Genomic DNA, 72,089 nt, shown 5'->3' with positions numbered 1-72,089 from the left:
GGTGTGTCTTTAGCTCCTCCAAGTGCACCCAGAGTCTCTCCCTCAGAACCTTCCTTGGGTGAACAGGGAGTTTCCTGGGAGCAGAGCTGCTTTGAGAACCAGAGGAGAAGCTCAGCGGGGAGCAGTTCTCATGACACCAGCTCCACTGGGGTCAGGCTCCAGCCCAGCTTCGAGGTCTCCCAGGCCTGGGGCTTCACAGCATGTCAGAGAGGTGTCCAGCCAGCACCCCATCTAGTGGGGAGGAGCCCCAAAGGGAGGAATGGCCGGTGGAGAGGTCAAGGCTGTGTCTCTGGAGACCCCTGACCAGATCTGCAGGGAGAGCCTGTGTAGGGCTAGGCTCTGGAGGGGCCCCTGGGGACAAGCTGCTGGCAGACAGAGGGTTTGTCACAATGGTTCCATCAGTGTGTCCTGCTCCAGAGAGGAGAAGGCCAGGGGGATAGAGAAGCATACGCCCAACAGGTCCGGCGAGGGATAAGCAATGATCCCCACTCCTCTTGTGACAGCTCCAGATTCTTCACTACACCAGCTAAACCCTAAACACCAACAATACCATTATTATTCCCCTCACTCTGCAAAGGAAGACACTGAGGCTCAGAGAGGGTCATACAGAGCAAGGTGCCTGCCATGCTGAAAACAAGACTTATAGAGACAGGGATGGGCGAATCTACAGGGATGAGAGGAAGGCCTTGCCCTTTGAAATGGAAGCAATACCCCACTTCCACACAAAGACCCTGGGAGAACCCAACCACACCACACATATTTGGTCAGCAGGGCTGGAAAGCAGCGTAGAGCTCGGGTTCTGGGAATCCTCCAGTGCCTGCACGTGGGGACCACACTGACCTCCTCGCGGTGAAGGGGGAGCCTGGTGACTGGGAAGCCAGCTGGGCCACTTCTAGAGCCACCGTTTTCCAAGTCCTGCCTACAAAACTGTGATGGAGTTAAATTAATCCAGCCTTGAAGGGTTCATCAGCTGATAGATTTATAAACTTCTCTGAATCTCCAGTTCAGTAACATCAACATAGCAATGGAAAGTTCTGCAGCGGGATCCATGCTCCAAGGGTCCATGGTTTGACCCGAAACACCAGATAAGATGCCCCAGGATCTAGGGGAGGCTCTGGACCATCTGAGCAGAGAGAGAAAGACCTTTCCATCAGGGAGTCTCCTGGAGGCAAGCCGGCCAACTGCACTGACCCCCTCCGGAAGGTGGCGCCTCCACAGCCAGGGCTCCAGCAGCTTGCTGTGAGACCTCCCTGGAGAGCCTCACAGTCTTCAAGTCCAGCCCATAGGTGTCACTGAATTCTCTGTGCCCCTAACATCTCTTGAAACCTGTGATGCACTGCTGCCAACATGCTAGCAAAAACATTCCAGGTGCTTATCAAACGCCCTCCCGTGTGCCATGGACTCTGCCGGTAAGAGGGCAGGTAGGTAAGTGACGAAACATGGATGGGCAGAGAGGGGCTGTGACATCTTCCCTTAACAGGACTTGAGCCCCAGGCCTGACCCCCAGCAGCTCTGGGATTCCAAGAGGTGAGCAAATCACAGCCTCTTCTCTCTCCCTGTACAGCTCCAGAAGAGCTGGTCTGGCAGAGTCTCTGCCACTCACCAGCATTAAATCTGCCTTATATGTGTTTATTTAAAAAAAATTTTAAAGCCCCAAGAAATGCAATTAAAACATTATAATTATTTGTGTTGGAGTATTTGCTTTTTGCAGCCCCTATTTAAAAAACATGCAAATTTGGAGAAGTTTTAGCTCCTAGTAAGCCTTCTGCCTTTCACTAGATCCAACGTATTAGCTTTATGGAAATGTGTTGGTTGGGTTCCTTTAAAAATGTTTGTTGCTTGATTTTGCAGGTTTTCTCCCCACTTCCCTCTCAAACTGGAAAAGAAGTAATTAGTTGCAGAGGGTTTTGTTTCTACGTGTCTGCCTCCTCTCCAGCCCAGAATGGCCAGTCAGCCAGGCCGGGTATGACAGAGTAAGAGACATGCAGAAGCGTCCTCAGATACTACGAGACGTCCAGGGCTAGCGAAAGGGGCAGACCCAGATTTTCATACTATCTTAGATTAATTTTTAATCATTTTTCTAAAATCATCAAAGCACTTCACAGCGTTTTATTTACTCTAAAAATATCCCTGGAAGATAGTCACTGAGCTGGGACCGTACCCGAGGAAGCAAAGTTTCAAGCAAAAACGCCGTGGCTCCAGGTCCCACGGCAAGTCCCCCACCCACACGGTGGCCTGGAGAACTGGTGTGTGTGGTCACCAGCCAGAGCACGATCCAACTTGGCAACCAGAGCAGAAGAGCTCCTGTATTTCTGCCTGAAGCTCTCTCTACATCCCTGGAACGCCCGCCCTCTTCTCTAACATTTGGTTAAAAACAACCAAACAGATGTTTGCTGACATAAGTTTAAGAGAAAAAGCGTTCCTTGGAAGGATGCTAGCTGGCTATGTTCCCTAAACTGAGCCATGGGAAGGCCAGGAAGCAGCATGGTGGTCCCTGGTCTGTCTGGTGTGGCCACCCTGACAGAGCCTGCCCCTCCCCTGGGTCCAGAGCTGCCCTGGCTCAGCTTAGGAGCTGGTCCCTACTCTACGTGCTGCCGGGCAGCTCCAGCAGAGTGCTGTGAGGAGTGGAGAAGGGGCGACTCCCCACTGGAGGGCTGGGGGGAGGGCAGGACGCCCTGAGAGAACCTCACAGATAAGGATGCCGCCGTGCTGAGGGGTCATGCCTGAGGTCTCACCCAGTGAGAACCCAGGAGTCCTCTCTCCCACCCACAACCCATCTCCAGCCCTTGTCAGAGACCATCCTATGAGTCAAGTCTGCCCAGGTTCATTCCTGGAGACAGTGCCCTCCGGCTCCTCTCACTGCAAATGGTACAGCAGGATGGAGGAGGCAGAAGGAGAGAGCAGACACAAGCCTGTCACAGATCTAGGTTTTCTGGTCCCACTTTACAAACATCACTCGTTTCCGGCCACTGCTGGAGGTCTCCATTATTCCTGCTTGTCCTCCTTCCTCTGTCTCTCTTGCCAGGAACTGAGCTGCTGAGGGCTTGGCATCAAGCAGGGCAGAGTCAGCTGCACTGTCTCCTCTTGCTGGCAGGCGGGTCAATTTCTCCCTCTGAATACCTTCACAAAATTCCAACTCCAGGGAGCCTACCTGAGCCCCTGGGGACTCCTGGGGTCCTATCTCCTATTGCGATCTTGCTCTCCCTCTTGGTTTTCCCTGGGGAAGTAGGTCCCTGTCTCTTCCATGCTGCATGTGTCCTAGGAAGACTTGGCTTTTGCTTGGTGCTCCAGCCCCAAGTCACCTTCTACATGGTGAGGCTGAAGGGACAAGATCCCTGGCTCTCTCTTCAGCACGCCCCTGCTGCCCCCCAGTTTCCTATAGCCTGTGAAGAACTGGTTTGGGGAATCAGCCCCTGGGGCACCCAGAGGCTGGATTTTATGGCTCATACCTGGGCCCAGGCCTCCCTCCTGATGTGTTCAACAATCGTACTCCACACTGGCATGAAGTCACAGCAAAGTGTGGCTACTAGAACCATCCATGACTCAGAGCTGAGAGACACTGGAAGATAGAACTGACGACTGGCTGAAATTACAAGCAAAACTCAATCATAGAGAACATAACAGATAAAAAAGGTAATAAACAGCATGGCTCAGGTGTCTACTGCTGCCTAACAACAACCCCAATTCCACCAACATTGTTTGCAGAAATTGACGAGCAGATTATAAAGTTTGTATGGAAGTGCAAAACATCTAAAAAATCCGAAATAGCTTTAAAAAAAACATCAAAGCTGGAGTACTCACACTTCTAGATTTCAAATTTTACATAAAGGCACAGTTATCAAGACGGTGCGGTCCGGGCATAAGGTAGGAATATACATCAATGCAAGAGAAGTAGCCAGAAGCAAACCTTATGTTTCTAATCAATGGGTTTTGACAATGGTTCCCAGGAAATTCACTGGGGAAAGGAGAGTCTATCCAACTAATGATTCTGGAACAACTGGATAGGAAAAAAAGAACAAACTTAGACCCTTAACTCAGACACCACCAAAAAATGAACTCAAAACAAACTGTTATAGTTCACACGCAGGAACAGTCTTCTCCTACATGATCTAATGGAGTAAAATGAAAGAACACTGGATGTAATGATGTAACCTAAGGGGAGAAAAGGCTGAGACACAGACAAGGGAGGGGGTTTCCCAATCAAATAAGGAGATGCTGAAATCTCAAATCCTGGGAATATTTGAGAGAAGGAAGAATAACCCTTTGAAAACAGCAGAGGTAATGAAGCATCATATGCAAAACCCATTTTCTTGCTGAAATCAAGCTCACTTGCTGCTTTTTTCCCTACTTGACCTACCAATTAAAACCAAATGTGTGCACCAGGAAGGTGGATCAATCCACTTCTTCCTACAGCTCTATCAGTTTTTACTTAATACACTTTGAAGGATTTCATACCGCATCCTCATGGTTAAATGCACACTGTTTTATTACTCAGTGACCATATCCATCTCCAGAAACGTCTTCAAGTCTGCTTTGTCTAATATGAAGACAGCCAAGTTACCTTCATTTGGCCAATCTGTCCTCACACCTCTCTTCACTTTCCACTTCTTGTTACCTCACACAGAGGCAGCTTCCACTTAAGCCCAATATTTGTTCCCAACATTCGCTTCTTACGTGAAAAGAATGAATCAGGAGTCTAGTGCCCTTTGTTTTATTTTTCCAACAATCCATTACACATCAGTCAAAATTCCTGATCTATTTCCTAAAATAAAATATTTAAATGTCAGTAACAAATTTAAGTATTCCTTCTCAATCACCAAAAATTTAGCATGGCTGTAACTAAAGTTTCCTCACACGCTGGAACGTCTTCACCAGTCAAATATTTTTCCTACTCATTTTGCTTCCCTTTTTGCAACTTTCTCCCACATTTTCTCAACATTCTTAGGGACGTGTTTTACAACATGAAGCCAAATACCAAAGACCTTTGGAAACATGATGAGAATAAATGCACCATGGCAGAGAACTGCTCAGCTGAGAATGACTCGGAGATGCTTTTCAGCAAAATTCAAGAGAACATCCTCCTCGCTAACACTTGTCAAGAGTTTCAAAATCTCTACACATGATTTTACCAATTGTATTTAGAACGTAACTTGTTATTTTCCCTGAGATCATTCTGCTAAAATTGAGTTGAGCTTGGTGGGTATAAATGTAATACTTCCCCATTACAACACTGGATGGAAAATATTGCAGTACGTATGTGCTGGAAAGATTGGCTGGTAAAAGAACTTTCCACCAGAAAAATCTCAACCACAGGGAAATTCTGCAGTTATGACTGTACCTGGATATTTCCTAATCGGGTGTATCAAGATTTGTCTCGTAAATGGCGAGTTTAGACTATTTATATTTATTGTAATATTGATATTGTTCCTATCATAATAGTTACTTGTTTAGTTTATCCTAAATGTTTTGTATTTCAATCTATTCTGAACTTTTTTAAAAATATTGTTATTTTCCCCAAATTACACAGGAATTTTAGCTCACTTTTAGGTTCTCTGATCTCCTTCCCAGCACCCATCATATTTATATTACTCTAGACTTGCAATTCTGTGTCACCATGAATAATTTCCCTTTTTAAAAGACAACATATTTAGGTATTTTATTACCTTTACTTCTTTTAGACTGGTAAAATAGTCTCAATTATTGTCTCCTAGTATTTGTGTTTCAACCAAAACTGTTTGCAATGTGAATCTTCGTGTGACAAAGACTATGTCTGAGAGAAACTTTATTATACTCTCATAATAGAACAGAATATGGCTAGATATAATTCTAGAATAAAGTATTCTTCAATAGTTAAAAATATTATTTCAGACTTCTGGTTTCCCCTCAGGGAACCAGAGTTTGAGAAAGAATAACTATTCCAACCCTATCGGTTCGGTTCGGTTCAGTTCAGTTCTGTTCAGTCGCTTGCTGCTGCTGCTAAGTCGCTTCAGTCGTGTCCGACTCTGTGCAACCCCAGAGATGGCAGCCCACCAGGCTCCCCTGTCTCTGGGATTCTCCAGGCAAGAACAGTGGAGTGGGTTGCCATTTCCTTCTCCAATGCATGAAAGTGAAAAGTGAAAGTGAAGTCACTCAGTCGTGTCTGACTCCTAGCGACCCCATGGACTGCAGCCTACTTTCCATTGCCTTCTCCATTCAGTCGCTTAGTCATGTCCAATTCTTTGTGACCCCATGGACTACAGCACACCGGGCCTCCCTGTCCATCACCAACTCACGTCCATTGAGTCAGTGATGCCATCTAACCATCTCATCCTCTGTCTCCCCTTCTCCTCCTGCCTTCAATCCTTCCCAGCATCAGGGTCTTTTCAAATGAGTCAGTTCTTTACATCAGGTGGCCAAGTATTGGAGTTTCAGTTTCAGCATCAGTCCTTCCAATGAATATTCAGGACTGATTTCCTTTACGATGGACTGGTTGGATCTCCTTGCAGTCCAAGGGATTCTCAAGGGTCTTCTCCAACACCACAGTTCAAAAGTAGTAATTCTTCGGCACTCAGCTTTCTTTATAGTCCAACTCTCACATCTATACATGACTACTGGAAAAACCAAAGCTTTGACTAGATGGACCTTTGTTGGCAACATCAAAACAAAAACAAAAAAGGTGGCACAAATGGCAAGTCCATGGCTTCTCTTGAGCCAGGTGGAGTGCTGGGCTCACAGGGCAATTCCAGAGACAGCACCAACAGGAGATAAGATATTCAGCTGGACTGGGGGCATCCTGGCCCAAGGAGGAGGCTCACCTGGGGGGCTGGCAAACTGGTCATGCATGAGAGGGCTAGTGACTCATGATGATGCCTCTAGGGGGCACAGGCAGTGGGGAGGCCACTCACTACTACAGGCTTTTTCTTTACAAACTCCACTTGGTGCTCACAAGCGAGACTGGGAGACTCCTGGCAGTCTCCCACAGTGCTGATGTACAGGATGAGCAGACACTGCAGGAGGAGCAAACCCATTGGTACCTCTATCTCCATCTCCTCCTGAAACAAAAGCCTTAACAGGTGAGGGGAAAGGCAACCCAGGACATCCACCTGAAGCACCAGTGAAGACCCACTGCATCTGGGAGAAGGAAATGGGGACAATCCTCTCCCACAGGTGAAGGGAGTCACACTGGGAGAGGGGTCAGCACAGAGAAGGCCAACTCTCTAAGACCCAGGATGCATACCTCCCAGATAGACATTTAGAACAGAGAATGTCCCTACCCCTATGGCAGAGCCAACAAGCATGGAGTAACAGGTAAATTGCAAGACACACACCTTCTCTCAGGCACAGGACATGCTGAGGACCTCAGGCTGGAGGATGAAGTGTACATTGAAAAATGTTCTCTGGAAAATTAACTCCCACATTAAACTCAATGTAATACCAGGGAAATACAAAGACTAACTCACTAAGCATAACCACAGCAACAGAAAATCTTGGATCCAGCCCAGCACCTAAGTAGATTCACTCAAATGCCTGTGCTAAGGTCTTAGCAGAAATACATATATACTTTTTTCAGACACAAAAAATATTTACCTCATAAATTCTTGAGAGTCCCTTGGATTGCAAGGCAATCCAACAAGTCCATCCTAAAGGAGATTAGTCCTGAATGTTCATTGAAAGGACTGATGTTGAAGCTGAAACTCCAATACTTTGGCCACCTGATGCAAAGAACTGACTCATTTGAAAACACCCTGATGCTGGGAAAGATTGAAGGTGGGAGGAGAAGGGGATGACAAAGGATGAGATGGTTGGATGGAATCACTGACTCAGCAGACATGAGTCTGAGTAAACTCTGAGAGTTAGTGATGGACAGGGAGGCCTGGCGTGCTGCAGTCCATGGGGTTGCAAAGAGTCAGACACAACTGAGGGACTGAACTGAACTACTGTCTTATATGAGATGTGTGTCTCTCAAGACAAGGGATAAAGCACATAATAAGGCAAGAAAAGGCAACATGTTCCCAAGAGAAAAGGTAACCAAGAGAACCAGACTAAGATATGACACTATTTATCTATATAATGGTGAATTTTAAATAGATATAATTAACATGTGAAGAGTGCTAATGGAAAAGATAAACCAGATGCAAGAGCTGGTAGGTAATTTCAGAGAGAAATTAAACTATAAGAAAGACTAAAATGGAAATTGTAGAAAAGAAAAATGTAGTAAACAGGTGAAAAATGTCTTCAACTGGCTTATCAATATGTTAAACAATTGAAGAAAGAATCAAAAAACTTGAAAAACTCAAACTGAAGCATACAGACCAAAACAAAAAGAAAGAGAAAAGTTCGGGGACAAATCAACCAATCTAATAGACAGGCAACTGGGATGCCAGAAGAAGAAAGAACAGAAGAAATATTTGAAGAAATAATTGTCAAAAATTGTCCAAGATTAATGACAGACAACAAAGCCACAGATTTAAGGAAGCTCAGAGAACAACAAGCAGAATATACACGAAAATAAACAAGCAAAATAAAAGCATATTTAGTCACAGAATAGTCAAACTGCTGAAAACAAAAGACAAAGAGAAAATCTTTAAAGTGGCCAGAGAAAAAATGCACATTACATATGATAGAGCAAAGATAAGATTATATTATGCTTCTCTTCGAATACCATAAACACTAGGAAAAACATGGGGTAACACTTTCAAACAGCTAAAGAAAATAAAAATTTATAGACCAGAATTCTATATCAAGTGAATTATCTTCCAAACATAAATGATAAGTAAAGACTATGATAGAGAAAAAAAAAACAGAAATTTTTCTGCAAGTAGACTTATACTGTAGGTAATATTAATATTAAAGATTGTTTTTCAGGCAATAAGGTTACAATGAGTCAGAAACTTGGATTTACACAAAGAAATGAAAAGCACGGGATATGGAATAAAGGAAGGCAAAATAGAATCAAGGTTTTCTTATTTTCATTTACTCTAAAAGGTAACTGATGGTCTAAAGCAAAAATGGCATGAATGTATTGAATGCTTATGGGCTTCCCCAATGGCTCAGCGATGAAGACTCCACCTGCCAATGCAGGAGATGCAAGAGACGTGGGTTTAATCCCTATCTCAGGAATATCCCCTGGAGGAGGAAACGGCAATCCACTCCAGTATTCTTGTCTGGGAAATCCCATGGACAGAGGAGCCTGGCAGGCTATAATCCATAGGACCACAAAAGAGTCAGACAAGACTGACTGAGCCCGCATGCATTGAGTGTTTATACCATATGTGGGAAAAAAAAAAAAAATCAGCCCTAATGAAAAATGCTTCAACAAGCAGTCAAATTGAAACAAATGAAAAAACAGAAAGCTTCAGCAAGGAAACAGGAAGTGTCAGCAAAGAACAGGAAAATATAAAAAAAAGAAGCAAATAGAAAACTTGGAGCTGAAAAAAAAAACACAATAACCAGGGCAGTAAGTTCAGTGGGCAGAATACAAAGGCAGAGGAAAGAATAAATGAATTGGAAGGCAGAACAACAGAAGTCATGCAATCTGAACAACATAGTTAAAACGGACTGAGGGAGAAAAACAGTAAACAGAGCCCCAGTGACCTGTGGAACTATAAGAAGAAATCTAACTCTCGTGTTGTTGGAATCCCAGAAAGAGACAAGAGAAGGCACACCTGAATAACTCACAAATGTGCTCTGTAAAAGGACCTATTACTGACAGGAAAGATAAGCTACAGGTTGAGAGAAAATATTTGAAAAAGGATTCATATCTAGAATATATAAAGAACTCTCAAAATTCAACAGTGAAGAAACAGTCCAAATAGAAAATGAGCCCCCAAAAAGTGAGGAAAACATAAATTATCAAATCCAAATTAAAACCACAATGAGTTATTACTGCAAACCATCAGAACCGCCAGAACAAAAAAAAAACACTAAAAACTCCATGCTAGTGAGGATATAGAGAAACACAGTCACTCATATTTTCATTTCCAGTGGAAGTGTAAAATAATAAAACCTCTCTGGAAAAGTCTAGTAGTTCCCAGAAAGAACTGAACATGTCACTAACATATGACTCGGCATTTGTTCTCTGGGGCATTTATCCCAGAGAAGTAAGGGCTCGGGTTTACACAATACCTGTGCATGAATATTTTTTCATAATATTCCAAACATGTAAGCAACCCACATGTACTTCAGCATGTGAGGGAAAAAGTGTGGGGCATCCATCTGTATCAGGGACAAGAGGAGCAGACCATTAACATGCTGGACACCTCCTGTGGGTCTAAAGAACATCACGCTGAGAAGAAAAGGCCAGTCTTGGAAGTCAGTCTCTGTGCTGTATGATTCCACCTGTGTAATGTTTTTGAAATGACAAATACTACAGAAATGGAGAACAGGCCGGTGGTCACCAGGGGTTAAAGAGCAGGTAGTTCCAGGGGCATGTGGGTGTGGCTAGGAGGGGTTTTGCAGTGGTAGAGCTGCTCTGTATCTTGCCTATATCAATGTCAGTATTCCGGCTGCAACACCGCTCTCTAGATTTACAAGATGCTATCATGGAAGAAATTTGGGAAAGAAGACATGGGACAGGGATTACTTCTTACAAACTGTATTATCTGTATCTGTATTATTTCTTACAAACTGCATGTAAATCTACAATTATCTCCAAACAAAAAGTTTACCTAAAACAACGTGCAAGCGATAACAAGAAAGGATGAAAACAATATAGTATGTGGGCTCCGGGTCCCCCAAACCACCACCACGTCTGGAGGTTTGCTGGAGGGAGTCAGGGACTCAGCATAGTTGTACTTAGAGCGAAGGTTTACGGCAGTCAGCAGTGAGGGTGCACACTCACATCAGAAAGGAACAGACAAAGGTGGGCTCTGCAGTGTGGGGCATCCATCTGTATTAGGGACCAAGAGGAGCAGGCTATTAACACACTCAACACCTCCTGCAGATCTAAAGAACATCACGTTGAGAAGAAAAGGCTGGTCTCGGAAGTCAGTCTCACGCACTGTATGGTCTTGGTCCCTAAAACAGATGGATGCCCCACACTCTGCCCTCCTGTGGGCACACTACTCCTCCTCCTCCAGCAAGGAAAGTGCAGCAACACACATGCAAATCTGCCCAGACGTGCCCAATAGAGACTCAGGACCGAGGGTTTTACCTGGGGGCTGGTTCTATGGGCACATTTTTTCCTAACGTGGACTGAAGTCCCAGGCTCCCAAGGAAAGCAGGTATGCGGCATAAATGACAGTTTGCACAAACAGGCCAAGCCTCCCTACTAGTGAGGAAAGGAAATTCAAATTCCCAGGCGCCTCCTAAGAGCTGACCTTGCCTTTCTAGGGGAGTAGCCTCAGCCTGCCATGTCAACTCTTTACTGCACTTCACGCAAACACTGACCAAAAGCAAGCTGGGGTGGCTGCTTTAGTATCACAGTGAACCCACAAATGAATACTATCAGGGCTAAGTAGGGACAGGACTTAAAAATAAAGGGTTCAGTTCTCAGAGTCGAAATAATAATTCCATCTATGCATGGAACCAACAGGAAAGCTTCAAAATACATGAAGTAAAAACTTACATAATCAAAACAGAAATAACCAGATCCACAATCACAGGCTTTCTCATCACTCTCTAATTAATTAACAGAACCAGAAGGCAGAAAACCACTAAGGGTACAAAAGTCCTGAACAACATTATAAACCAAAATTGACCAAATTGACAAACTATTCACATTCTTCTTAAATGTACATGAAACATTCACCAAAAGGCACTGTATTATTAGACATAAAACGATGCTTTAAAAAAATAAAAGAATAGAAATTATACAAAGTATAGTATCAGACTATAAGGAAATTAAACCAGAAATCAGTAACAGAAATATATTTGGAAAATGTCCAAATATAAGGAAATTAAACAACACACTTCTAATGACCTATTAATTGATGAGGAAGTCTCAAGGAAATTCTTTTAATATTTTCAGTTGCATGAATAAGAAAGTACAGATATCATAATTGGCAGGATGCAGCTAAAGAAGTGCTTAAATGGAAATTTACAGCATTAAACACCTATATTAAAAAATAATAATGATCTCAAATCAGTAGTCCAAGATCATATCCAAAGAAAAGCAAACTGGACCAAAATCAAGAAGGAAAGAAAAAATATGGTTAAGAGCAGAAACCAATGAAACTGACAATGGAAAAACAATGGATAAAAATCAGTAAAAACCCAAGCTTGATTTTAGGGGGAAAAAATCAATAAAATGAATACAATTCTAGTTTGACCAATAAAAAAAGAGAAAAGACACAAATTACTAACATTGGGAATGAAAAGGGGGCCATGATTATTGCTTTTACAGCATGATGATCATGAGAGAATATTAGGAGTGACTTTATACCAATAAATTTAAATCTTAGATGAAATGGACTTATTCTTTGAAAGACATAATCGACCAAAACCCACTCAAGAAGAAACAGATCACCTGAATAGCCCTGTGTCTATTAAGGAAATTAAATTTGTAGCTAAAAGCCCTCCAAAAAAAAAAAAAGAGAGAGAGAGAGAGAAAGAAAACTCCCAGACCATATGGTTTGACTGGCAAATTCCAGCTAACATTTAAGGAAAAAAATAATACCAATTTATATACAACCTCTATCGTAAGACAGAAGAGAACTAAATGCTTCCAAACCTATTTGAAGCCAGAATTACCTTAATCATGCTAAGACCAGAAAAACACATCAAAAAGGTTTAATTTCAACACAGCCTAAATTATTAGTTTTTATTTTATGGATTATGCTTTTGGTGTTGTATGTGAAAACTTTTTGCCTAACCCAAGGTAGCACAAATTTCATTCTATCCTTCCTTCAGAAATTTAGTGGTTTACAAAAAACTGTCCAAGGAAGTATTTGCACGTCACATTTCTGGTTTGTTTCCAGAATACATAACAAATCCTCAAAGCATAAGGGAAAAAATCCAAAATAAGGCAGAAGATCTGAACAGATACTTCATTGAGTGGATTTCAAATAAGCACAGGAAAAGACACTGAAGCGTTCGTCATGAGGAAAATGCCAACCACAACCACGGTGAGATGCCAATCTGCCTCTACTAGGATGGCTGAGATCAGATGGCCACTGGGACTCTCACACAATAATTAGTCTGTCATCAAACGTTTCAACACTGGAGAAATGAGTTGGTAGTCTTTTAGCTCTTCATTTTGAAGAAATACTGGATTTCCAGAAAACTTACAAAGATAGTAAAAAGTTCTCTGTTCCCTTCCCTAGTTCCCCCTAAAGTTAACATTGTCCCTAAACCTAGTAAGGGCTTCCCTGGTGGCTCAGAAGGTAAAGAATCTGCCTGCAATGCAGGAGACCCCGGTTAGATTCCTGGGTCGGAAAGATCTGCTGGAGAAGGGATAGGCTACCCACTCCAGTAGGCTTCCCTGGTGGCTCAGATGGTAAAGAATCCACCTGCAATGAGGGAGACCTGGGTTCTTTCCCTGGGTTGGGAAGAGCCCCTGGAGAAGGAAAAGGCTACCCACTCCAGTATTCTGGCCTGGAGAATTCCATGGAGTGTATAGTCCATGGGGTCACAAACAGTCAGACATGACTGAGTGACTTTAACTTCACTTCACTTCACAAACCTAGTAAAATTAACAAATGAATTAGTTGACAATGATACAGTGTTAGGACATAAACTACAGATATTATTCATGTATCCCCATTTTTCAACTAAAGTTCATTTCTTGTTCTGGTTCATATGCCCTGCATCCCTGGTCTCCTTCCACCTGATAGTCCCTTCATCTCTCATTTTCTTCATGATCCTGACAATTCTGAAGAAAACTAGTGAGGCATTCTGCAGAACATCCTCAGTGTGGTTTGTCTGCTGTTGTCTAATGACTATATTGAGGTTACAGAAGTTGGGCAAGAGCATCACCCAGGTTACATACTTTCCTAGAGCATCAGGTTGGAGTAAATAATGACGCATCACTTGGCTAAGGTGGCGTCTTCCAGCTTTCTCTGCTATAATGTTACCATGTCCCCCTTTGTCATCAGCAAGCTTTGGGGTTTCCTTTCTCTCTCCCCTTTGGCACCACATGAGCTCTTTTGATCTTTTTAATTTTTTATTAATCCATCATTTCTGCCAGAGTTTCTTTTTCTACTTTTATTTCTTTTACCCTTTGATCTTCTCTCCAAGGCCAGCTTTGGATGACCCCTAGGGATTTTCACTCTTTTATTTCCTTTTCTCATCTTTGTTAGCTTTCCTAATTCTTTGCCCTTGTTTCCTCAGAAATCTCCTAAATCTGGTATTTCCAGTCACTAATTCATTCCTCAGTTATATCCCTTTTTGCTAAATAGCCCATCATTATTCAACTCATATACTTTATACCTAGATTTTTAACTTGTCCATTTTGTTTTCCTGTTCCTGTTTTATGTCTCTTTGCCTCTTTTAGTAGGTTTATTAGGCTCGCTTTTTTTTCTTTTTCACTATGTTTATCAGAAGATATTGAATATAGTACTCTGTGCTATACAGTGGGAACATGTTGTTTATCCTCTCTATATATGATAGCTTGCATCTGCTCACCCCAAACTCCCAATCCAACCCTCCCCCACCCCTCCCCTTTGGCAACCACCAGTCCGTTTCCAATGTCTGTGGGTCTGTTTCTGCTTCATAGATAAGTTCATTTGTGTTGTATTTTAGATTCCTAATATAAGTGATGAGTATATTCCTTAGGTTCATTTAAAATCTTGGTCTATACGTTTTAATACATCTGTTTCTGATGCATTCTGGAATGACATAAACCTTTGAGGATGCGCAGCCCTGCCAGTGCCCTGAGGGCAGGGGCTCCTGTGTCTGCTGACGGTGCAGGGCCCACTAGTCGCTGCCCATCAGACTCCTCTTCTCCCAAAACCTGGTGCAGTCACGGGAGCCCTCACGCCATACACTCACTGATGGACTGTCTCATCTGGGCGATGCTCAGGCTCAGCTCCCCTACATTTAATTGGTATTAAAGATTAAAAAGCAAATTACCAAAGCAATCACACAGATCCACTTGTCTATATCTCGCCACGGCTCCCAAGCAGTTTGATATTTACTGTCAGCTGGCATTTAATTACTCAGCCAGATTTGCAGACCATAATTGACAGAATGCTGAAGACTAATTCTTTCAAAGGACGCTCTCCCCATACAAGAACACTCGGGCTCAAAGGCGACACCATCTCTGCTCCAAAGATCAGTGAGACATACATAGGCACAGATTGATCCCTTCCTTCCCCTTCCTATTGCTATGGTAGCTTTAGGTCCTCAGGCCTGTGGGAGTTAGTGGGAAAATGCAAAGGAGACACTGGCACAGGAAGCATTTCCCCTTGATAGTCGCCAAATCCAAACCAGTCCCCAATCTAGGGAAATTGCCTTGAGCCTGGAGAAGGACCTCCCTGAAGGCTGAACTGCACAGCCACTGATCCATTTCTCCCCCAGGTGCAAAGGGAGAAGCCCAGCAGAGAAACAGGAGGCTTCTGTCTGATTCTGTGTTTCTGAAATGTCCCTGAACAGGGTGAAAGCCCACCTCACGTCTCAGGTCATGGACCTTCCTAATCCTGCATCGATTACCTCATGCACCATTTAATAATTCAGACATCTCAAACCAAACTAGGCCAAGCAGCACAACACAGACAAGAGGCTAATGCGGTTCTAAGGAAATGGGGAAAAGATATTAATGGAGCAGTTATTTCTCTTTCTACTCTTTCAAGGTCGCCATTCACTACTGCTCAGGGCTGTAGGAAAAGACAGAGATCTTAACACAAAGCGGGGAGCTAGTGGCACACTGGTAAAGAACACCAAGACAGGACGGGCAAATTTTCAAAAAGGAGAAATAAAATCTCCCTGCACGTTCTTAATTTCAGCTAGTGAATCAGCAAGGTCAAGTACCAATCTGGGTACATACACTTTGGCTTTCAGGAATTTTTTTCTTAAAAAAAAAAAAAAAAAATTAACTCAAGAAAAAAAAAAACAAAAAACATTTTTTAAGAAAGGTAGAAGAACTAAGACTGAGAGCAAAGCTTAACTTTGGAGGAATCGATTTGTTGGGAACTTGCTCTGCACCAGGAGTCGGTCCTGGTCTCAGCCTCACCCTGCGCTCGAATCCTAAGCCTTTTCTTTTCAACATTCGGAAACTAGGTTCTGTCACCACCATATCTGAATCTGAACAAGGTCAAACTCTTCAGGCCTGGATGAGGTAGCAAGGTTAGGGATTTTATAAACTAGTTTGCCTACAAGCCACCTGGCTTTCCGTGGGCCCAGGCTGATGGGGACAATTTTGGATGCTCCCCTGAGGGCACAGAGGAGTGGGTGTGGCCAGTGCCCGGGGAGCTGACTGGTACTCAGATGCACCTGTCTGGGATCAGACGCCCTGATTAGCTTGGGCTGCTCTGCCTGTGCCCTCGCCCACAGCTTCCCTGCCCTGAAGGCTCCCACATGCCTCTTCCTGTAATGCCCTTCCCCAGAAACTTCCATGGGCGTGGCCTAGCAGTCCTAAAGGAAGTTTATCTCTAACTGGCTGATTGCCTATCTAAAGAAATTAACTAAAGAGCAAATTTGGCCTATTCTTTTCAAATCTCTGTGCCTTAGAGCATGTATATTAGCACAGAGGCCCCGATAAGCAGCATTCCCCATCTCCATCTCCGGGGCACCATGTGTGGCCCTGAAACCCCCAGCCCCTGCGAGGAAGCTGGCATGTCCTCCTCCCACTCATGGTCTGAGCATAGCTTTTACTCTTGGCCCCAATGCCACCAGGCTGGCATGCTGAAGGCCGCTACATTCAGATGTCCACAATGAATCGTTGTTGTTCAGTCGCTAAGTCGTGTCCGACTATTTGCACCCCCATGGACTGTAGCCTGCCAGGTTTCTCTGTCCATGGGATTTCCCAGGCAGGAATACTGGAATGAGTTGCCATTTCCTTCTCTAAAGCATCATTCTGACACCGGGATCTAACCTGTGTCTGCTACATTGGCAGGCAGATTCTTTACCTGAGCCACCAGGGAAGCCTTCCACAAAGAATATGTGCTTTAAAAATCATTCTTAATAAGCATTCATCTACAAATAATGTAAAAGCTAGAATCTCCATTTTAAATATATATATAATCCCAAGCATTATTAACATTTTGATATGCTTCTTTCCAATGTTTTTTTAAAAAATGTTTCCGTTATAATCATGATATATTTATTTTTGTACTCTGTATTTTTTACTTAATTTTATGCAAGCACTTCCCCCACTGAGAAGTATTCAAAACGTCCATTTTAGTTAAAACATAACACTTGTATAGAATGGAGTCACCCTTGTTTACTTAATCATCCCCCTATTGTTGGGTATTCAAGTGGTTCCACTCTTCTCACTATGATGAATAACCTGGAATGAACATCTTTGGACATAAATCTTTGACCTCATCATTGATTACATTCTTGGGTTTCCAAGAGTAGAATTATTGAGTCAAAGGGTGAACACATGAAAGCTCTTAAAATAAATTGCCAAATTCATATACAGAAATGTTGCTTCAATTGATACTCCCACCCACATGTATTATCTTCATGTTTAAAAATCTTTAATAATCTGATAGCCCCAAATGGTGCATCATCAGGTATTGATCTGTTTCTTTGTGGGTTTTTTCCACCATTCCAATGCTGAGAAAGGCTGTGCTCATTCAATCAGCAGAAAAATAACCACCTCCATATCATTGTTTTCCAGGGCTTCATCATCGTACACTGAACTCTATGAGAAACTGGCGAATGTGGCAAGAGGGCTCTGCTCTTGCAGTGGAGCCCCCTTTGCCCACTCCCCCCTGCACCCTCATGGAGGGCTCTATTCCCCTGCTCTTCTGCCCAGATCCCACCACAAGCAGGTGCCCTGGCACATGGCCCCTCTTCCCCTTGCCCTCTGCGCTCCTGCCCTCCCATCTCAAGCTCTCATTCTGGTCTGCTCCTCTGCCCAGCAGCTTCATGGAAGCTAGCCCCTCTGGCAGACCTGGGATGTTCAGTGCTGCCAGGGACTTACCTGAGCAAGTCCATAGCCCAGGTGCAATGAGGTAGCCAGCCTGGTTTCCCAGCAGGTCCAGACCTGTACTCCCCACCCAGCCCTCACCCGTGTAGCACTGATCCCCATCTTTCTGACTCTATGTCCAGCACTCAGTCCTTTTTAATGTAGGCGGGGAAGAGGAGGTCGTTTGTCAAGCCCCAAATTTAAATTGATTTCTCCAATCAGTAAGTCTTCCTTTATTTTATATCTTTGAATATTCATTATATCTTTGAATATTTATATACTTAAGTCTGGGGGATTTACTCTATTGTATGGTCTATTCATGATATTGGTTCATCCTATCATATACTAGAGCTACTGTTTAATATGATAATATTTATGCTATTCTATTTATGATACCGGTTCATAACTCAGTATCATATGGATTTACAATATGTTTACCACTTGTATTTTGAAAGATGCAATGATGATATTCATCTGAATTGTCACAGAGAAGCCCTCAGTACAGTGACTCCGAAACTCTGCAGCATTTACAATCACCTGAGCAGGTTGTAAAAACAGTAACATTCAGGTTGCACTTGGTGCCTCCCGTGAAATCAGAAAGTCTCAGGGTGGAAACCATGTCCACATGATTCCAAAGCGTAGCACAGTTTAGAAACTGCAGCCTTAGGAGGAGACAGTGCAGAGCTGAGAGGTGAGGCGTTTCCAGCCAGGTTCTCCACTGCTCCTACAGTCCTTACCAGCTGGACCAGCACAGGCATATTAGTACCTAATCATTACTTCCCACACTGGAAACAATGGTCCATTAATAAAAGAAAGTCTTTTCAACAGTCTCCACCACCCAAAAGAAATATACTCAATTATCTGTAGCTGTAAACCCTGCTAGACAGTTCAGCATGTAATGGCACAGGCTGAGGTCCCTATTCTCTGGGCTTTATGGGCCAGGACAGACTATGGGAAAGTAGATCCATGATATATATACACAGACGCTTCACAAAAGCAGGATGCTTAGACCCAGAAATTAAGAATAAACCACTAAATAATTACAATATGCCTTCCTTTTACCAATTCAAAGTATTGTGACAAAGCTGGAAACAACTTCTAACATTTGCACAGCCTTCAACTTGGTCCAGGCTACAGGAAAAAAGCCCAGAATTTTTATAGCATATTCCTCTTAAGGAGTCATCTCTCCACCCCCAGCCCCAAATGTGCATCTACAATTTTAGCCTTCTGTGCCTCTCTGTCATTGCATCCGTGTAGGCCAGAACAACCATGGCTTCCTCGGCCCCCCAAAGCCGGACTGTGTCTGCTGGGGCAGCACCTGCCACCATGCCCGAGCCCCCCTCTGAGAACCCCAGGGGCTTCCTCCACCCTCCAGGGCTCCCTTTACCCAAAGATGGCTCCCGACTTGGCATCATCTTCAGGATCTGGCCCAGGCTGGACCCACGCTGGCTGCACCTCAGGATGCCCTCCTTCAGACAAAGCACAGGCATGCCCATGTTCTGCCCCTTTCCTTAGAGCTGCCCAAGGAACCCAACCTCCTGTCCAGAGTTAGGCTTTGATCCTGAACCCCCTCACTCAGCTCCCATACTCTCCTATCTGCCCCCGTGTCCCCAGGCTTCCTATTACCTCAGCACCTTGTATGCCTGGGGAGGAAGGAGATGGCTGACTCAGCCCTGCTCGGGGACTCACTGGGGGCTGGCCTGACCCCTTCTCTTTGGAGCTCACGCCATTGTAGTGTTTCCTTTTGCACTTTGCACCACCACACAAGACAAGGACCCCCCGGCTGCCCTTTCTTTCCATCCAGGGCCTGCCTGAGCACAGCAGCATATGGGTTCTGTCGACATCCTCCTCTCCCACACCCACGCTCCCCGCCTGTCCCTGAGCCCTCGCGTTCATACTCACAGCTGCCGGTCACCCAGGGACAGGGCCTCCGGTCCCCCATGTTCTCCAGCGCTCCAGGCCTGCATTTCCGCTTGACATCCTCCATGAACGTTTTAAGGTCCTGAATTCCAAGCTTCCAGCGCCAGACACTTTCACTTCCCCTGCTCCTCTGCTGACACTCTTGCTCTTCCACGTCGACCAGAAGCCAGTGTTGCAGCGACAACAGCAGCAAGTGACGGACCAGGACGCGGCCACAGAATCGGGGGATGGGGGGTGGGGTGGTCCAGCCCGGAGCTGGGCTGTCTACGCAGATCATCTCACTCAGGTCCTTTACCGCCGCGAGAGCTGAAGCTTCAACAAGCCGAGCACCTGCTGCAGGTGGCAGGGGTGACTACCTGTCTGGGCACCTGGCCGCTGCAGACACCGACCCCGGTGGACACTGGCTCCAGCTCCTCTACCTGCCCCCCAGGACCAAAGGGCGTGGCCATGCGGACAGCTCTACCCACCAGACTAATTATGCAGGCCGCGTCACAACCGGTTTCTCCCTCTGCAGCGCTCAGTTTACGCCTGGGCCTTGTTACAAGTTGAATCGAGCTCCCCTAAGAAAGTCACAAGGAAATCCTAAGTCCCAGTAGCTCGGACTGTGACCTAAGTTAGGTAGGCTTCACAGAAGTGAGCAAATGAAGACGAGGTTATTAGGGTGGCGCTTAACCCAGTATGACTGGTGTCCCGGTTACAAGGGTAAATATCGGGCATAGACGCGCGCACAGGGAAGATGCCACGCAAAGCCTGGAGAGATGCAGCCACAAGAGAGGGACCCACGGGAAAGCCGGGAGAGAGGTCTGCACAGAGCCTTCCTAGGGCCTTCAAGGGAGGCTGCCCACACCTTGACCTTAGCCTCCTGGTCTCCAGAACCCTGCGGCAAGAAGTGTGTGTTTTCCTGAGACTTCCAGTTTGTGGTCGGCTTGGACGGCAACCCTGGGATATGTGTTCCACTGTCCTCAGCCAGCTGGGGTGAGGACACAAGAAGGGGCTTCTCGGGAAATCTGGGAGGAGCCCCTCCGCCTCCCCTGCTGGCTATAGGAAAAGAGCGCACTGACGCAGGCTGATCCTGGGAACCCTCATGCAAGCGTTGGGGGGCGGGAGGCAGGTCCAGGAGGGGTGCTGGGAGTGGGGGGACAGGGTCCCTAACCCCTGTGACAGGCTGCAGCAGCTGGCATGCTATCCCCATTCTTGGAGGGCTTGGAGGGCTAAAGTATCCTGCCCTAGGACCCACAGTTAACACGTGGCAGCGATGGGAGTTGGACCCAAGACCACCCCAGCCCAAGTGCAGTGCTCTGACCCAGCACCCAGGGTTAGACTTCCGCCTAACAGAAGTGCTCTGGGCTGCTCAGGGCTGTGGATCTTCTCTGCTACTGCTACCTCCTCACCTTCCTCTCTCTCTGTTCTAGCCCACTCCTGGCTTGTTCCCATAACCTGGACTCTAACACAAATAAGCCTTTTCCTTCTTAATCCTGCACTTTCCTGCCAGCACTGGCCTCTGGCCCCGGCCTCCTCTGGCAGCTCCCAGTGGGCAGCAAGTCTAGGCAAGCCCTGATGCTTTGTTCCCTGCCCCAACCAGGGGGTCTCCGCCCAGGCAAACCCCTTCCTCGCCCTCTACCGGGTCTACCCCTGCCGCACTGCGCTTCACAATAGAGTCACCCTCACCTTCACTCCCACCCCGGACCGCAGCCACCCGGATGGCAGGGCAGCGCTGTCTCTGAGTCTCTCCGTCCTGACTTGGAGTGGAGGCCTGGTGAAAATCAAGGCAGCAGCTCAGAGCTTCCCCTCATCATACAAGTCCCACTCATCCAGCAAATATTTGAACCCTGCTGTGTTGAACAGGATAGCAAACGTCCCTGTCCACGCAGAGCTACCTGTATAGAGGAGAACGCAGATGCGAGAGAGAAATACACCAGGCTTATTTAAGCAAAGAGAAATGGTTCCAAATGTTTGGTACAAGCAGTCGTACGAGATGCAGTTGGAGACATGAGTGAACATCATGGGCGCCTCACAAGCCATGTTAATCACCTGGCATGTAACATGTGTTAAACCCTTCCACATTCCCCACTAGAGCAAACATGAATGGAGTTTAGCTTCCCCACCAGAAGGGGAACAAGACACCCAAAGACACTGGGTGGCAGCCGAGCAAGTCACAGGGCAGATGCTGACAATCAGTGGGGCTCTTCTGCCTCCTTCCCAGACCTGCACTTCTCCTGCAAGTCTGCTGGCACAGCTGGTCTGGTGGGAGATAAAACCTGACTCTGAGAAGCTGCTTCCTCTCAGCTCCACTGGGCTGGCCCTGACCCTGCTGAGCTGTAGGGCACTGAGCTGTGAGACCTGAGGGAAGTGAGTCTTTTGATGTTTTCAAAGGTCGGACCACACCGCTCCCCTGTGGAATGTCACTCAGCTAAGGCCGAGAATGTTTCAGCTGCTGGGAGAGCCAATTAGAGCCAATTATAACTCAACTAACCTCCCACGACACCAAAATTCCTTGTAGTGCTTGTCTGGGCTTCTTGCAAAAATAGTGTGCATCTGAGCCTGACTTCAACGTACAGTGTGGCCCAGGATAGAAGCCACTTGCTCAGCCCTCATCCACTCCAGCTGTATCTGACCACTCGCTAGGCTGGTTTTAATCACTGAGACCCAGACCCATGCCCAAAGGATTGGGTTCAAATGATCAGGGGTGTGGGCATCAGTATCTTTTAAAATATCCCCAGGGTTGAAAAACAGTAATGTGTATGAATTTACCTACAGAGACCACTGGGGTCTCTGAAACGCCCCCTCTGCCCCCTCCTTCTTCGTTATAGACACGTCTTCTAGGTTTTTCTGGATTAGCTGGCACCTGCTTCTTCTAACATCAAATCTTTATTATTCACTCGTTATTTTTATCATATATGTCTTTTTCATAAATATTCTACATATATTTTGCATTTTCATTTGATTTTATTCTTTCTTAACTAAATATATTTCAGATATCTTGAACTAAGCAAGTGAACAAAGTAAGCTTTTTAAACCTGTTTTCCAGGATAGTTTTGAAATTTATTTCTTTTTATTCAGTTAACAGAAAACTGAGTCCATGGCATCTGGAAATAAACTGGCACATGCTTGCTATGAGTATGAATATTTTCTTGTATTTATCTACAAACAGATATCCTTATTTCTCATACATACACAAACACATCACACACACACACACACACACACAATTTCCCATAGCACAAAGTCTTGTCAAGGCAGATATCCAGTAGGAAATAATTCTTAAAGAAATTAATGAATGCACAAATGGATAGATGTACAGAAGCTGAAATTAAAAGATTAAAAAAAAAACATGTATTCACATATATAGATATAAGCTTATATGTAAATATAACCTTATTTCCCGTTGGCGTAGGATACGAGGACATCTGTGATAAATTTTAAATTCAATGGGCATATGTAAATAACTGATGGATGCATATAGCAGGATATGAGCTTAAATTTTTAAATGTTAGTGTCCCACATTGTGCCTTTAATAATGATGGTATAAACAAAACATTTCCTTAGTGATTAAGTAGGTGCTTCCAAGATGAATAATACAATGTAACAGGATTCATTAGACTCCATGATGAAAAGTGAAAAAAAAAAAAAAAGTATCTTTCAGAACAAACAGTTCAGATCATGAGAGAAGTTCCAGACAAAAGGAGAAACAATTGAGTCCCTTAATTTTATTTTTCTTTTTTTTTTAATGAGTTTTGCTGCACTGTGGGCAGGAGAAACTTTTGTATTGTTACCACTCAAAGATTTTAATCTGGTTTGAATTAGCAGCACTTTCTTTAACCTAAATTTCAAGCAGAAAACCATTGTCTGTGGGACTCAGCTGCCCTGCCTGAGGATGAGGTAGGCTCATGGTCCACGGCACCAGCTTACCTCTCCACCAAAGAAGCACAGCACGGAGACCAGCAACCTCTCCACGTGACTCTCAGGCCAGCCACACAGCAGAATTACCTGGTAAGGCTTCTTTAAAACATCACCTTCTGACCCCACACTGGAGGTTGTAGTTTAATGCAGCTGAAACGGGATCCGAGCACTGGTGTTTTTCCAAAGCTCCCCTGGTGCTTATGAAGGCAGCCTTGGTTGGAGCCACCACCTGTTAATAGAACAACTATCCATACATAGGGCTTCCCTTGTGGCTCAGCTGGTAAATAATCCACCAGCAATGCGGGAGACCTGGGTTCAATCCCTGGGTTGGGAAGATCCCCTGGAGAAGGAAAAGGCTACCCACTCCAGTATTCTGGCCTAGAGAATTCCATGGACTGCATAGTCCATGGGATTGCAAGAGTTAGACATGACTGAGCGACGTTCACACACACACACACACACACACACACACACTGTTACTTAAGGACAGAAGTAAGGCCCGGGACATGCAGTGACACAGCAAAGATGACACAGTCAGGGCCCTGCCAAGCCTGGAACCCCTGTTTCTGAACTCCCATCCAGGGTGGCATGGACTCCCAGGAGGCCCTCAGAAGCACTCGTCTCTGAGTGAACGGATGAATGACCCCCAGGAGAGCTGATGTTACCAGCGTGGGAAGGAGGGGAGGTCCATGTGATCCCTAGTCACAATGTCCACTTTTCCCCCACAACACGTGGTCATGAGCAGCAGAGACCCATCATGCGAGGTTTTGACTAAGAAAGTGGCTGGAGGAACATGAAAAGCAAAGGTTTAAGGGGGGTCTTCGGAGAAGGCAATGGCACCCCACTCCAGTACTCTTGCCTGGAAACTCCCATGGATGGAGGAGGCTGGTAGGCTGCAGTCCATGGGGGGTCACGAAGAGTCGGACACAACTGAGCGACTTCCCTTTCACTTTTCACTTTCATGCATTGGAGAAGGAAATGGTAACCCACTCCAGTGTACTTGCCTGGAGAATCCCAGGATGGCAGAGCCTGGTGGGCTGCCATCCATGGGGTCGCAGAGTCGGACATGACTGACGAAACATAGCAACAGCAGCAGCAATAGGGGTCTTGGGAAAGAAGAGCCACCTAATGAGTGGCAGCAGCCATGACAGACTGTTTCACACGCACCCCCTCCTTTGCACTCCCACAAGCCCGTGAGAGTGATAACCATCTGGATGAGGAGCCTTCCAGCCTGAGTTCTTGGAGCAGCTCAGTAATTTGCCCAAGGCCACGGAGCTTGAGTCAACTGAGCCGGGTCTGTCTGATACCAGGGTCTGAGTGCTTAACCCCTGAAATATAAAATGGAAAACATCAAACAACTCATGTGCCTTGATTTTAGGTCACTGCCCTGAAATCCATAGCCCTGAGGGGATATCCCCATCTTCCCTCCATAAAATCCAGAGCCAAAAAAGAAAAACAAAAATCAAATCCATATCTCCCTCAATTCAAGAAAGTATTAAAGTGATAAATTATGAATTAAAAGTCCAGAGCCAAGTTACTCAGTCTTGCCTCCAGAAAGCCCATCTCCTGGCTACAAAGACCCTTTGAGCTTTGAACACAGCATTGCTATAAATGAGTCACATTAGCTCTCTTTGTTTTGTGTGTTTATTTATTATTTGCTCTCGTTATCTAGAAATCTATATTTTAACCCTAATTGTCTCCCTGCGGTAATGATTAAGGCATGACTCTGAGATTTGCATTGCAAACACCATGAGGCCCTCAACAGGAGCAGATGAATTCTGAACTTGGCATCTACCAGTATTTATTGCTTCATTTCTGTCTTCCCAGCTTCATTTTGGGCCAAATTTGTTAATATATTTTTCAAGTTCTGAAAGGATGGGAGCGGATGGAATTCAGGATCATGATCTCAGAATTACATGGACTCTACCCAGTAGATCAAAATTGAACTTTTTATTGCCGGAACCATATCCTTAACTAAAAAAAAAACTCATGGATCAGTTGCCTTATCTACATTTTACTAATGAATATGTATAGGACCACCCACCACACGTACAGTTTCATAGAAGCTACTCTATTTAGACAATGGTTACTTGGGGAAACCAGAAAGGGCCTTAGAAAAAGGCATGCTGTAAGTGGGATGTGTTTTTATCCCTCCCAAGGGGAGGTGAGAAGGCTTCAGAAGTGGGTACCCGCACTTTTTCAGTTTTATCTTAAAAGTTTTGTTTATTTCAGGAATAGTTACAATACAGCTAAGATAATGTATCTCCATAAAGTCCCTTTTACTTTTTCCCTTGCTCAATTAGCCTCATAAAAGACAACAAAACCCTGCTGAAAATGATACAAAGAGGAAGTAAGATTATCAACACAGTGCAAGTGTTTGAAAATAAGATGCTACAATTAGGTACAAGAAAGAGTCTGCATGCAAGTTAATACACAGCAACCTGCATGTTGATGTCTAAGTGACCTTGCCTCTTAATAGTAACAAAGCCTTCATTCACAGGGCTCTTTCTTTAGATCTCCGCCCACTCAGAGCTGCAGTGGGCTTTTCTGCCCAAGCCGTCCAGACCAGTTTACCTACGTCAGTAAAGGTGGCCCTGCTACACAGCTGACCTATGTCAGTAAAGGTGGCCCCATTGCAGAGCAGGTTCCAGCTATCGCCACTCCACAGTAACATGCCCAGCGGCAATGTTGCCCAGCAAGTATCGTGCCAACTGTGGAATTAAACAGAATTCAGAGGAAATGGAAATTTTGTAGAAAAGTGTTAGCACTAGTTAGCGTTTTGCTGCAAATAACGAAATGCAACTTACTGAGTGGCGACTACACCACATGACGAGATCTCTAGTCTTTCCCATTCTGTTGTATTCCTCTATTTCTTTGCATTGATCGCTGAGGAAGGCTTTCTTATCTCTCCTTGCTATCCTTTGGAACTCTGCATTCAGATGCTTATACTTTCCTTTTCTCCTTTGCTTTTTGCTTCTCTTCTTTTCACAGCTATTTGTAAGGCCTCCTCAGACAGCCATTTTGCTTTCCTGCATTTCTTTTCCATGGGGATGGTCTTGATCCCTGTCTCCTGTGCAATGTCACAAACCTCCATCTGTATAATGTCACAAATCCTCCATTCATCAGGCACTCTATCTATCAGATCTAGTCCCTTAAATCTTTCTCACTTTCACTGTATAATCATAAGGGATTTGATTTAGGTCATACCTGAATGGTCTAGTGGTTTTCCCTACTTTCTTCAATTTCAGTCTGAATTTGGCAATAAGGAGTTCATGATCTGAGCCACAGCCTCTGGTCTTGTTTTTGTTGACTGTATAGAGCTTCTCCATCTTTGGCTGCAAAGAATATAATCAATCTGATTTCAGTGTTGACCATCTGGTGATGTCCATGTGTAGAGTGTTCTCTTGTGTTGTTGCAAGAGGGTGTTTGGGATGACCAGTGTATTTTCTTGGCAAAACTCTATTAGTCTTTGCCCTGCTTCATTCCGTATTCCAAGGGCAAATTTGCCTATTACTCCAGGTGTTTCTTGACTTCCTACTTTTGCATTCCAGTCCCCTATAATGAAAAAGACATCTTTTTTGGGTGTTAGTTCTAAAAGGTCTTGTAGGTCTTCATAGAACTGTTCAACTTCAGCTTCTTCAGTGTTACTGGTTGGGGCATAGACTTGGATTACTGTGATATTGAATGGTTTGCCTTGGAAATGAACAGAGATCATTCTGTCGTTTTTGAGCAAATTTGGAAAACTCAGCAGTGGTCACAGGACTGGAAAAGGTCAGTTTTCATTCCAATCCCAAAGAAAGGCAATGCCAAAGAATGCTCAAACTACCGCACAATTGCACTCATCTCACACGCTAATAAAGTAATGCTCAAAATTTTCCAAGCCAGGCTTCAGCAATATGTGAACCGTGAACTTCCTGATGTTCAAGCTGGTTTTAGAAAAGGAAGAGGAACCAGAGATCAAATTGCCAACATCTGCTGGATCATGGAAAAAGCAAGAAAGTTCCAGAAAAACATCTATTTCTGCTTTATTGACTATGCCAAAGCCTTTGACTGTGTGGATCACAATAAACTGTGGGAAATTCTGAAAGAGATGGGAATACCAGACCACCTGACCTGCCTCTTGAGAAACCTATATGCAGGTCAAGAAGCAACAGTTAGAACTGGACATGGAACAACAGACTGGTTCCAAATAGGAAAAGGAGTACATCAAGACTGTATATTGTCACCCTGCTTATTTAACTTATATGCAGAGTACATCATGAGAAACGCTAGGCTGGAAGAAGCACAAGCTGGAATCAAGATTGCTGGGAGAAATATCAATCACCTCAGATATGCAGATGAAACCACCCTTATGGCAGAAAGTGAAGAGGAACTAAAAAGCCTCTTGATGAAAGTGAAAGTGGAGAGTGAAAAAGTTGGCTTAAAACTCAGCATTCAGAAAATGAAGATCATGGCATCTGGTCCCATCACTTCGTGGGAAATAGATGGGGAAACAGTGTCAGACTTTATTTTTCTGGGCTCCAAAATCACTGCAGATGGTCACTGCAGCCATGAAATTAAAAGACGCTTACTCCTTGGAAGAAAAGTTATGACCAACCTAGATAGCATATTGAAAAGCAGAGACATTACTTTGCCAACAAAGGTCCATCTAGTCAAGGCTATGGTTTTTCCAGTGGTCATGTATGGATGTGAGAGCTGGACTGTGAAGAAGGCTGAGTGCTGAAGAATTGATGCTTTTGAACTGTGGTGTTGGAGAAGACTCTTGAGAGTCCCTTGGACTGCAAGGAGATCCAACCAGTCCATTCTGAAGGAGATCAGCCCTGGGATTTCTTTGGAAGGAATGATGCTAAAGCTGAAACTCCAGTACTTTGGCCACCTCATGCGAAGAGTTGACTCATTGGAAAAGACTCTGATGCTGGGAGGGATTGGAGGCAGGAGGAGAAGGGGATGACAGAGGATGAGATGGCTGGATGGCATCACTGACTCGATGGATATGAGTCTGAGTGAACTCCGGGAGTTGGTGATGGACAGGGAGGCCTGGCATGCTGCCTCATGGGGTCGCAAAGAGTCAGAAACAACTGCGCCACTCAACTGAACTGAATTGAACACCATATGAATAGGTGACTCTAAATACCCAAATGAAAAGTGATACATCTAATGTCTTTTGACTGAACTACCTTGTGTTCATGTCTCTAAAAAGCCATGGATTCCAAGCCATGCCAACAAGTTAATAACTTTTTATGGGAAAAAGGAAAACACTGCCACTGAATATGTCGATTATAAGAAACATCCTGATTTTAGAAACATTCAAACACAAGGGGAATGCGTCTTAGAAGAGAGAAAACACAGCAAGTTGAAACTTAATCTGAAGAGCTCTTGTACATTCACTATCTGACTTAACCTTGCCACACTTTCCTAAAGCAGCTGTGACTATTATTCCCATTGTATAGATTAAATAAATGAAGCCTTCAAGATGTTAATTAACTGCTCAAGATCTCACAGCTACTAGCCAGTACTGTAACTCTGATTCTGAATTCTGCACTCTTTCCACCACCCTCTATTACCTTGCTGTCTTAAACTTGTAGAACCTTTGAATCTAAAATATTTTGCTGATCACTAATAAGGAAAGGTGATTTTTGAGAGACTGCTACAGCAGATTCTTCCTAACTGCTCCTGAGATTCCTGTATGCTTGGCTAAGATTATTTTCATAACAACTGTAATTGAGTTGGTATAAACCAAGTTCTGTGATCATTGTGAGATGATGGGTTAAACAGAGATGCAGTGGTCCCCAAAAGAGACCAGCTTCCAAGAGCAGATCTGGATCTCTGAAAGGTCTAATGGATCATGGAGCGAAGAGCTCGCTGTTGCTCACTTCATTACATGTCTCTGCTTTTGCAGACTGAAGTTTTGAGTTGGCTTCCTTAATTACCATTGGTCTATCGCAAATTTTTCTCTACTTCTCTCTAAATCCTTGGCTGAGCAAGTGTGCAATGCCCATGAACCTCATTAGCTGGCTATGCAGTCAGCTACTTCTAGAGCATCTCAGTGATCAGGAGGGGTTTGCAGGCGGCATCTCCATGTCCTAGACTGCTAGGAGTGGATTCTGTTGTGGGGTTTGGCTATGCTTGGAGATGACTTGGACACCCCTGGGAACTCACTGAATTTAGAGAGGGAGGTACGCGTGCCTGACAAGACCTGTCCCATGGAGGCAGCTTTCAGGACTTAGGGGTGGGAAGGACAGGGACATCTGACATCCCCAGGTTCCTGCCAGCCAGCATGGCAGCTGCAGTGTGTGTGGGCCAGGGAGCAGGGCTGTGCCTTTGTCAACACAATAAGTGCCATGACCTTGAGAGGGGAAACAATGCTCCACCTCTCACGCACTCAGACCCACAGGAAGAGCCTCAAGCCTACTTTGTGGATCAGTGTTTCCTACCTTAAATAAGAGGCAAGTGTGTTTTAGACCTCACCTCCCATCTCATTGTGGGGGATGCTGTTCTGGAGGCCACAGATGATCAGGGAGTTTCTACATTTGTGCCAACAAGTACCAACAGGTAAGTAGAATATCTGTTTCTATTTATTCATGAGAGCCAGCCCCCCAAAACTACACACTCAGTGATCATTTCAAAGTTTCAATTCTCTGTTATCTTTCAGGGGCTGGCTTTGTGTTTTAGGCCTAATTCTCTTACTAAGTCCCTTAGCATTTAGAGGAAAATGCTATGACTGAGTGAACAGTTTAGCAAAGGCAAGAGAGTGAGGTCAGAGAGAGGAGCTGATGGTAAATTTAGAAACTCGTGGAGGTTCCCAAGGCAGCAGCTCCTTGCATTAGTGAGGTCAGTAAGTGATCTCCCCGCGTACTGATCAGGCACTTTGGGAGACGAGTGGGCCCTCTGAATGGCCTCAAGAGAAAACAATGCAGAAAATGGAGACAGCGTTTGCAAGAGAAAATGGACTTTACATCCTCTTTCAATGTAGTCTGGAAATAAAATGAGATATTTACAAAACAAATAAGAAAACTGAGCTGGTCATTAAGAAAATGCCCCAACTATAATAAGGGAAAATCCAAAGTGGTTACTTCAAGAGAAGCCTTGAAGTAACCCTAACCTTTTCCAACAGCTGTTCAGAGTGTCAGCTTCATTCTCAGCCCCGTCCAGAGGCCAAGGAGCATACAGGATGTGACCTCAGCAGCCCCATCACCTTAGGAGGTTCAGGCTTCACTCTTTCCACTGTTGCAAAAAGAAGCAGATGTCCCCTTGGCAATTTTTCTCCAAAGGACCCCAGAAAGTAACAGCTGCTTCAGGCTTCAGCCATGCCTTCCAGGCACTTCTGGAGATGAGGGAATTTCCTTCCTTCCTCCGCACCCCACCCCCACCCAGTCTCCACCCACAGAGCCCAGTCTGCTCCAGCATAGAGCACAGGACAGATCTGATATACATAAATCAACATATTACTCATTTTCCAGCACTGCCTTTGACAGCTGTTACATGAGCACATTGTTAGAAACTGTCAAGCAGTGATACGCAGTGCCTTTCACAACATATGTTGACTTTTATCTAATGTGGTTCCATAATTAGCCCCAGGGAGAGCGAATCCGGGCATCCACCTGGCTGTGTGAGCTCAGTTAACCTTTGCTTTCTTCAGAGAACAGTTAGCAGGGAGAGGGGTGGAGACCCAGGCAGCTAGTCACCTGGGACTCAGAGAGAACCAGTAGCATGTGAGCTAGGCAGGGTTGGCACACTTCCCACACTGTCCTGCCCTCTACCCTGCTCCAGGGAAAGTATGTCAGTGATCAGAGGCTGAGGAGTCCACGCAACATTCCTGGAAAGAGCTCCCTGGAACCTGGGCCATTCAGCATGAAAGAACTTGAAAGAAAAAGCTAAGTACTTGCTTCAAGTGTTACTGTTGGTTCTCCTCCTCTGTGTTTGTCTTTCAGAAAAAAGACAAAACTTGCAAACTGCATGTGGCAATGAAAGCGCATGTCCACTGAACTTCAGAGTTCAGCAGGTCACTTAGCAAGGTGGTGTAATAGGCGGAACATGGACCTGAGATAAGAGGGTTCCAGCTCCTTCATTTACCAATAGAGGAGCATTTAGAAACCTTGTAACTTGCCAGAGCCTCCACATCCTCAGCTTCACATGGGAATGAGGGCAGCAGGTGCTATTACCCAAGCCAAGAGTTCTTCATGGCTCCTCCAGCACTATGGACAGTGCCTGGATCAAGAAATATTTTTAGTGAATGAATTCATACACAGAGTATTCTAATGAAGATCAAATGAGATGTGGAAACTTATTAAAGACAGACAATCTGTGTCCAAATATGAGTTATCTGATTTAACTTTCTATGTCTGGTTGGGGAGCCAAGTCAGAGATAGAGCTCTGGTTATCTTAGAAGCGATGGACCAGAATAGATCTGAGACAATCTGAAATGCATGAACAGGACTAAAGGCATGAGAGCTTTCAAAATATTTATTTTAAATATTTGAAGATAACTAGGATTCCCCACACAGACACACCCCAAGTCAAAAGGAAAAAAAAATCCCAGAAAAGAGAAATTCCTAAGAGAGAATTCTCCAGAAAGCATCGCACCTCCACCCGTCACTTAGATCATGTCTGTGCCGTCCACAAGCATCAGTCTTCCTTCCTCTCATGGTGAGCACTGCCTCTCGCACTATGGGAGCTCACCAGGAATGCAAGCTTCTAGTCTCCAGGGTGCTGTCCTTGACTTCAAGGAGTTGTGCATAGAACTACAGGGTGAAGAGAAAAGGACCAAAGGCAGAATCCCAAAGAACAGGTGTTTTGGATATTGATGCAAATGAGAATCCAAACTAGGGAATAAAGATGTCATAGAAACTGCAAAGAAGAAACTTATAAGAATGATTCCTCACTTAACAGTATCAGGTGCCATGTGAAGTCTGAATAAGGTAGGAACCGAGAAAGATGCAGGAGATTCACTAACTAGCTATGTGAATATGATTTCACTGACATGTGTGAACATGTAAGCAGCATTATAATGAAGGACTGCCTAGAGATCAAATGGTAAAAATTCTAAAGGATATAAGAACTCAGAAGACAGAGGAAAGATCTCCTGGGACAGAGAGGTTAAAGGGTGATTCATCTAGAAAGTAGGAACTTAAGTGGGTCTTGAAAGCCTAGTAGAATCTGGGAGAAAAGGAAAGAGACTAGGGTTTACAGCTAGGGACAGTGGTCTAGGTACAGCATGTTCCCATCCTATTCAAGGGGCAGAAGAGAGGGTTTGTGGGAGGTGAGACTGGAAAGGGGTTTGGAATCAGACTGCTAAAGACGGGAGAAAGGCCTTAGGCGCCAGGTTCCCAGTTGATCCCACAGGCTCTGGGGCAGAGCTAATGTGAACTCAGACACTGGAGGAGAGGGATTAAAAGCAGTGTATTAGGTAGACTGGAGGGGAGAGAAGAAGCTAGGTGGAGGAAGGGCAGGGCACACACGGACAGTTACTCTTCTCCATAAAAACAGTATTTTCATCATAAAAGGCTTAGGAAAGCATCTGCGTTTTAACATGGCATTGAGCAAATCTCCTCACCCCTTGAAGCAGCGTGCTAGATTTCCTCAGGTTCTGAGAACACGGGCTCCCAAGTTACGCAAAGCTGGTTCAAATTAGCAATTCCTGTAGGACCTTGTCAGGTTGCTTAACTTATCTAAGCTTCAGTTTCCTCATCTGTAAAATGGAGAAATTCACAGTAGCTATTCTGAAGGGCTTAAGTATAGTAACAGAGGTACTGTGTATAAACAGCTGGCACTGAATAAGAATAAGCACTGAAAAATATCATGCAATGTTATTTTTAAATAATATTGCTCAACCAGGTCAGAGAAATATCTGCCAATGAGGAGCATATGAAATATTTTTTAACTGAAAGTTTACATCTTTTGACTCCTTTCATCCACTTTGCCTGCCCCAAGCCCTGCTCTTCTGACAACCACCAATATCTTGTCTATACCTGTTGCTGGACTTGTTTGTCCCTTTTGTCTAGATTCCACATACAAATGAAATCATTCAGTATTTGTCTTTCTTTATTTGACTTATTTCACTTATCCTAACACCCTCAAGAGCTATCCATGTTGTCACAAAGGGCAAGATTCCATTCTTTTTATGGCTGAAAAATAGTTCATTAATAGATAAGATAGATAGATCTCACGTCTTCTTTATCCATCAGCATAAAAACAGACATGTAGATCAATGGAATAGAATAGAGAAGCCAGAAGTAAACCCATGCATATATAGTCAACTAATCTATGATACAGGAGGCAAAAGTATACAATAGGAAAAGGAAAGTCTCTTCAATAAATGGTGTTGAGAAAACTGGGCAGCTGCATGCAAAAGAATGAAGCTAGATGGCCATCTTCAACCATAATTAAAAATTAATTCAAAATTGATTAAAGACTTGAATGTAACACCTGATACCACATGACTCCTAGAAGAAAACATAGGTGGCACACTCTTTGATATCAAACATGGCAATGATTATTTTTTTGCTTCAAAAGCAAAAATAAACAAACTGCATTAAGCTAAATGTTTCTGCACAGCAAAGGAAACCATCAACAAAATGAAAAGACAACCAAATGGGAGAAAATATTTGCAAACTACATACTCAATAAGGGGTTAATATCAAAAATATATTATACAACTCAATAGCAAAAATAAATAAGTAGTCTGATTAAAAAATGGGCCAAGGATCTGAACAGACATTTTTCCAGAGAAGACATACAGATGGCCAACGGACACATGAAAAGATGTTCAACATCACTGATCATCAGGGAAATGCAGATCAAAACCACAAGAAGATAACTCCTCACACCTGTCAGAATGGCTATTATCAAAAAGACAAGAGATAACAAGTATTGGCAGAGATGGGGAGAAAGCAGAATTCTTGTGCACTGTTGGCGGGAGTGTAACTGGTACAGCCACTGTGGAAAACAGTACGGATATTCCTCAGAACATTAACAATTGAATTATGAAAATCCAGCAGTACCATTTCTGGGTATTTATCCAAAGGAGACAAAAGCGCTGATTCAGACAGATATCTGCACCCCCACGTTCACTGCAGAATTACTCACAGGAACCAAGCTATAGAAGCAACCTAAGGATCCCACCGACTTCCAGTTAATCAAAAGGGATCTAGTCCCAGTGGGCCTGCCTAATCGGAGGCTCCTTCAGAAGGAGGCAGAATCAGAAGCATGCTCCCCCTTGGGCCTTCAAAATGCAGGCTTCACAAGCCTTGCAGCCTCAGGAGAAGAACGCTACCGGCAGCCAGGGGAGCTGGGAAGAGAAGGCAAGAGTCAAGTGAGCCCCAAATCCAGGCCAGCCCTGAGCAGAGAGTCTGGTCATCTGTGCCCTGACTCTGGCTCAGGAAGACTGAACGATGGAATGAATTTAAGTTATTTAAAGCCACCACATTTGTGGTAATTCTACTGCATATAGTAACAGAAAATTAATACACCAAGTGCTGGCAAAGATTTGGGAATCACACCTACCATTTATGGCAGTGCATCTGGATCTCATTTGGAAAGCAGTCTGACATCATCGAGGGAGTCTCAAGACACACACGCTGTGTCCATCCAACTTTGTGCTCTTGCCCTCCCCCGCAACATAAACCCTCCTGCCTCTTGCCCTCCCCTCCCCCAACATAAAACCTCCTGCTGAGTGTATACATACCAGAATGTTCACAACAGTGTGGTTTAAACAGCCAAACTGTAAAAACGACCTAAATTAAATGTCCACCGTCATGAGAATAAATAGACTGTGGTAGAAAATCAGTGCGAATCAGCTATGGAAATGAAAACACTACAGTTGTATGATAAATCATATGAACCAATCTCAGAAACATAATACTGAGTAAAGGAACAAGAGGCACCAGGGTACGCACTCCATTTCCGACAGGTCTGCGAGCAGGCAAAACCCGGCAGTTGCCGTCAAGGCATACCTAGATGCATTAACTTGTACTTTCAGAGGCAAGGGAGTCATTGTCATGAGCATCAGCGTAACGATTATCTTCCCCAGGGGAAGAGGCACTGTGTGTGGAAACTGGGGTGCTGGCAATACGTGTCTTTCCTTTCACACTGGTGTTCACTTTATTATTTTAAAAACTGCGCACACACGATGTACGTGCTCCTCAGTGTGAAGGATGTATCTCACAATGAAAAGACACGGTGTGAAGGCTTGAATGGTGTGTCTTATCACCATTCATGATAATGGCTTATCCGCTGTCTGCCAGAAACTTCTGGAAACATCGAGATGGAGGCGCCTCTGACTGGGGAACCCAAACAGTCTGTTCTGAGCCTGGGGCTGACGGCTCAGCATGCCACCCCTGCCCCCACCCCACCCCGAGGAGCCTGAGCCTCATGACACCTGTGCCAGGCTTGGCAGCTGCGGCAGGCAGGAAGGAGCCATCAGGAGCAGTCACTGGTGGCTCACTAATAATAAGATTCATTTCTCTGAGACTCCCAGGACACAGCCAGCGAGACGGGAGAATGCTAATGCTGCCAGCTAGGGCTCTGGGAGCTGGTTACTTATTTTTATTTTTTAAGGTCAATTGTTTCGGGTCGGCACACTTATTAGAGAAAGGATCAGTGGAAAAACAGCATGGGCCTCTGTTCTAAGACCAAGAGGGAAAACCAGACAAAAGGAAGACATTTAGTCACTAATCAGGTCGGAATCCTCCCTTCCAGAGCCTGCCTGACGTGACTGAGAGCAGAATCGGGGCCCGAGGCTGAGCTCACGGATGGAGAGCATGAGTCAAGAGACTGTGCTGATAACACAGGTGTCCCCAGCCTTCCTTCTGCTCCAGCCATTCCTGCAGTTTCTCTCTCTTTATCATCATCACTATCCGTGGATTATTCTCCTGTTTTGTGTAACAAATGACCACACTGAGTGACTTTAACCCACCTAGGCTTAGCTTCTCCAAGTCTTCTGTAGGGAGAAATCTGCGTCTGGTATGACTGGGTTCTCCACTCAGGCAACAAGGTGAAATTGAGATGGTCCCCAGGCTGAGGCTCTCACAGGGGCAGGGGAGAACCTGCTCCTGACTCGGTCTGCCTGTGGGCAGAATTCAGGTCCTTTTGGTTATAGGACTGAGGTCCCTGCTTCCTTGCTGGCTGTCCTGCATCCAGAGCTCCCTGTGTTCCTTATCACATGCCTCCCTCCATCTTCAAAGTCAGCAGCAGAGGCTTTCTTCTGAGTCTAATTCCTCTATGGATCTGCTTTGAATCTCTGACTTCCCTAGGCTCAGGTGGTTAGGTCAGACCCACCTGGATAACCTCCCTATGTTAGGGTCAGCTGATTTGGGTCTTAATTACATTGGCAAGGCTTTACTTCAGTATCTCGATGAATAACTGGGGAAATGTATGGGTACACCAGATGCCAGGAGTATCAGGAAGTCATCTTAGAATTCTGTCTACCACAGTCATCAATTGCTACCATTTTTATTCTGAACAAAGAATTCACAGGGATGTGCCCACAGAGATGAGGTGTCCAGAATGCTCCAGCTCAGGGATGTCCAGTCCCCAGTACCTGCCTCCACTGCTGCCATTCTCCTCTCTCCTCATCCCCCCTTTTCTGCTGAGATCTTTACACACATTCATCCAGACCACTTCAGATCCTGCCAAGCCATTAGGGCCTGGAAAACTCATGTGAACAGGGATTATGTGGTGGTTCAGAGCACAGATGCACCCAGTACTCCACACCAGTGGGTCGCACAGTGGCCCATGTGGTCACTACCCCATGGTGGCTCCATGGCCGCACTTGACCATGTGACCATCCTGCTGTTCCTCTGGTCTTGATTCCTTGCACCTGGCTCATCCAAAAGCAAGCTCATCGTCTGACCACTAACTGTCTCCCCCACCCTCTTATCCTATCTCATGCTGGCCCAGCCACACATCCTACACACACACAGACATGCAACACACGTTGTGTTAATCTTTGAATTCCTACTCCTAACAGAGACTGTTGATAACAAATTGACTCTCATTCTAATTAGATTCCTTTGTAAGTCATCTGATTTCTCTCTTCAGATGAGCAACTTAAACTATATATTTTTCTTTTTATCTTGGATATGTTGCTATTCTACTGTGAGGTATCTTGACATGAATTCAGCTTTGTATATATTCTGCTCTTTGTATGTTTTGGAACATACTTTCAACGTGAAGGTTCATTTTTTTTTTCCTTGAATTTTAGAAAAGTATCACTGTCTCTTCAAATCCTGCCTCCTCTGCCATGTTCTGCCTTGTATCTTGTATTCCATTCATCCCTCTTGGACTCACTTATTTTTAGTTAATAAACTATTTTTAGAGCAGTTTTAGATTCATAGCAAAGTTGAGCTGAAAGTACAGAGATTCCCCATATGTCCCTTTCCCCCCACCCGTGACACACACAACCCTCCCCACTATCAACATCCCCCACCAGATAGTTTGTTACAATCAATGAATCTATATAACATATCATTATAACCCCAAATACAGAGTTTACATCAGGGCTTACTCTTGTCTGTACATTCTACAGGTTTGGGGAAATGTGTGACGACATGCATCCAACATTAGAGTATCATACGGAGTAGCTCCCCCCACCCTCAAAACCCTCTGTGCTCCACTGATTCATCCCTCATTCCTCCAGCCTCTGGCCACTATGATCTCTTAACTACCTCCATGGTTTTGCCTTTTCTGGGGTGTCATGTAGTTGGAATCATATGTATTCAACCTTTTCAGATTGACTTCTTAATAGGATGCACTGAAGTTCTCGATGTTTTTTCATAGCTTGATAGCTCATTTCTTTTTGGAGCTGAGTAATATTCCATTGTCTGGATGGACCACAGTTTATTCATTCACCTACTGAAGGACATCTTGGTTGCCTCTATTTTTGGCAATTATGAATAAAATTGCCATAAATATCCACATGCAGGTTTCTGTGTGAACATAATTTTCAGTTCTTTGGGGTAAATACCAAGGAATGTGATTGCTGGATGCTATGGTAAAAGCATGTTTAATTTTGTAACTAAAGGTCCTCTTGAAGTGAAAGAGGAGAGTGGAAAAGCTGGCTTAAAACTCAACATTCAAAAAATTAAGATCATGGCATTTAGTCCCATCACTTCATGGCAAATATATAGGGAAACAATGGAAACAGTGACTTTATTTTCTTGGGATCCAAAATCACTGAGAATGGTGACTGCAGCCATGAAATTAAAAGACCCTTGCTCCTTGGAAGAAAAGTTATGAGCAACCTAGACAGCATATTAAAAAGCAGAGACATTACTTATCCAACAAAGATCTGTCTAGTCAAAGCTGTGGCTTTTCCAGTAATCATGTATGAATGTGAGAGTTGGACCATAAAGAAGGCTGAGTGCTGAAGAATCGATGCTTTTGAACTGTGGTGTTAGAGAAGACTCTTGAGAGTCCCTTGGACAGCAAGGAGATCAAATCAGTCAATCCTAAAGGAAATCAGTCCTGTGAAAGGACTGATGCTGAAGCTCCAATACTTTGGCCACCTGATGTGAAGAGCTGACTGACTGGAAAAGACCCTGATGCTGGGGAAGATCAAAGGCAGGGAGAGAAGGGGACGACAGAGGTCGAAATGGTTGGATGGCATCACCAATTCAATGAACATGAGTTTGAGAAAACTCAGAAAGATGTGAAGGACAGGGAAGCCTGGTATGCTGCAGTCCACAGGGTTGCAAAGAGTCAGACATGACTGAGTGACTGAACAACAAGTTTTGTAAGAAACTTACAAAATGTGATCCAAAGTGGCAATACCATTTTTTACTCCCACCAGCAATGAATGGAAATTCCTGCTGCTTATCATATGTGTATTTTGAAAATATTTTATCCCAGTCAGTGGCTTACCTTCTCATTGTCTTGACATTACCTTTCACAGAGCAGAAGTTTTTAATTATACTGAAGTCCGGCTTATCAATTATTTCTTTTGTGCCTACAGTGTTGTATAGAAACCATCTTCTCCATGCCCAAGGTCAAACTCAGGGTCATTAGATTTCCTCCTGTGTATCTTCTAGGAGCTTTTCAGCTTGTGTTTCACATTTAAGTCTCCGATCTATTCTGGATTAATTTTTGTGCAGTGTGCGAGGCCTGTGTCTAGATTTATTTTCTGTGTGTGCATGTCCAGCTATTCCAGTGTATCTCTTGTAAAAGGCTGTCTGCTCCTCTGTGTTGCCTCTACTCCTCTGTCAACGATCATTTACTTGTATTTATGTGCTCTGTTTCTGGGATCTCTATTCTGTTCATTAATTATTTAGTCTATTTTTTTCAACAATACTGTCTTATTAATGTAAAGTAAATCTTAAAGTTGGGTAGTGTCAGTTCTCCAAATTTGTTCTTTTTCCTTCAATAGTGTACTGGCTGCTCTGGGTCTTTTGGTTCTCCAAATCAACCACAGAATCAGCTTGTTGATATCCACAAAGCAACTTGTTAGCATTTTAACTGATATTGCATTAACTCTATAGATCAAGTCGGGAGGAACTGACATCCTGACAATATTGAGTCTTAAATTTGGGATATTTCTCCATTTACCTATTTCTTTTTTGGTATCTTTCATTGGAGTTTTACAGTTTCCCCATATAGGTCCTCTATATATTTTGTTAGATATATAGCTAAGTATTTCACTTTGGAGGTTGCTTAAGTAAATATTAATGTGTTTTTAACTTCACATTCCACTTGTTCATTGCTGCATTCACTTTTCTGCTTGCTGAAATACATCCTTTAATTTATATTTTGTAATGGCCAGTGGGTGGAAAACTCAATTGTCTGAAAATGCCACTGTGTTTTTCCTAGCACTTGAATAATATTTGAAATGCAGCTAAAACTCTGAGTTGAGTTGACAGTAATTTTTTTTCAGCACTCTGGAGCCACTACACTACTGTCTTTCAGCTTCTTTTGTAGGGGGGTGTCCTAGCCACACACCCCTACCTGGGCTCTGCTCAATCCCCAGCTGCTGTGAGGACTGGATGCCCATGGCTCATGGTTGCAGCCTTCTCAAGAGATCTGCCCTGGGATGAGAAAAGCTGGCTCATCCTGAAGTGACAAGGAGGCTATGTTGCCTCCACACCTCCCCACCCCATCCCACTGCATTTCCTGGTGCCCATCCAGTGAGTGACTAATACAGGAAAAGAAAAATCTAGCTTTGTTGCCTCAAGGTGGGACAACTCCAAAAGTTGCTCATAGACTCTCATAGGGTCAGGTTAAGACTCGCCTTCAGCTCCTATCTAGTGACTAGATTCTAAATGCTCCCCTTGCCCTACCCTATTCCCCTCACTATCTTTTGGGTTTACTCCTTCAAAAAGTCTCCAGACATCCCTGGTGGTCCAGTGATGAAGAATCCACCTGCCAGTGCAGGGAACACAGGTTCGATTCCTGGTCTGAGAAGATCCCACATGCCGTGGGGCAACTCAGTCTGTGTGCCACTGTGGGGCAACCGAGCCCTTGTGCCCTAGAGTCCATGCAACAAGAGAAGTCACTACAGTAACAAGCCTGCTTGCTGCAACTAGAAAAACCCTGTGTGCAGCAACGAAGACCCAGTGCAGCCAAAAAAAATGTCTCTCTCTCAGGCTCTTCTGGGAACCAGACCTAAAACATATTTTAACTGACAATAATAATTAGAATAATGGCTAAAAACTATTGAGCACTGAATGTACACCAGACACAATAACTCCTTTATCTATATTACCTTGTTTAATTATCATGATGACCCAAGGGATACAAACACCTTTTTTCCACGTGTGTTAAGTTTTCTGTGGCCACTGTAACAAAATGGCTAAAAACTTTGGAGCACTGAATGTACACCAGACACTGCTGCTGCTGCTAAGTCGCTTCAGTCGTGTCCGACTCTGTGCAACCCCATAGATGGAAACCCACCAGGCTCCCCTATCCCTGGGATTCTCCAGGCAAGAACACTGGACTGGGTTGCCATTTCCTTCTCCAATGCGTAAAAGTGAAAAGTGAAAGTGAAGTCGCTCAGTCATGTCCGACTCTGTGCGACCCCATAGACGGAAACCCACCAGGCTCAGCCGTCAAAATAGGATTTTCCAGGCAAGAGTACTGGAGTGGGGTGCCATTGCCTTCTCCGACACCAGACACTAATAACTCCTTTATTTGTATTACCTTGTTGAATTCTCATGATGACCTCAGGGATACAAACACCTTTTTTCCACCTGTGTTAGTTTTCTGTGGCCGCTGTAACAAATTACCACAAACGAGGTGGCTTTAAACAACAGAAACTTACTATCTCACAGCTCTAGAGGCCAGAGTCTTAGAGAAAGGCATTGGCTGGACCACACTCCCTCTGGAGGGTCCAGGAAAGAAGCTGCTCAGTGCCTCTGGGGGCTGCCCACCTTCCTTGTCTTGTGGCTACATCTTTCCAACCTCTGCCTCCTTCTCTTCTGTGTATCTGTCTTATAAAGATACATATGATTGTACTTAGAGCCGAGTTGGAGAATACAGAATAAGCTGCTTCTCCCAAGATGGTGATTAACTGAATCATACCTTCTGCCACATAAAGCCATACTCACTCTTCTCCCATATACAGAGTCACAGATTCTGGGGATTAGGAATGGAACACCCCTTTCTGGATGCTACCATCAGCTCACTACATCGTTTGCAAATGATGGGAGAGATGGCAAAGGCAAAAACAAAAAGTATGTGAAACAGAAATCACAAACCAAGATGGAAGAAATACATCAGCAGAAACAACAAATTTAAATGGCCAGAGCATCTCAGAATAGAATAAAAACAAAATACAGCTAAATGTGGTTTGCAGGAGACACACCAAAACAGTAAGACTCAAGAAGATTGAAAAGAAGGAGATTAAAGAGGATACACCAGGAAAACAGTATTTCAAAGGAAGCTGGGATGACTACAGTCATGATACACAGAAATCAACCTTCAGGTAGAAGGCATTCACAGGAGTGATTTCTGTCTATCATGACTGTAGCCATCCCAGCTTCCTTTGAAAGCATTAGTCAGGATTGATTACGTTAGGTGGCAGCAACAAGTAACCCAAAAGATCTCAGCTTCTTACTCAAAAACAGGCTTACTTCCCACTTAGAAACACATCCATCATAGGTGGGAGCAGATCTGTTTCATAATTCATTCACTCTTGGACCCTGGCTGCTGGGTTAATCTCTATCCAAACCTTTGCTGGGCCCGTGACAGGAGGAAAGAAAAAGGCATCATGAACCATGATCTTCTGTTTGAAAGTGGTACTTCTCACTTCCACTCTACTTCACTGCTCCAACCAAGTTACACAACTAGACTTCATGTCAAGCGAAGAGAAGTAAGAATCCTCCCTTAGTGGGAGAAGTGAACATTTTAATAATACACTCTACCATAATGGGCCAGTGCAGAATCATCAACAAAACAATCTACCAGGAAACGATAAAGATTGTTATTTTATCCAAATCATGATTCTGACTCAAAATATATTTTAAGCTGACAGAATTACATCAAGAAATGAACATTTTATGGGAAGGAGGTGGGAGGGGGTTTCAGGATGGGGAACAGATGTACACCCATGGCTGATTCATGTCAGTGTTTGGCAAAAACCACTACAATATTGTAAATTAATTAGCCTCCAATTAAAATAATTTTTTAAAGAAATGAACATTTTGCAATCATACCTGGAGACTTTAGAGTATTTCTATATAAAGTAGATAAAGCAAGTAGATGAAGTTAAGATATTAGAGACTCATTCAACAAAGCAAGTTGTGTTTGATCAGACAGACATGACAACGGACTGCTGTAGCAACAAATGAAAAACATCCATAAAGCATTCAAGAAAACTGAACTTGAATTAACACAGAGAACATCTCAGAAATTTTAGAAGTATCAGTATCCCAGAACACATCTTCTGATAAATTGTATTTATGTGAAAATGAACAATAAAGAGATAAACCATGATCGTCCAGGAAACAAATGTTAGAAATTTCAATGTATTCTTTAATAACCCCTTGAATATAGTAAATCACTACTTAAGTAACAAAATATTTAGAATTGAGCCATAGAAATATAATGTATTGAAACTTAAAGTGGGAGGGAGGTTCAAGAGGGAAGGAACATAGGTATACTTATGGCTGATTCATGTTGATGTATGGGAGAAAAAAACACAATATTGTAAAGCAATTATCCTTCAATTAAAAACAAATAAATTTTTTAAAACTTGAAAGATGCAGTTAAAGTTGTACTTAGAGGTAAATGCATAGCCTTAAAATGCATTTACTAGAAAATAAAGATTGAGAAATACCTAAAATCAAGAATGTAGAAAAATAACAAGATAATACACAAAGCTTTTTTTAAAAAAAACAAAATAATAAAAATCAAGAAAAAATAAACAGAAAACAAAAAACTAGAACCAATAAGAAAGTTCAGCAAGTTTATTACAGATATAAATAATTTGTAAAAGTCAGTTGTACTCCTGCATATAAGCAAAAGTAGATTTAAAATATTATTTAAATTTTTAAAGTATACAAAATAATAGGAAAATAATAATGACATAGAGAAATATAAAAACAAAAGCAATATATTTTGTTTCTGAAAAAATAATAAAATTTTATTGAAATATGTTAAGGAAAATATAAATGAAGAGATGTCATAAATGTGAAGAAACTGATCCTTCTTTGCAAACTAGTCTAAACATTTTGTGTCATTTCAATAAAATCAAACAAGAATTTTAGAGTACCATGACAAGCTGACCTAAAATGTGTATAGAAAATCAAAAGATGAAAAACTGACCAAAAGTTTTTAGAAAGAATAAAGTGGGCATAATAATTACATCAGGCATTTTTTGCTCTATTTCATGACCTCCTGAACTTCTCTCCAGTTCCATCCTACTTGTCCCTCCCTCAGAGGTACCCCCTACTCTAAATTTATTGTTTATCAGGTAATTTTACCATATTCAATTTACACGCTGACATTATAAAGTATTGGGTTTGGGGACTTGGTATTAAACTTGATAATAATTGGCTTTATTCTGTAAAAAAAAAAAAAAAGCTGTAATGTTCTTTTCACTTCTGTTGTGTATTTTAGATTTATCCATGTTACTCACTGTAGGTCTGATTTTTCGTTTGCACTGCTATAGAATATTAAGTTACATGACTGTATACTTGTTTATCCATTCTTGTATTGATGGTAGAACAAAAAAATATAATAGAGCAAAAAAAGATAATATAAAGCTAAAATTAAAATAATGTGACACTGCTGCAGAAATGAAGAGAACAAAATAGAGGGCCCAAGACAGCACCTTGAATGCAATGAAAGCTGGTATATATGACAAAGTGATTAGTACTAGGCAAAGTAAAGATAATAAACAAATGATGCCAAGGTAACAAGATCACTCATTTGGAAAAAAAACAAAATTATATTCCTCACTCCAGACCAAAAATACATTCCACATGGATCTAAAAACTAAAAGCAAATCTTTAAAAACTTTTGGAAGAAAATGAGAGAATGTCTTTATGACCTTAGGGTAGGAAAAGACTTCTTAAGACACAAAAGCACCAGCCATAAAGAAGGCTCATATATTTCACACTAAAACTGAAAACTTATGAACATGAAAAGTTACCATATACGAACTGAAAAGACAAGCCACAGATAAGAAATAGACTTATGCAAGACATAGAGCCAACAAGGGTTTATATTCAGAACATATAGAAGCCAAATAAGCAAATCAATCCTATGGGGGGAAACTGGCAACTGGAATAAACAGGCAATTCATAGGGGGGATAAAAGCTGAAATGTCCAACATATGAAAATGTAGCCAAGTCACTAGCATTCGTAGAAATGTAAATTACAACAGTGATATATCATTTCACATCCATCCATTGGCACCGATTAAAAAGTCTAATGATACCAAATGCTGGTGAGAAAGACCATCAATACAAGAACGGATAAACTAGAATACAATCATGTGACTTAATATTTTACAGCGGTGCAAATGAAAAAATCAGACCTATGGTGAGTAACATGGATAAATCTAAAATACACAACAGAAAGTGAAAAGAACATTATAGCTTCTTTTTTACAGAATAAAGCCAATTATTATCAAGTTTAATACCAAGTCCCCAAACCCAATACTTTGTAATGTCAGCGGGTAAATTGAATATGGTAAAATTATCTGATAAACAATAAATCTAGAGTAGGGGGTACCTCTGAGGGAGGTGGATAGAACTGGAGAGAAGTACAGGGAGGTCATGAAATAGAACAAAAGAGAAAATGGTAAGATTTGGTCCATCCAGTCAGTGATTACACAAACTTTTGCTATCATTCTTTGACTGTACCTCGGAAATGCTTCAGGCAAACAAGCAGAAGCAAGCAGTAGTGACTTCATCCCCAGCTTGCTCCTACAAGGAGAGGAGGTCAAGTTCCCAGTCTCTCTGATCGGCCTTTGACATTTGAGGAGAAAGGACATGAGGTCCCTTCACTTCCACTGAAGTAAGAACTGGAGATGGGTCTCTCACTGCCTGCCTCCAGCCAGCCTTTCATCGCCACTTGTGTATCGATGTCCTCCTCTGTCTCTTCACTGTGGGCCATCTATTCTTTACATTCCTCTGGCCCCTCAGAACACCCCAGCCCACGCCTGTAGGGTTTTCAGCTCAAATGCCTCCACTGACCAAATCCCTAAGGGAATCTGGCTGACCACTCTGGGCAGCTGGCCTGGGATCAAGTGTCCACCTCTAATTCAACCAGCTTGAACTGAGAAGAAAAGTAATACAATCAACAGGGATGTCTTTTAGGGGCTGTGGGCTGGACCGGGGGCCAAGGATGGTTTGGTGAAGCACACAAACTCTCCTGCCCAGCCCGTCAATCCTGTTTAAATCGGGAGGGAAGTCCGGGGAGTCAGAACAGAGCTTTCCAGAGGCAAAATCGGTGCACGGGCCTGAAGCCCTCATCCTGTCTTTCCCCGCATTTCTCAAGTAACCACGTCTGAAGAGCTGACAACAGAGAATTACTCACTTCATATCATTTGTGTGGACAACAGACTCATGCATGAGAGCTAGATGGAAAAGTATCCACATGCCGAGAATGGGAGATGGAAGCTGTCCATCTACATGCAACGAGTGAGAAGTTAGATGTGACACTGCGCTGACCTCTGGGGCAACCAGGCCCAGACTGGACGAGTTATCTCCACCCAGGCCATTCATGAAGCTCCTCTCTGAGAACTCACTTCAGCAAAAGACACAGTATCCATGCAGTGGTTCCAGAAAGAAGCCTGGGCAGCCCTTCCCCCTTTCCTCGCAGCTAACCCCCCACAACCTCCTGGGTGCTTCTCACGTCTGCCCACTTCTTCCCGTTTGCCCACACCACCTCCCACGTGCTTCAGCCTGCCCTTATCTCACCTGGTCTTCTGGAAGAGTTGCCCACAAGCAGGCAAACGAGCCCCTACACACTGTGACCGGGACCTGTGTTCACGCAGTCATCATCTACGACATTTCCACAGCGTGTCAGCCGCTGTGATGAGCACTGGACACAGGCTGGTTGGAAAGTCCAGACGATCCTTGCATTTTTAGTGCAAGGATCATGCGCTGAAGGATCATTTTTTGTGCTGTCATGCTGGAGTATGACAGCCATTAAAAAGCAAACGTGAAGACTTCCCAGCAGTCCAGTGATTGGGAATCTGCCTGTAGTGTGGGGGACAGAAGTTTGATCCTGGTCCAGGAGGATCCCACGTGCTGCAGGGCAGCTAAGCCCGTGGGCCACAACTGCTGAAACGCGTGCACCCTAGAGCCCGTGCTCCACAAGAGAAGCCACTGCAATGAGAAGCCCGTGCACAACCAGAGTAGCCTCTGCTCTCTACACCTAGAGAAAGCCCACAAACAGCAACGAAGACTCAGCACAGCCATGAAATAATATAACATGAAAATCATTTTCATTATAAGCTGGGTAAGAGCTCTGAAGGAAAAGATCTGTTCTTTGAGGTTGTTTAACCAAGGAAGCCTCATGTACCTTTCAGGAACTCAGGAAAGGCTTCTCTTGTGATCTGAGGCTGACAGGGTCACAGTCCCCTTCTTCAGGATAAAGATAACCCGTGGCAAAGTCAGACATCACTCAGTTTCTGCTTCTCTTCCTGCCCAATTTCATCTCCAGCCTGTCCCAGCAGCCCGACGCCCCTCCCATGGCTGAGGGTGTCCCCTTCTCCCGGGGTCAGGAACGGCATACACGCCACACCAGCATCTGGCTGCAGGTGGGCTGCCCAGCTCCACGTGCTCCACCGAGGGTCACTCTACCCAACTATGTGGTGCAGAGAAGCAAGTGACTTGCATGACAGAATTCCCCCAAATCTGGCTGCACATGGGCTACCAGGCTCCTCCTGCTTCACTGAGGGTCACCCTACACTCGTCGCCAACCCTGCCCTGCACAATCCTCCAGAGCATCCAAGCTCACACTGGCACACTCCATTTCCTTCCATGAACCCCCCTCCGAGTGTCTAGCCAGCCCTTGGGTGTCTCCTCAACACTGTGATCTCTATGACAGGGAGTCAGCAGGGAGCCAAGGGCCATCATGCTCACACATGCATGTGCACACATGTATGCACACACACACACGTGCGTGCAGAGCACAAGCTCCAGAAATGGAGTCTGTCTCATTTCCCATGTTTAGGGCAGCCTTCAGCTTTAAGTCCTCCACTCTTGGCAGTAGCCTTAGCTTTGGGAGAAAGACAAGCAACTTTAGAGTGATATGGAAATCACCCCCCAAACATTAGCAAGCCTGCGGGACTTGGAGCTGGTCCCAAACCAAATTCAATCAGCCCTTTTTTCCCCCTACGCCACTGCCTCCAGCTGAGCCCCATCTCATACAGTGGAACCCAGTGAATGAGGTGCAGCTGATAAGCCTCACGAGGGCCCAGCCCCACCGAAAGGCCCACGAGAAAGGAGGCGGGGGAGGGAAGGAAATGCGGCCAGGCCTGGGACAGCTGCCACACTCAGCCTGCTTTTGACAGAGGCCTTTCCCTGTACCGAGAAGGACTTCGGGCCAAAACACAAATTTACACGGCAAGGAAGTAATCCTGCTGGACCGCTGGGCCCAGATCCTGAGCTTTTAGAGACTGAACATGTTCAGCCTCTCCGTTAGTGTCTGGCTCAGAAAGCCCCAAATCCCCCTGGCTTGTCAGGTTAATAATTGGTATTTGCAAATGGCTGCTGGAATACCAGTGCCTCTCACCATCTCTTACCCATAGAAACCTAATTGTAAAGGGTTCGATCCTCTGATGAGACAATGAAATTTCACAAGATCCATAAGGAGGGGCTAAGGAGCCTTCAGCACACAGCCCTGTGCTCTGAAGACAGAACAGCGCATGTGCAAAACTGTCTCCCCAGCAACAGAAGAGTTTGGGGGACGTGTGAGCTCAGAGGATCAGAAAGACAGAAAACTGCCCAAATGAGTGTAAGGGTAAAAGTTGAACAAAAGTTTCACAGAACAAGATTCAAAGTGTTTGCTCTAATTCTTCTCAAGACTGATAGTATTTCCTCCACTTGATATGTTATAATGACAGTCATCAGCACATGCTACCCCAGGGCCCCCCTAGCAAAGCCCGCACCAAATCCCATTACCAAATAAGTATCAATTATTTGGAAGATCTGGATACCCTGAGTGATGTTTCTCTCCTTGAAACGTCACACTCTATCAGCCCCTAACAAGAGTCAATCCAAGGGGAACTGGGAAACCGAAAGACATAAATGTCTCCCACGTGTAGTGGGGAGGGCTCTCTCCTGTCCTCTAAGCAACTCAGTCTTGTGTTGGGTTGTATTGGGTTCTGTTGGGTTGGGTTGTGTTGACTTCTGTTGGGTTAGGGTGGATTGGCTTGACTTGGGTTGGGTTGGTCTGACTTGGGCTGGCTTAGTTTGAGTTGGCTTGACTTGGGTTGGGTTGTATTGGGCTGGCTTGATTTGGGCTGAATTGGGTTGGGTTGGGTTGCTGTGGGTTTTAGTTCCATTGTTCCTGTGTTTAGAGAAATAAGGCATCAATATTGGAGCAAGGTGGTCTCGAGTCTTTTTACTGCACCCCCACGATGCTGTGACCTCAGAGAGAACACAACTTATTAGAGCATTGGTTCATGCTGTAGGAATAGGAGTAGAAATGGGAATAATATTGACTTCCTTGGTTTAGTTTTTTAGCCCAATAATTGCTGTTATCAATGACATTTGCATTCTGTGAGCACTGTTACACTCATCACAAAGTCCCTGCAACTGTACAAATGTGCCTGTCAGGGGAGGCCATGCATCCCAAGGAGCAGCAAAGGTACAAGAAGGTAAAAGTTATAGTTGCTGATCCTTCCTGGTAAATGATGCAAAGTCCTCATGAATCCTACAAGATGCCTCATATGTAAACACAGAGATCATTTAAAGCAACAAAGGTATTTCTGAACTGTACTTCAGCACTTTCAACTATGGATTCCTACTAGCTTTGACTTCTAATTTCCTAATAAATGAATGTCCCATCTCCCAAAACCAGGATTGAAAACATCTCTACCACCCCCTCCCAGGACAGTCAGCTCTGAGAGTGGCTATTGCTGCCTCAGAGCACGAGTCAGCTATGTCAGCCCCCAGGGTTCCTGGCCCCTCTTGGGGACGCTTCCCAAACCCAGGGCAGGTTTGAGACTCTTGCACACAGATTTCGAGTCAAACTCATTTCCTGTCTGCAGTCTGCTTCACTCCTTCCAGGCCTCTGCTTCCACAGAACCCAAGGAGGCAGCTGTGTTTGGACTAACATTCCTGCAGGGGAAAGAGAACATTACTGCAAGGCAATAAGAGGGTGATAATTAAAACAAACAATAAAATGAAACTGTCATCAAGCATTTTCAAAATATGAGTTTCAACCAACAGCACTGTACATGGAGCTGGGGCAATTCCACACATGCAAGCATCCCCAGTGCTCAGAAGCAGGGAGACCAACATGCCCTCCCAGGAGAGAGTTGGGCTGGGGCCCAGGGAGCTCCAGGAGAGGGCCTGTGTGAGTGTGCTGCGTCTTCATTGTGACTGCTAGAGCTCTGTAACGCCAAGCCTCTGAGGCACAAGCAGGAAGGAGAGGGGCCACGGATTGGGCTGGACAAAGATGATCATCTCTGCTCTGGAAAGTGAGACCAACTCAAGCCAGCTGGCTCCTGGGAAGGAGGTGTGGCCAGGCTAGGTGGACAAGGCAGTAACAGAAGTGAAAGAATTCAACAGGCACCAAAGAGTAAAAGCCAGCCTTCGGTTCTGGCCAGCAATCCTTCAGAAGAGCCAGTCAGGGACCGAGAGGAGAACAAGCAGGATCCAGAGCTGGTGGTACAAAAACGAAATGCCAAAAGCACAGGAAGGTTTCAAAATGACCTATATTGCTTTTAGTCCCAGAAACAACCTGTTGGTGTCCATTATGTATTCCTTATATATTTATATACAATGACCAGACAAGATCAAGGTCATAACGTACAATGTGCTGTGTACAGTGCTCTTTCCTTCCGGAATTCCACCAACACCCTTCCACGTGACTTCTGTCTTAGTCAACTCTGGTTTACAACAAATGAAAGCCACTAAAAGTAGACACACAGAGAGCTGATCATATAAACCAGGAATTCATCAGAGAATGCAGGAAAGCACAGCTGGGACAGGAGGGACCAGCCCAGCTCCTCACTCTCCAAGGTGCAAGGCATCCTCTCCCGCTGCCCAGCCCTGTTTCTGTGCCCAGCAGCAACCAACGGCTGCCCCACTGGGCCCCTCTCCTCCACAACGCCCAACACCAGCCCACCCAACTCCAAGTCCAAGGGCCCCAGCCAGGGGAGGTGGCCAACTCAGTTTAGATCATCTGCACACCCTTGAATCGATCAGCTGTGGCTGGCGGGCTAGGAGAGGCAGGGCATTGATGTGTCAGTACATTAAAGAAAGGGACTTACCTACAAATGTTATTTACTGTTTCTTCAAAGGATATGTCAGGAAAACAGCCTGCACTAGTCAGGGCAGACTAACCGCTATTTACAAAAACCCTGGAGGCTTATTTCTTGCTCACATCCCAGTTGACTGTGGGCCAGCACGGATGGTGGGGGTGGGGCCAGGAGGGGCACTGCTGCTTTGAGTCCTCCCCTGGCCCTTCTGGGCCCACCCAGTTGGCAGGACGAGGGGAAGGTCAGAGGGAAACTGGAAGGGGGGCACATATTGCCTGGCCACACCCAGCCACAGGCCAGCAAGGAATGCACCGAGTCTCAGGCCACGAGGGAGGGTGCACCCCCTGTGGAGCCACAGGTCCCATGTGGCCCAGCTGCCCTCCGTCTCCACTCTGCCGCGCACAGCTCATACCCAGCCCTCTCCAGAGACCCTGCAGCAGGGGAGGGGCCCCACCAGCCAACCGGCTTCCAGGGAACACGCTGGCCGCTCCACTGAATGGAGCGGCTCCCACTCCATCCCAGCAGCCTCTCAGGGTCCTCTGGGGAAATCCCTGACAGGAGCCACCTGGGAGCCCCAGTGATGAGCCGTAGAAATCCATTAGCATAATTAGACCTGACACGCTGTGATGTCATTACAGTCCTACACTATCTGCTCTTCATTAATAAGCGGACAGTCAGTCAGGGTACAACTGTCCAGCCCTGCCCTCACTGGCCCTGAATTAGCTCCCATGCGCAGAAGGGACGGGGTGGGGGTCGCTGACTTGTCACCGTTGACCCCCTCACCCCTCCCTTGTCTCCCTACACCTGCACATCCCAGCCTGCTGGGCCCGACACTCTGGAACTCCCACATGCAGAGCCAAGGCGAACCGCAATGGTCCAGGACAATTCATGGAAAGAGGCCAAAGGAGAACCTATTCGGGCGACACCAGGAGAGGCATGGGAGTCTGGCAAGCTCGACAGCCCACAGAATCTAGAGGCTTGAGTGACTGGGGAGAAACAGTTCTGGCTAAACCACAGAGGGCAGTATCAGGAACAGCTGGAATCAAATGAACGTGACCCACTTCATTTAATGAAAACTATTATGGGCTGTTATTACTCAAAGCCCCTTCCAGCTTCATTTCTGTTACAGCCTTCTGATGCCCCCAAATTACCTACCAAAAGAGAAATCCCTTTATTTCATAAATAAAGAAATGAGGCAGGGGCATGATGAGGCTCAAGGACCCAGGCATCCAGCGGGTGGGGCTGGGGTGGGACAGCACCCGGGGACCAGGCCAGCTGTCGGCCAGCCCAGTGGTCTCACAGCTGTGCCCAGGACTGAGTAACTGTCCATGGGGCCAGGAAGAAACAAAGTGGACTAGAATCAGTAAAACCCACCTTCTGCCTCCTTACCTACAGGGGCATCATATCATGTTCTCTGAGATAAGGGGTCAAGCAAAGTGACAAGAGAAAAGGCAGAGAGATCTTCTTTTGTGAGCGCCAGCGTCGCCAACGTGGGACGAGTAAGACCAACATTTGTCAGCCCACCTGCATGTTGGGCTCCTAGGAGTGTTTCCTGTGTGTTCTCTGAGTTAATCCTCCCACAGTCCCATCACGGATGGACTGAGATTGTCCCCGTTTTCCAACAAGGAAACTAAAGAACAGAACAATGAAGTGACTTACCTCACCTCACGTCCACTCCTGGGAAATCACAGTGGGAACTCATCCATCTGCTGGCCTGCGATGCTGGCTCTGCCACCAGGAACTTGCCTTGGCCCGTCTCCCCATTTCCACCCGATGCCTTCAATTCATGCGTTCAACAAGCATCTAGTGACTGCAGGCGAAGTGCCCAGCACTGCTCCAAGCACTGAGAGTGCCTCACTGACAAAGCAGCAAAACTCGCTGCTGTCTCCACAAGGCACACACCTAGAGAGACGGACAACAAACAAGAGTATTAGAAAACGGCACACTTCACCAGAAGGGGGTCAGGACAAGAGCTATAGGAAAAAGCGCTCAAGAAAGTGTCTGAGACCGCAAGCACTGAAGCAGCAGAATTCTAAGCTAGGAGTTCAAGGAACACTCCCCCAGGGACTGACATCTAGACAGAGAAGTGAGCAGGTTAGAGAGGGTGTGTGCAGTTCAGAGTTTGCTTGTGGATGGGGGCAACGTGCATGGACCTTGAGGGCATTATGCTGAGTGAAATAAGTCAGACAGAGAAAGACAAGTGCTGTATGATCTCACTTTTGTGTAGAATCTAAAATAAAAAAACAAAGAACAAAAGCCAAGCTGGGTGAAATAGGTGAACGGGGTCAAAATCTACAAACTTCCAATTGTAAAAAAAGAAACCTAAGTTCTGGGGATGTGATGTGCGCTGTGATAACTCTAGTTAAAATATTACATTGTGTATTTGAAAGTTGCTAAGGGAGCACATGATTAAAAGTCTATTACAGGGCTTCCCTGGTGGCCCAGGGTCCAAGCTCCCAGTGCAGAAGGCCTGGCCTCCATCCCTGGTCAGGGAGCTAGATCCCACATGCTGCAACTAAAGATCCCAAATGCCACAACTGAGACCCACACAGCCAAATAAATCAATAAGTTTTTTATCAAGTCCTCATCATAAGAAAAAAATTTAATTAAGCATAGTGATGGATGTTGACTAGACTTCCCATGGTGATCACTTCACAATATATACAAATATCCAACATGATATTGTACACCCCAAACTAACATACTGTTATGTGTCAAATATACCTCAATGAAAAGCAGTAATTATGAAAACAATGCTTTGCTTGTGGAAAAGTTCTCTCCAGCAGGAATGGAAGGTTCTAATTTCACAGAATCCCCAGATTTTGTAGCTGAAAGGATACAGGATATGCAGTGGTGCCTGGCACTCGGCAGGTATTCAGTGTGTGCTTATCTCCTTTCCTCTGGTTGTCTTTCTAGGGAGGATGTTTGAAAAGAGTTCAGAAATTTGGGGCATCGAAGGGCTGGGATCGAAATGAAACTGAAGGGGGCTTTTAGTAGCAGAGGCGCAATAAGAATCCTCAGTGAAGCAGAGACCAGGTTTAAGAGGCTGTGTGCTTTCTGCTGGGGGATAAATTGTGTCCCCAAACAATTCAGAGGCCGAAGCCCTAGCCCCAGGGCCTCTTATCTGGATGAGACTAGTGAAGATGAGGTCCTAGTGAAGATGAGCAGGGAGCCCCTTCCAGTACAATGACACCCTATGGAAAGGGGGAGTGTGGACATGGAGACAGCCTCACAGGAAGAAGGCCATGTGAAGATGGAAGAAGGGGTCAGGGTGATGGAGCAGAAGCCAGGGGACATCCAAGACTGGCAATAGACCACCAGAAGCAGGGCTGGGGCAGGAACAGGCTGTCACAGCCTTCAGGAGGAAGAGTCCCACACAACCCCATACCTGCCTCTCGGACCTCCAGCCTCCAAAACCGTGAGACGAGGGCCTTTTTTAAATCTTTCAGGCCTCAGTATTTTGTGATGACAGCCAAAGCACAACGACCAGCTGCCAAGCCTATAGCTCTGATGGCTCGGGGTGGCTTCTATGAAATTGGGGGCCGGGTAGGCATGAGGTAGGGGCAGAGAAGAAAGAATTAAGCACACTGAGAACCCAACCTCGGAAAGAACTTTGGGTGCGGTTACCAGCACTTGGAACTGACTGGAAGCAAATAGTTCAGAAACATACCAGAGATTTAAGGGAATTGAATACCAGAGGGAGTGGAAAACTTGCCCCCAAGGGGAGCAGACTGGGAAAGTGGTGCCACTCCCAGGAGGACAGTCTCCCCAGCGCCCTCCTCAGTTGTGACCAGGGGACAAAGGGCAGGGCATGAGCTCTGAGAGCAGCAGACAGGACTTCTCTCCTGGGCAGGGTCAGACCCAGAGTGGAGCCTCTGCCCGCTGCCCACCCACTGAGATCTCACCACCTCTGTGGAATCCTAGCACTTGCCACTGGGTGCCACCTGAATGGGCAGGGGACCCTGGTGAGTGTCGGGGGCAAGCGTCGGGGGTGAAGAGCTCAGCTTTCAGTTCACAGACCTTGAGAACCAGGGAATCCTGGCATGGAAGACTGTGCGTCCTCAGAGGTCAGAGTATGCAAGGAGCTCTGTGTGGGAAGCAGGACCCCAAAAGGGGGTCACCAGAGGGTCACCTGTGGAGAGCTGGCCGGTTGTCCACCGACACTCAGACTTTGGCTGTGCCCTCCTCTCTGGGCCCACGGCCAGAATCTATTTCCCAGTCTCACACATGTGGCCACATGTGGCGTTCTCACAAATGGAAAACGAGTGAACACGTGGTGCCTTTTCCTGGCATATAAGCCTATCTGTGCCTGCACCGTGCTTCTCCCCTCCACCTCTAGATAAACAGGCAGCATGGCCTTCTGAAATGAAAGAAGCACAGACGAAGGGTCTTGAGGCCTCCACTGTCACAGGATGGACCGCCATCTGCTGACGAGAAATCCCATGTTAGACCATCACGCGAGCAAGAAGCAAACTTGTGCTGCACTGAGCTGCTGACATCTGGGAGCAGCCAGTGTCGTCTGACCTAAGATATGCAGCAATACAGGCAAGGTGGGAACAGCCAGAACCCCTCTACCGAGAGATATGGTGGTGTCTGAAGATAACCTCTAGATTAAGACAGTATCTAGAAGCGGCCCTGCATTAACCAGCCCTGTGCCCCCAAAGTCTTGGGACACCCCCTGGGCAGGGAGGGTGGGTCCTCTCTGGGAAAGGGGCTCTATAATAGGGTCTAAGAGGCCAGGACTCCATCACAGACCTGTCTCACCTTTACCTAGTTGGGCCTGAGAGCTTCCAGGTTAAGACTCTGGTCTGAAGAGGCAAGATCTCAAGGGTTGTGCTGACAAAATTTCGATGCCCTGCTCCACCAGAACCTCTGAGCATCTTTATTTCTGCCCCGGGTACTCAAATGCTTGACCCCCCTCCTAACCCCCTGTCATCACACATCCCACCTGTCAGATGTCAGGATCAGAAGGCAAAGGTGGCTTCTCTGAAGATCTGTTTCACCCTAGCATCCTGAGCCCTGCAGTAGAGCCCGGGGTCCTCAGGCAGGGAAAGCAGAGATCAACCAGTGGAGGGGCCAGGAGCACATGGCCAGGAAGCCACACAGGCCCCCCTCGCAGGACCCCCTCCACCCTCACAGTCACCCCACGAGCAGGTGCTATTTCCCTCTGATGCATCGGCACACCTGAGGCTCAGAAAGATTTACAACTAGCCAGAGGTCACGCTGCTAAATAAGCGACACAGCCGGAGTCCAGCCCAGGCCCACCGGGCTCCAAACGCTTCCCTTGCAGCCAGCACCACGCCCACTGTGCCCCGACTCAGTCAGCCAGAGAGGCCGGGCTGTGCCTTCCCTCTGCCTTTCATGTACCCTTCAAATGCCCTCTCCAGGACCAAGGCACAGAGGAGTCCCCTTCCCCTAATTACCCAGGAGCTCCTCTCAGCTTGTGGGCTGGGTGGGAACCAGGATGATCAGCCGAGTGTGGGCAGGTCACTCCTCCAGAGTTGCTTTCTCCCTCTGCAGCCTTTGGGCGCCGGGCAGACCCGCCCATCCCCAGCCCTTCTTACCCTCCGGGGTGTGCTCTGTACTCTCACACGTCAGTTTCCTAAATATTCACCAGATGTAAAATAAATGTGCATGCGTTCACATCATGGTATGAAGCTATTTCAAATTACCCAAGGAATTCAGATATACCACTTTCTCTGCAGTCTGCCTGCTTGCTTTCTTCCTTTTCTTTCTCTTCTTCATTCTTCCTTCCTTTCTTCTTTCCCTCCTCCTCCTTTTTTTTTCCCCTTTTGACAGCTTAAATTTCTCCTGATACCAGTCTAAGTGCTCAAGCAAGGAAGGCTAATTATCAAATTTCCCAGATAAAATAAAAATCATTTCACAGCTAAATAAAAAGCATTCCATGATCTATGATTCTAGGATGAAAGAGAACATCACCCATGCCCTCTTCTCTTCCAAAGGCAATTACAAATCAAGACTTAACTGAGAAGGGGCGTGCCTGCTCTCATGGAGGGCATCACCGCCTACAGGAGACACTCAGGCACGTGATTCTACCTGAGCGGGACACCTATGAGATGCATGCAGGGCACTGACATTATCCCCATTTAACTGATGAGGAAGCTGAGTCTCAAATATATTAATTTCTCAAGAGAGTGAGAGGGGTGGGGCAGGGAGGTGAGCTCTGCTGGGTCCCAGGCTCCCCTGGGTCCCCTCCCTAGGGGAGGGTCAGGGATATGGGCTGCTGGAGACCCTGGCTGTCCAGCTCCTGCCCAAAGGACTATCCTTGGCACAGGAAGCTGGCCGAGGACCAACTCCTTGCTATGTTCTCTATAGCTCTTTTTTTTTTTTTTTTAATTCAGGTATGCTGCTGCTGCCGCTGCCAAGTCGCATCAGTCGTGTCTGACTCTGTGTGACCCCATAGACGGAAGCCCACCAGGCTCCTCTGTCCCTGGGATTCTCCAGGCAAGAACACTGGAGTGGGTTGCCACCTCCTTCTCCAATGCATGAAAGTGAAAAATGAAAGTGAAGTCGCTCAGTCGTGTCCAACTCTTAGCGACCCCATGGACTGCAGCCCACCAGGCCCCTCCGTCCATGGGATACATACATACATACACAGTGATTTGATACATAGCAGCAGCATACAACATTATCCTCTATAGTTATTATAAAATATTGGCTATATTCTCTGTGCTATACAATACACCCTTGTCGATTATTTTATACATAAGTTTATACATCTTAATCCTCCTTCCCTATATTGCCCCTCACACTGATCACCACCAGTTTGTTCTCTAAATCTGTGAGTCTGCTTCTTTTCTGTTATATTCGCTCGTTTAATTTTAAGATTTCACATATAAGAGCTAACAGGCGGTATTTGTCTTTATCTGACTCACCACAAATTTATACTCCCACCAACAGTGTGCTAGGGTTCCCTTTTCTCCACGTCTTTGCCAACGTGTGATTTGTGTTCTTTCTGAGGATAGCCATTCTGATACATGTGACATGATATCTCATTGTGGTTTTGATTTGCATTTTCCTGATGATTAGTGATGTGGAGCATCTTTTCATGTGCCTGTTGGCATATGTATGTCTTCTTTGGGAAAAAAAAATCTCAATGTAGATATTCTGCCCATTTTTTAATCAGGTTATTTGGGTTTTTTGATACTGAGTTGTATTAGCTCTCTATATATTTTGGATATTAAGCACTTTGTAATCTTTAGTTGTAGACAGTCTTTGCTGGCAGATTCCAGTCTCTATCATCTAAGGCTGTTCCGTCAATAGCTATAACTTTGGCAAGTCTGCGGGGAGGTGAGCTCACGTCCTCCCGCTCAACTATCTTGGGAATGCTCCTCCCTGCATCTCTTCTCAATCCCTCTCATTTTGTTGACAGAAAATGAGATCTGACATCTTCATTCTCTATAACTTCAATAAAGCCCAATTCTTTTTTGCTATCCATTTTTCAGACAGAGAAGCTGTAACACAGAACAGTGACTTTTCCCGAAAACTCTTCTGAGGGTGGAGTCATCATCTTGAGAGGATATCTGATTTGTCTCCTCGTTCCCAGGCAGAACCACCCAGCAACGTGGTGTCCAGAGCAGGACAGCCCTCCGCCCCTCATCTCCTCCATACTCTGCCCGCCCATCAGCTCTCAGGTTTGCCCAAGGTCTGGAGGAAGATCAAACCGAGCAGTGAAACCTCAGCACATGAATCGTGTGAATGGCAGTGGCTTACCTGAGGATGGGTTTCAGAGTTTGGGGCCAAAGAATCAACCTAGAAATGGACCAGTGTTGGAATATTAATGTCAGAGGTAGGGTTGGAGGGCACGAGGGGAGGAAGCCAGGGAGGGAAAGAGGGAAAGAGAGCTGTCTGTTTCTGTCAGACCCGGGCTCCAGAGCAATAGAGATATACCAGGAGTTCAATTTCTGTTTGCCTGAGCCAGGGAGAAAATCTAATTAAATATGGTGTCTGAGTTTGGAGAAACCGGGATGGGGCTGGAATATAAAGCATGGCAGCTACCCATAGATCAGAGGGCAATATTAATAAACCCACAGAAAGGGACAGCAGGATCCGCTGGAGGTACTGATAAAATGCAAAGCAAAGACAAAGCCGGAGGGAATATTGCATGGTAATGCTGATAAAGGCACGCGGGGGACGCCGCCCACCGCTATGGCCTGAGCTGCCTGCTGGAGAGCAGCCTTGCCCTTGCACGCATCCCCACTCTCTTCCCACCTCCTGCTCTTCACCCAACTCCGGTCTCACTCTGCTCCCCACGAGCCTGCAAGTTCAGTGTCCGTGAGCTTTCCTGGGAAGGACCAGAGCCAGCATGGGAGATGAAGAATGAGCAAGAGGAATGAATGAGTCTCCTGTCAGTAGAGAACACCAAGGCTGTAGAATCCCCTCTCTGCAGTTTGAGAACCGGCCACAGGCATGTTACCTCTACTGGAGGAAGGTCTTGATTAGAGGTGAGGGCTGCCTTAAAGTGACCTCTGCAGAATGTTCTTTGCCAAACTGCCCATCATGAGCTGAACACTTGCAGAATTTCCCAGCCTGCTGACACTTCCAAAGGCAAAGCAAAAGCGCCAGGGACTCCAGTTTCTTTATAGACTGAGTCACCAGGGAAGCCTCAAAGAAAAACAGGAACTCCTTAAGAGTGTTAGAGTGTAGACCAGAGAGGCTTGGGGTCAGATTGCTGGATACCACTTGTGCCTCCTTCCTAACTCACCCAGTCTAGAGGGAAGCAACCCTGCCCCACATCCCTCCCCACCAAGGACCCTGATCTTCCTCAGTGGCCACTATCACAGTTAGAGTTAGGCTTTCAGATCTTGGTTGAACAACGCTGTTGTTCTATTTTCTGCAATTAACTGTCATCAGCTGGTATGCTAGGACTTCACCTTATTTTGCTAAGCTTCCCATGCTATAGCTAGCATCTGCTTGGAGCGTTTTCAGCGGTTTTTATTGTGCATTAATCTGTGCTGTCTACAACGCTGCATTCTTTTCCAGGAATTGGGTGTGTGATCATAACAGCAGCTGTCACTCCAAGTAGCTCCACGTCTGCCCACATGCAACCGCATTTTAAATCTATACCTTGACCTCCCACCCTCCTCTCCACACCCCACCTCCACAACACCTAGCCGCCTCTTCTTGGGAACCAAATCTAGAACCAGACAGAGCTGGTTGAAAACCCACCCAGCACTCAGTAGCTGTGTGTTAACCTCTCGGACTTCTCTGAGCCTCAGTCTCCTTTCCTGTTAAAGGGGAGTACCAATCATTTCAGCCACTCTGGACAAGATACAACAAGTAAGTGAGACAACCTGCGGGAAACATGTTCCTCAGGTTTTGAGATAGAGATGCCCCCTCTGGCCGTGGGCCGTGGGCCTTGGGAGGGAGGGGACCAAACTGCAATCTGGGGGTGAAGGGGGGCTGACTTCTGGAATAGCCACTCGCATCTGTGCTGCACATCACAGCTCCAAGCATGACATTTGATCTTGACAAAAATCTTACAAGGTTCTGCAGCAGAGCAGTCACTGTCATTTAATAGACACTGAAAGAGCTTTAAGAAGCAAAGTTGACTGTGTCATTCTGCTGCCTTAAGCATCTACCTGAGGAAGAGGCAGCAGAGCGGCAGTCAGAGCTAAGGCCCATTTCACCAGATCCTCCCGGGCCACCCATTCCCATTGCTCTGCATGCCGGCTATGGGGCCTTGTCCACCCCCAGGGGAGGCTGCAATCTCCTGCGCCCTCTACCCTTCTACTTACACTGCTCCAGCCACACAGCTGTCAGGGGACAGGCCAAGCCCACATGTGCCTCAGGGCCTCTGCCCAGACCTTCTTCCCCAGGTGTCCTGGTCTCACTCACTCACTCACGCAGTCCATCCTCAGCGCCCCATGTGCAGCAAGGCTGCAAAACGCCACTTAAAGAACAATCTCTACTCACTCCCTCCCTCGTCTCCCTGCTTTTCTTCCCGACAAGGCACAGAGCACCACCAGACCAGATGTCACCAGATGTCAGTTCCCCCCCACCTACCTACCTACCTATCATGCATCTATCAACTTGCTTACTGTCCAGCCCCTGCCCACTTCCTTTCAACCACCACTCTAAGTCAGATCCTGGAAGAGAGCCTGGCAGATAAAGTGTGCCCAACAGACAGGAGTAGTCAGTACCGCTGCTCTTAGCCTTCATCTTCATCACAACCTCACCCACTCAGAGGCGGGACGCTTGATGGTTAAACGAGCAGGCGGGGAGCCACAGGGTATAAGTGAAGATCCTCATCCCTCTGCGTAGGATCTTTATAACCCTGAGCAGTGTCTCAACCTTGTCATCCATGAGGCGTGGGGACTGACAGCACAACAGCACGAGGTTGTCTAGAGAAGTAAATGATACCCCCTCAGCTTATGGCAAAGGTGGAGCAGATGCCACCTGTTCCTGTTGCCAGGGTTCTTGCCGTGAACATCAGCATATGCTAACATCAGTGAGCACAACAAATACGATGATCCTTTAAAACACTGATTTAAAAAAATATAAAGGCTCCGAGAGGTTAACAGGACAAAGTCACAAACAAGCCTGCAGCGGGCCGGGACCAGAGCTCCTGAGGCTCCCCAACTCCCAGGCTCCTGTAGCCACCCCCTCAACCTCCCTTGGCCTCAACGGGACACGGAGACCTGAAGGTGCAGTGGGCAGACTCCTCTCCTGGCACCACCTCACCCCGCACAGAGCGGCTGCAGGCACGGCTACACACACTGTCTTCTCGCACTCGCGAAACAGACACTGCCGCCGACACAGCAGCCGCGTCCTCTCTCCCTCCCCTGCAGCAGAACCTCGTGTGGAGGCACAGCCCAGGCCCAGCGTGACTCATCCCTGCCCTGAGCCAATCACTAGGCAGTGAGACGTACGGGTGCTGCAGAAGCCTCAGGGGAACCAAGTCCTCCCAGAGGAAAGGGCAGAGCCGCCCCAGAGAAGGCCCTGCTGCCCCCTCTGCCCTCTACCTGGGCTGCTGTTGTATACTGACCCGCTGCTTGGGGCCTCGGCTGGCATCTTGAATCGAGGGCATCTGCGGGCACTTGGAAGATAGAGGGATGACTGATGTGCAGCCCCCATGTCAGGGCTGGACAGCTAGCCTGACCCCAGAGGCCACGACCTGAGGGGACCTAGGGCGTGGCTGTCCAGCCATGTTAGTCTTGTGTCCTGTGACTCGCTCCCTGAAGCATCCCCACCCCTTGACCTGGCCCCTTGTCTCCTGGCAGCACCCCTCTGAGGCTGACCCTGTTCTCTTGTCTCTCCCTCGCAAGTCCAGCCTGCACTAGCACAGCTTAAACAGGGACTGAGCCTGTCTTAGCAATTTATGCAGCTTCCAACCACTGCTGTCTACACCAACGAGGCCCCTCGGCCAGCTGTCCTCAGCACCTCCCGAAAAAGGGCTCCAAGCTTCCGTCCCCTCTGTCCTTACCCACCACATTCACAGCCTCGTGTCAGCTCACCCCCTCCCACCGGCTTCTGTTCATTCGGAGCACCAGCCGTGCCCGGCGGGCACCACTCTGGGTGCTGGAGAGGTGACTGTGAGTGGGGCGGCCCGCCTTCCTCGTGGGAAGGCTCTCACGTTGTGCTCTGCGACTCAGAGCCGCAGTCTGTCATCCTACCTCCCAACCACCCTCCAGGACACTCAGGGCAGAAATCAACATTCGTGTGTGTGTGTGTGTGTGTGCATTTTTTAAAAGTTTTAAATGAGTCTCAGAGAAATTAAGCCACTAACCCTTGACTAGACATCTAGGAAGCAACAGAGCTGGGGTTTCACGTTTTATGTGCTTTCTACCACAGGAAAACTTAAATTCTGAGAAGTACAATTCCCTGAGGGCCTCCCGGGGTCAGAGAGGCCCTGCAGTGACGGAGGAGGCCCTTCCTACAGCCACCCACACATGTCCAGCAGCACCTGGGGTGACAGAGGGTGGGGGGACGGGAGGGAGCTGGGCTCAAGAGGATCGTGACCAACTGATCAAAGCGCACAAAACCCCTCACCGAGGGGGAATTCTTCTGCCTTTTTTTCCCTAGTCCAGAAGAGCAGGGGAGGCCTTACTGCCGGCAACAGAGCAAGTATCCTGACGGGGCCTGTGATACTGTCTGTGACAGGAAGGAAGGGGAGAGAGGCCCATGAAGGGGAAGACTGTGAGAGCTGCCACACACCCGTCTGTTCTAGGCCTTGTGGGTTCAGTGACAAATGTCGACAGCAACCCCAAAGGATGGACCCAGGGGCTGTTTGTGGCTACAAGGACCCTCCCCCATGACCTTGGGAAGACACGTCCTCCACAGGGCTCATTCGAGCCACTGGAGCTCGTCATGAACTCAGCACAAAATAAAGAATGAGCATCAGAGCCAAGACCCAAGACCAGCTGGACCCCAAGGTCCTGGCCAGGCACAGAGAGCAGGAGGGAGAGGAAGCCCTGATCATAACGGAGCAGCCCCCCAGCTCAAGAGTGCGACCATGACCAGTTCTGGGGGCCTTCAGCAGTCCCACACCCAGAGCAGTGAGGGGAAGGGGGTTCTGTACACTGGCTGACCTGCCCGAGGACTCATGCACTTTGGAGAAGCAGAGGGCAGGGCTCTGCCTCCTCCGATGCCACCACACGAGACACAGGGGACAGCCACAGCTGGAGAAGTGACATGACGCAGTCACAGACACACAGCCAGTGAGGGCAGAGCAGGGACATCTCATGTAGATGCCCCCCACCCACCTCCTTGCCAAGAGCTGGCAGCAGCAGTCCCATAAAAGGGAGCCGAAATGGTGCAAACTCCAAGGAAAGCAATCAGTATTTCCTTTGCTTCACGAGGCTTCACCAGTCCCGATGGCAGGAAACCTGGCAGAGAAATGCACTCTCCAGGCTGGAACTGAGTGCCTCCCCTTCAGGAAACAGAGCTAACCCCCTCCAGGAAGAACTCAGAAACAGCCAGAAACCTAAAGGGCCTGAGTTAGAGGGGAGTTAGAGGTGGGGAGCCAGGAAAGGGGGATGTGAAAGGACTAGAGCTGAAGGGGGCCCCGGGGAGCCACACTGGACTTGTCTCTCACTGCTTGTCTCCCTTTCATTAATCCTGGGACCAAAGCAGAGCAGGACACTCACAGGTGGTCACAATGTAATTGGCCAAAGATGCCCCCAGACCCTGGGAGGCAGCTGACCGGGAGCTTCTTCTGCTGAGGAAGAGCCTGAGTATGGCTGTGTCAGAGCCACCCATGCAGGGACCCATGCGGGGACTAGGACGGTGGCTGCCCTCCTCCAGCCTCTGGCTGCAACAAGACAGAGCAAGCCCCCCCTCATAACACTCAGGCCTGGTATTCTCTGTGCTTGTACTCAATGGCTCAGTCTCATGTCCGACTCTTGCAACCCCATGGGCTGTAGCCCGCCAGGCTCCTCTATCCACGGGGATTCTCCAGGCAAGAATATTGGAGTGGGTAGCCATGCCCTCCTCCAGGGGATCTTCCCAACCCAGGGATAGAACCCAGCTCTCCTGCGTTGCAGGTGGATTCTTTACTGTTTGAGCCACCGGTGCCTGCTCCCAAAACAAGGGTCCCAAGCTGGCGGAGGAGGAACAGAGCAGGCATGACAGAGGTGCTGCACATGGGATCAGAGGCACCATCTAGGGCCAACGCGGGGCAACAGCATCCTCTGCTGGTCACAGGATGCCACTACACACACATACACAGACACACACACATACACAGACACACACACATAGACACACACACATACCCACACACAGACACACACACACACTACACACACACACACACACACACACACACACACACATACACACCCAGGACAGGCCATGCTGGGCACCTCTCTCCCAGACCCCACGGGAGCTTGCAGCCAGAGGAGGTACCTTTCCTCAGCTGGCATACGGGCCCAGAGAAGCCCCCTGCCCAGGGTTTGAGAGGCGTCCCGGAGTCCAGCTGGTCCCCAGGCAGAGCCCGTGGAGTTGGGACTGGTTGCTCCAGGCAGACCCCAGCCACCTGAGGTGCCAACCTGATGTGACCACCACCCACAGGTCCTGACAACATCTCCTCACACACTGGCTCCCAAACCACTCCCAACACTTTCCTTTTCACCAGATGCTTGCTTATTTTCACGGCCCCTCCCAAGACCGCCTGCAAAGAGCTGCCTGAGGAGGGCACCCAAAATGACAGCCCTGCAAGGGTGGAGACACCGAGGCGGGCACAGGAAATGGAGCCACACACGTGGAGGCCCAGCAGCAACCTGCCTCCTGCAGGTGCGTGGAGCTCCCGGGGATGCAGAGGAGGGGCTGTCAGCCACATGGATAGCCTCTACCATCTTCCCCATCACCCTGCAACTACCCACCCGGCTTACGCACCCCAACCAAGCCCACTGACTAGGAACCAGGGGTGTTCAGGCCTGGGCCCCCTTCCTTGACAGAACCCAGTGCATCCCTCCTGCTGTGCTGCAGGGCCCAAGGAGGGCAAAGGGGAGAGCAAGAGAGGGGAGTGACTTGGGGGGCGGGCAGGTAGCAGGGCTGTGGGAGGGAGAAGGAGGCTCAGCCCCACCCCTGCACATGGGCACCTGCCCAGCAACTGGGCTTCCCAATCCAGGGGGCGCCAAGGGCTCCGGGTCTGCAGCTGCTCCCCGCCACCCCCGACCCCCTGCCTAGGGACTGTTCTAAAGGACCCAGGCCTACGTCAGCATCCTCAGGAACGAATGTGGACACAGCACGGCCAGCACCGCCGGGGGTCCCCTGAGCCTGGTCTGGACGCGGCCAGCTCCTGCTTCCCCCTCCGCTGCAGTGCCTCCGCCCCACGCCCTAGGGTGGTCTCAGAGCTTACAGAACTTCCCTCCCTGCCATCTCTGCATTTCTGCTACCCTCCTACCTGGGGCCCCGCGTTCATGTTCTAACTTGGCCAGTGTCGAACAGCCTCCTCTGAGAGTGGACCAGAGCCACCCCAGCTCTCGGGAGACACCCAGGGCACCGGCTGGGCCTCTGCCTCGGGGGTGCCCATGACGCTGGGCCGCTCACTACGGTCAGATCCCCTCACTCTGGGAGACAGACTCAGGAGGTACCACTCCCACGTCCCTTGTGTCCCAAGGCTCCACTTTGCCGAGACCCAGTCTGTCTTCTGAGACGCCAGGGACCAAGGCTGGGTCTCCATCTTGCCTCTACCTAGAACTGAACTCCCTGTTAGGATTCTGACACACACACCCCACTGCCAGCACCACCTCCAGTAAGACTGCCAGGAACAGCACACGGAGCCGCTCCTTGCTCACCTACTCACCCTTCGCCCCACCCTCCCTTCCCCTCCCGGAAGGATCCATGACCCAGAATGCCTTTATTAGCTCTTTCAGCTCCATTTAACTGCACAAATGGCTTGGTCACAGCTGACTGGTCCCAAATTTGCCAGTGATTTTTCTTTTAATTTACCGTGGCTCAGTCCCCTGTAATACAGGTAGAGGAGGCATATTTGTTCCCAAACTCCCCTCCTGGGGTTAATCACGCACAGAACAAAACTCCATCTGAGCCACTTAATGATTTCATTTCCACCGGAGGTCTAGAGGAGCTGCGGGGAAAATGCTAATGCAGGTCCTCACTCCCCACACTCCAGGTGTCTGTGCGTGAGAGCGGTCAGCTCCTTACCATTACCTCCAGGTCAGCCCAGCACGTGGTCTCCCTTCCCTCCTGAGGGCACCCTGCTCTTCCAGGTGCATGAAGCTGGAGCCCATGCAAGCTGCCCCTCTCCCCGTGTCCCGTGGCTAGCACACCTGGCTCCTTTCCTTGGGGTCCTCTGGCAGGCTCCACAGGGTTATATTGCACCCACCTGTAGGGTCCCCACCGCCTCCCCTGTCATGATCGTCACCACACTCTGCCTTCCAAACATTCAGAGCCAGGCCCAAATCCCTAAGTGTCCTCCACACCTTCCCGTATGGTTGACCCTTCACCTAGAAGACCCCTCCTCATTGCCAGAGTCTGGTGAAGCCTCTGCCAGGAAGTCCACTTTCTCTAAAGCAGAGAAGACTACTCCATATCCTCTGTCTCCTGTCTGGTCTCCCACAAGCCTGCACTACTGAGTGCCTGCCAGCCCTCCAGCACCCTGAGCTCCAGGGACGGGACAGAACGCTTGCCTGGGCAGCCCCTCACTCCGGCTTGCAGCTGGGTGGAGCACTCAGGATGTTTTATTCCAGTGAGTTGCCCCCACACAGTGCATGGAAGTGGATGTGAACTAGGCATCATTAAATCAAGATGCTCAAAGGCCTCCCATCTGCTCACGCCTCCCAAGAGGCTGTAAAAACTAAACACTGCGTCCTGCATAGGCTCTGACTCAAAGTGGAGACTCTGTCACCTTCAGGAAACCTTTTCTTGCATGGAAGTGGCGCCATCTGGTGGTTTCCAGCAAAACTGCCATGCAGTTTAGACTGGAGCAGGTGGACTGTGAGCCAGCAGCCCGTGGCTAGGAGGTCTGGCCAGCCGAGTACCACCCCGCACCTTCCCCGGAGTGCAAGGAGGGTCGGGAGGGGCTGCAGAGAGCAGTCCGCGTACCTCATCCCTCCCCTCCATCCCCTGCTGAGGTTTGGACTGCGGCCCTGCCTGCAAAGGCCCTCTCAGAGGCCACCCCTCCAGCCTGGCTCTGTCTGTCCGTCCACCTGCTGGACATCACCTGCAAGACCACATCAGGACCCGAACAACCTACCCCCTGAGACCTGCCTGGGCAGAGCTGCCCCGTCACCAGCTGTCCCCACGTCCCCTCATCCCTGCTCTGCAGGTGACACTGTCACCAGGTCGCCTCTGTCCTGTCTCAAACCAGTCCCCCTCACCTCCCTGGAGCCCCCTCCTGGGCTCCCTGACCCCACCCTGCACCATAGCCTGGCTGCACATAACACTCCCGCACTTCCCATCTCTGCTGGGGTGAGGCCTGGCCCCTCAGCTGCCCCCTTGTGCCCTCTCCCTCCCCTTCCGTCCAGCTGGAGCGGCCTTGCTGCACTGCCTCTATGGCACCACACTCCTCTCGGGTCTTGGAGCCCCTGGCCTGGCCACTCCTGCTGCAGCTCTTCTCAGCCCCTCCTCCACTGCACATGCAGGTGGAGGGAGGCTGGGGGGGACGGTGACAGGAGGTTAGGGCAGGCGTTCCTGGCCGCTAGGGACAGCGGGGCAGACGGGAAGGACAGTCCTACCTCTACCCCTGCCCACTCAGCATCTGCTAGTCAAGGTCGCCACCACCACCGTCCACTCCTCACCCCAGCGCACTGCACAGCGGTGTGGCCTGAGACAGCCCGGATCCCAATTCTAGCCTTGTGTCTCATGGCTGGGTGGCACCAGGAAAGCCACTTAACCTCTCTGATCTTCCAGTTCTTCATCTGCAAAATGAGGTGATTATTTTAAAATAACTGAAAGTAAATCTCAGTTCTCCTCTCTGATCAGGGCAAGTTCTCATTGAAGACAATACTTCTCCTTTATGGTGGCTGTGAATGTTGTGACTGATACAGTCTAAAACTTGTCTCCCCTGTCAGAATGACCATTCCACCAGGACAGGGACGGGTGTCCTGTTTTCTTCATGTTCCCCAGCCTAGCCCAGGGCCCCCACCGGAAGCAGCTGAGAAAGGGTGCCAGGAGCCAGAAGGCCAGGCTGGGCTCCACACTGCTCAGCCACAAAGTGACTCTGGTCAATGACCCACCTCTCAGTCTCACATGCTGCTGCTAAGTCGCTTCAGTCGTGTCCGACTCTGTGCGACCCCATAGACGGCAGCCCACCAGGCTCCCCCATCCCTGGGATTCCCCAGGCAAGAACACTGGAGTGGGTTGCCATTTCCTTCTCCAGTGCATGAAAGTGAAAAGTGAAAAGTGAAAAGTGAAAGTGAAGTTGCTCAGTCGTGTCCAACTCCTAGTGACCCCTTGGACTGCAGCCCACCAGGCTCCTCCGTCCATGGGATTCTCCAGGCAAGAGGACTGGAGTGGGGTGCCATTCAGTCTCACATGGTCTCTAATAGCAGAGGATCTACACTGCTTGGGTTAAGTGCATACAGTCCCCAGCACATGGCAGAAGTCAGCAAACACTAGCTGTTATTCTGCTGTGGTGGTGGTCTAGTCACTCAGTGGTGTCCAACTCTTGTGGCCCCATGGAGGGTAGGTTCCTCTGTCCATGGGATTTCCCAGGCAAGAATACTGGAGTGGGTAGCCACTTCCTCCTCCAGGGGACCTAGCATTGCAGGCAGATTCTTCACCTACTGAGTCACCAGGGAAGGTCGTTATTCTACTAGCCACTTGATAAATGCACCAAGGAGATCTCCAGTCTCTGGTCTGTATGCAAAGAGCTTGGAAGTCCTCAACTGTCCTCACAATAAGAAAAAGAAAGTGCATAAACCAAAGAGCAACAACTCTTTTCAGATCCATCAGAGATCTGAGGTCACAGGGCAAACAGCTGACTGAAGCTAGGTAAGACAGACAGGTGGACAGAGACTCACAAGGCCCCAGAGCAGGACCCCTGGGACCAGGCCAGAGAGCAAGGTTTAACCTGCAGTTGATGAATTATTGGTAACTCACTGTAGACAGGCTTGAAAGTTAACAAGTCCAGCCGGCCAGTCTTAGGGAAACCCCAGCACATTCTGAGTTTTACCTGCAGGAATCCTTCCAGACTCTCACCATGAAGACAAGAGGAGCCTCCCCCAAGTCTCCCAGCAAGAGGAGGCGGAAACAGGCATTTTGAAACATGTCTAGAACATTCTGCTTCCTTAACAAAAGCCTGCTCTCAAGGAAAATGACTTTTCCAGAGGCTACCTGATGGAGGGAAGGAATATTCAACTGTAGCCCCCTCCTGCTTTCCTGCTTCTCCTAAGGGAGGGGCCAGGGAGGAGCTGAGAAATACATATGAAGGTCCCAGGCCAGGGGCACAGAGTAAGGGAGACTGAGACCTCATCAGAGCATTCCAGGAAGCTCCTTTGCTGCCCTGCTCAGCCCTCACCACATGGATAGGGCTCCTGTAAAGTGAGAGGGGATTGCAGCTCTAAGAGCTCCAGGCGTCAGGCCCCATATAAGGAAAAATCCTAGGAAAACCCAAAGACAAAAGCAAGGACACAAAAGGGAATTATAGCCTCTGACCCCACAGCTGCCGAAAAGAGTAAACACAGTCTGACTCCTCACCAGACAAATAGTAAACCTCACGATGAAGGCCTGTCTACCTCAGATAGCTTACCTGCCTTTCAACAACAAACTACAGGTATGATGAGAAGTGAAACATACATCTGAAGAGACAGTGCAAGCATCGGAACCAGACTCATCAGGCGTGGCAGATAAGCTGGAATTATCAGACTGAGAACTCAGAACAACCTTGATAAACAGGCTGAGGGCTCTAGTGGAAAAGGATACCATGCCAGAACAAACGGATAACGTAAGCAGGGAGATGGGAACCCCAAGAAAGAATCAGAAGGAAATGCCAGAAATAAGAAACTCTGAAACAGAAACAAAGAACGTCTTTGATGGGCTTACCTGAAGACTACATGTGGACAAGGAAAGAGCTGGTGAGATTTAAGAAATGTCAACAGGAATTTTTCAAATGGAAAAACAAAGAGAAAAAAAAAAAGAATGAAAGAGTGAAAAGAAGTGAAAGAGAATATCCAAGATCTGGGGGACAATTCCAAGAGGTGCACCGTTTGAGTAATGGGAAACCAGGAGAGGAACAAAAAGAACAGAAAAAATATTTGAAGTAACAGCTGAGATTTTTCCAAAACCGATGACAGACCCCAAACAGCAAATCCAGGAAGCTCAGAACACCAAGCAGGATAAATGGCAAAACAGCTACACCTAAGCATGTCATACTCAAACTGCAGAAAATCAAACACACAGAAATCTCGACAGCCAGGTTGGAGGGACCTTACCTAGAGAGAAGTACGATAAAAATTATATCAACTTCCCTTCAGAAACCATGCCAGCAAGAACAGAGTGGAGCAAAATATTAGAAGTGTTGATAAGAAAACCTTGACTTCTGTATCCTTCAGAATGAAGTGGAAATACTTTCTCAGACAAAGAAAGCTGTTGCCAGCAGACCTGTCTTGCAAGAAATGTTAACAGTTCTTCAGAGAGAGGAAGGGGATGTAGGTCAGAAACGTGGGTCTGTGTAAGGAAAGGACGCACTCTAGAGAAGGAGTAAAAGTTCATGAAATACTCGAGTGAAGCGCACATGTCGCACCTCCCCCAGGAAGTCCTCCTGCCGCAGCACTGCTGCTAAGTCACTTCAGTCGTGTCCGACTCTGTGCGACCCCATAGACAGCAGCCCACCAGGCTCCCCCGTCCCTGGGATTCTCCAGGCAAGAACACTGGAGTGGGCTGCCATTTCCTTCTCCAATGCATGAAAGTGAAAAGTGAAAGTGAAGTCGCTCTGTCGTGTCCGACTCTTAGCGACCCCACGGACAGCAGCCCACCAGGCTC

At 46.8% G+C, this 72,089-nt stretch overlaps 1 protein-coding gene across 1 annotated transcript in view; it reads right to left on the bottom strand.

The window, feature by feature from the left end:
* Window positions 1-70,071: 70,071 nt before the first annotated feature.
* SPATA19 (spermatogenesis associated 19) overlaps window positions 70,072-72,089 on the bottom strand; it is a 7,731-nt gene continuing 5,713 nt past the window's right edge. The window contains exon 6 of the mRNA XM_070365158.1: window positions 70,072-70,096. Within this exon, the coding sequence (XP_070221259.1) occupies window positions 70,072-70,096 (25 nt within the window). The remainder of the gene's footprint in view (window positions 70,097-72,089) is intronic.

This window comes from Bos mutus, chromosome 29 (genome assembly GCF_027580195.1).
Source record: "Bos mutus isolate GX-2022 chromosome 29, NWIPB_WYAK_1.1, whole genome shotgun sequence".
Classification (NCBI taxonomy): Eukaryota; Metazoa; Chordata; class Mammalia; order Artiodactyla; family Bovidae; genus Bos; species Bos mutus.
Note: the sequence above shows the minus strand (reverse complement) of the source record. Positions and strands in the feature narration are given on the sequence as shown.